This window comes from Eleginops maclovinus, chromosome 23 (assembly GCF_036324505.1).
Source record: "Eleginops maclovinus isolate JMC-PN-2008 ecotype Puerto Natales chromosome 23, JC_Emac_rtc_rv5, whole genome shotgun sequence".
Classification (NCBI taxonomy): Eukaryota; Metazoa; Chordata; class Actinopteri; order Perciformes; family Eleginopidae; genus Eleginops; species Eleginops maclovinus.
In genome coordinates, this window is record NC_086371.1 from 18,368,864 (window position 1) to 18,440,330 (window position 71,467).

Consider the following 71,467-nt stretch of genomic DNA (forward strand, 5'->3'; position numbering starts at 1 on the left):
TGGTTTACTACTCCCCACAGCAAGTGGACCTTCTAGTTGTGAGTCGCTCTCGTCCTTGCTCCTCCTACAACTACTCTCATCTAAAGCAACCAGTTGTTGACCTACTCTCCAATCAATCCGTTAATTCAATTTCTCCTAAGAAATCCAATGTGTTCAGCCAACAACGCATTATGCTGCACATTGGTTTCATTCCCATCAATCCGTGTTGCATAACCAACTTTCTCTAAATCTTTTTTCGTCTCTCTGCTTCAATCTGATTTCTATTTCCCTGTCTTAATCTTTCTCTGTCCCTCTCTCACAATGAATAACCATTTCTACGACACCGTGTTTCAAGTTAAGTTCAATTCCACAGTGGCACCAGAAAATGAAATTGTCACAATGGCCCAAGCATTGGCCCAGTGATTTGCTGTCATGTGACAAATGGAAATGTCAAGGGACTCCTCATTAGACAGACGGTGATACATCTCTCCAAAAACGACTGTGACGGCTGCCATGTCCAGGAGGAACATGTATGACTTATTATGACGTAGACCATTTGCCCATCGGCGAGGCTAGTCATTACTCTTAGGTGACTGCCAGGTCACCCCATCAATTTGTTTCCACTAGAAGTGGATATAGTGTTTTCAGTTGTTTCAGAAAAAAGTGGACATGAAATTTCAATTTAACATTGCTGTTTACTCCTAGTTTTCCCAAAGGGTCTACTCTCTCAGGCTCTGCTGGCCAGTGCCCTCTCTTAAGGCACTTTTATCTTTTCTCTGCATTTCTCCTGTCATACCACTTGTTGATCCCTGAGTATTAACTGGTTTCAATCCTTTCTTTCTTCCCCACTATAGAAATGTAGAGTTTAAAGTTTTTATTATAGTCCCCTATACTTCCACATCATTCCTCTTTTCATGTCTATGTAGTCAAAGTTTTACTGAATACTTTTTTCTCCCATCCCTGCAGATTATCAAATGTATGACATTAGTATCCCTGTCCCTCAAGAACAACATATTCACAACAGTATAATTAAAAAGCTTTGAAGACAATGTTCACAGAGCATGCCACAACATTCTGTTTGGGACTGGGAGCAGAAATCCACCTGCAGGTCTAATAAACACAACCGCACGTGGTGCTTCAGGGACATACCTTATTAAAAGTACAAACCCTAAGGGGATTAGGAACAACAAACAAATAGTCTGCTCCAGATGTTCCCTCGTGGTTTGAACTGATTAATCCACATTAATAGAGAAACACTAAAACTAGCATTGTCTGTAATTTATCACATTATTTAATCAATGAATCAATACAATACTTTTATTACCCTTATAACTGATTTCTGTTTGTGGACTGGTTTGTGATATAAGAAGTAGTTATGTGACATGTCCCGATTAAATAAGAGTTTGTCTAAAGGTATAATTTAAAGTATTTTAAAGGATTTCCTCTTACAAAACAACCTAGATGAACCTGCTACCAAAAGCAGAATGTAATGTAAACATATTCAGTTGATTATTTTTTCAAATCCAACATCATTAGTAATAATATAAGTAAGTTAAACTCTCATCACTTGACAAAGGATACAGGTTAAGGTGTCTGTTGCAAAAGTTAATCCTCTGATCCACAGAGAACAAATACCAGAGCCCAGTCTCTGAATTAATTATTGAAAGGTCACCTAATGTTTTCTCAGCTAATCGTGCACTGTTTAATTAATAGCATTGAAAATTCACTGAAGAGTTTGGTATTCACAGAGAGCCAAAGCTCCAAAGAGAATAAAATATCAAAATGTAAATATATTGGGACATCTGTTTTGGCAGAGAGAGCCACACTACTATCCATGTGGATTCCCTAAAAGAGCAGCTGCTTCTCAGTTTTCCCATGAGGACTTTGGGTGCTGTGCCCAAACCCAAAGGGGGTGAAAATAGAATAATCCTGCGAGAAATAAGCAGCTTACTCCCTCGATGTTAACATCTTGTTTTTCTGTCTAATGCCATCTGCAATTTCAAATGACCAGCAGGTTTATTCAAGTATTAAACCTTTGGGTCCTCCAAATATTACAAACCTCAAGGCTGAAGTACTGTCGAGAAACAAAAAAAACATGCTTTTGGTGGTATAGCGAATGATAATTATCTTCAAAAAAGGCAAACTGTGGAGTGCATTCATCTATCCAGAGTAAGTAAGTTATTCATTGACTCTTTGATCTAGATATAGCTGGTAGGGCTCAGAAAATTTGCATGATGTGAACAGACTGTTAATCTTAGTCTCAAAATAATAACACCCCATTACCCCATCTGCATCCAATCATGTCCTTTATCAAACTAGCACTGAACACTTTATCCTCAGGGACTAATTTACACATTGTGTAATAGGCCACTTTTGTGTTGATACTATAATATGGAGTTTACACTGCATTACAGTAATACAAACTGGACTTATTTAAGCCAAGTGCATGTTCAGGGTAAGTAAAAACATATGAGCCACATTCTCCTTGCTATGTTTCTCTTGCCTTGTCTGCCCTCAGGTCCTTTCAAGTTCCTATTAGAGCTTTCAGCTGCAGAGAAAACTGCAAGCTTCTCTCTCGGAACAGGATACATACATATCTAAGAAAAGGTTTCCTATCATATCAGAAATTCAATTTTTACCTTCCACTAGCTGGGGGATTAGATATTCCCCTCAGTTTTCAAACTAGCCAACAACTTGGGAATGCATTTCAGCACCAATTACAGTTTGCAAAAAGAAAACATTTCCGTTTTGTTTTGCCATGGGGTTTCATTCATGTACTGTATGTTCCACAGTCCTTATATATTTTGATATTACTAACATAGTGAGAGATTGGTAGGGGCTTTCTTTGTAGTTTAAATGCAAACAAATGAAAGGAGTTTGATGTTTCGAATGTGGTTTGAATGGTGAAAAAGGGTTCAGCTATTGGTAAGCTATCCATAAAGACAATATAAAACAGTTTTGACCACAACTTTGAGGATGTAAGTTTGGAGCAGTAAAACTATCGTAGGCTAAAGCTGTGGGTGGTTTCAACATAGGCTATTGACCAAGGGGAAAACATTGCTAAGGATCCTTTGAAAGTCTGGTAAGGAGGATATTAAACCAGGAAAACACAAGACGCTGATATCATAGATATACAGTCCCATGATGGGCATTCTTGGTCATTAACACCAATCGGTTTCCTATGACTGCCATGGTCAAACTTCTATTTTCTTTTCTTTTTTAATTTGTTCACATCATTGTGGTCCTCTAACTAGCTTTATTACCTGCATCTGTCCTTTTCCCCAACATTGCTATGCAATCCAATGAGACAACCCTCTCAAAAGGTCAATCAAATGTCCATACCTCCTCATTCAACAGTGTAAAGTATTTAAATACTTTCAATGTATTCCACATATGTATACATTTCACATCCTCAAATCTTTATTGTTGTTATTGTAAATATTCTTCTCTCTTTTTGCACAATTTTATTTATCTTATTTGCACCATGTATGTTGAGTTGTTGGAGGAGCATGGGACATAAGATGTTCATTGCCAACATATACGTTGTATATGCTGTGAATATGACCAATAAAACCTTGAAACCTTGAAACCTTGAAAATGGTTTTCGACTATTGGCTTATTTTCTTACTTTCTGGGGGTTAAATGAGAAGACTGAAGTTGTTAGGGTTAGGGTTAGGGTTACAACTGGTGTAATAATGGTGTTTATGTCTGCTTGTTATTATAATACCTGTTTGTTAATTATGTTATGACTGTCATCATTGATTCCCTTTTTTCTTCAGGGTTTTTTTTGTGGCTGTATCTAGTTTATAATGGCAATTGTTACCTTTTTATACATTCAGTCTACTGACCCATGGTGTCTCCGTCCAGAATAGTCCAGGTTTCCCCCGGAGCAAGACTTGTCCCTTTTGCCTTCAACTTGAGATTCAGATGAGTGCACTGTCAGTAGTAATTATCGTCTGGACCTAGGCTAGCATCTTATTGAATTCCACAGGAGGAAGGAGAGCTGGACAGGGAATTTGTTCCCTTGTCACCTTCATCCTTTCAGCTATGACAGGCCAAGAGTCTTGTGAAGAACAATCAGGTCCCTGTATTCTATCTGTGTGCGATTTCTTTTTTTTTTAAATACGTAGACTACCTAACTCAGATTTTTTTGCTGTTTGATTTTGTTTCAACCAAATGTTAAATACAGTGTAAACATTATTCTTAAGATTTTTAATAACTTACTTACAAGAGTTTTTTGTTGTTTTTGGGGAAAAAGATTGAAAAGATGAACTAGCAACAACAATGTTTCTGTTGTATCAGGGCATTCTCTTTTTATTTATTCACTCAAATCAATACTAATCAAAATTTCTCTCATATATGTCTATTAAAATGAAGGCTGCTGCCACTGGTTAGCCTGACATAGAGACTGATAACAGGGGCAAATTACAAGTTCATTTGCAAACATATCTGATGACGTCATTTGAGTTTCAATCTAGCCACTCACAACATACAGCTGTTGGAAAAGATAATAGCTTGATGTCATTTTATAAGTGGTACCTCCAACTGACAGTTAATGATCATTTCTGGGTTGTTGCATGTGGCGCCCAATGAAATCATTTTTTTTCTACAAAGGAGACAGAAAATGTTTTCTGCAACGGCTGCCTTTTGTTACTGGCTTTAAACACAATGCAAGCGTTGAAAGAGAGTTGGAAGACACTCAGTGTTGGTTTCTCTGGACTGCTGGCAAGCACAGGTTCAACAGTACATTTGGCAGATTGTCAGTTTAATTAAATACTTTGTCTTGTCTGAAGTGTGCAAACTGCTATTCAAACTGAAAGTAATTGTTTTTAATTGGAGGAATTGTGAATGATAGGCCAAGTTAAGTTTTCACTTTCTTTGAGTGAGACTGTGTGTTTGCATGAGAGGACTGTCAACAAAGGTTCGCTGTACTGATGTAAACTGTCAAACAAAGGATTTTTCCTGCAGCGATTGCAGGATCCAACTCATTTGCATCGTCTAGTAGAGTCCTATCCACACACACACACACACACACACACACACACACACACACTGGACACATTGCTTCAGATTTTGCCACAGGGATAAAGACACACCAATTAGTATGCAACAGTTGATTGAAGATGAAGGTTCATACTGTAAGTCTGAGGCTCTGCGCCTTGCCTGGGCAAACATTAAAGTTACATTGCAGTAAGAGTGATTAACCACACAGTTGTTTCCTTGATGTGTAATGACATTAGAGGGAATTCTAACCACATAACCAATTACTGGGTAATGAGCATTAAAACTCACACGGCCGCTGTTGTGGATCCTTCCTCCTTTTGGCCACAATCCCTTTTCATGAAAATCAATTGGTTCAGATGTACTGAGCAAATTCATTTTCCCTTGCTGCATCAATGTGCTGAATATGTAAATTCCATGTCACATGCTTGATGCATTATCCGATGTGGACAACGTGCTAGCTTTTCAGGGATTAACCTAGACAGTTTCATTTTCTCACTCTTTTTGTCAAGATTTTTCCATTGGGAAACTATATTTTCTCTTTCCTTTCACAAACTCTATTTCCTCTCTGCAAATGAAATATTTTGGTAGTTTCATTACATTTATAAGACTTGTGTCAAGATGTACAAGGTTTTGGGACAGTGTTTCAAAGTATTCTCTGAAGAATAATATATATGCAATTCTCTTTGTCCTTTTTTACGTCTTTTGAACTTCCAGTTCAATATGACAGAAGAAGGTTCTTACATCGGACCAAGCCCATATAAATAAGCAACATGTCAATACTGTACCCAGTGTTTTGGCTGCAAATAAAGAGGTTAGTGTTAGGCTTGGTAAATACCACTTTTGGGCGTCAGCGTGCTATTCAACCACGATATTGGCTTGCATTCTACTCAGGATTTGCGTCTTGTGAAAATTCGATTCTGTTTTAAAGATTTTTATGCGGAAAGTAGATTCATTTATTCCTGCTTTGGGATCTCCTCGTGCTCCCTGGGGTTTTCTGAGTGGTCACACTTCAATGGCTTTTTTTTTTCTTAATACAAATTCCCTTGGTTTCATGTTTGTCTTTCGTTTCTGTTGCCCCCTATATCCAGCATTGTATCAGACTTTTGTATATAATTCACTCTCCTCCACCAACTTGCTATTCCTCCAGCCTCCTCTTTCTGTTGCATTCTCATCCCTTCACCTCCACTCCAGTGTGTCTTATTTATATGGAAATTACTCAGTATGAAAGTGTGAGGATCTTAGTAGCAGGGTACCGTATGTACAATATGCAGCTCTATGTGATTCTTATTGAGGCTAACCATCCCGGATCAGTGAGTGGACCGAAAAAATACGATCTTACATCTCCAAAAGTTGCAGTTAATTATTCAATCCTGCAGTGAGGCACTGCACCAATACACAGAATAGAAGCACAAGAAAAGCAGAAATTATGCTGGATGGATCATATATATTCTTCATCATGCACAGTAAATCATGGATAAAATGAACCACCCTTGCATTTGTTCAGTGTTCTGCCTTTTGATGAATAGTCACCATAAAAGGGGTCCAGTCTTCCAGTGGATTGATTGTCTTCCTTGATACTCACAATTCTCAAAACAGGCAATTCCTTTGCCATCGATCCTCGCCCTAACCCCCAGAGATCTGCAAAGTATGATAAAAAGCAGCTGGGCTTGTAAAAAAGGTGTAAGGGCTTTTGTGTCTTCATTAAATGACCTATAGTATTAAAGCACACACCTGCATGCACTCCGTGTGTATACACCAATAAAAAAGACTCTTTGTATGTTTATTGGATTCCTGTTACTGCTTGTCACACTCTGTCAGGTTGCTCCACACACTTGGAAAGATAAGAAGTTTGGATGTGCTATATCCTCGCTGTCTGCTACTGTTTGGTAATGTCTACATCCTTAACTGAGCTAACACTATTACTGCAAGTGTTTAACATGTATCTACCAGTGCATTTAATAGTAAAACTATAAATCAATTCAAATCAAGTCTTATTTATATGGCACCTTTCCTACAAAGTGGTAACACAAAGTGCTTCACAAAAGACACATAGACAATCCACAAATAGAAAGAATACTATGCCCCCCTTCCTGGAATAATAATCAGTGTGACACATAGCTTTTGCGATAAAAAAATATATACATTTATATATATCTATGCATACATACTGTACATTCATACAATACAAATAAATAACAGAAGAGTAACAGAAGAGTAAAATACAGTTCAGTTGAAAGTGACATGAAAAGGGTGGGTCTTTTTAAGTTTGCTCTTAAAAATATGAACGCTCTCTGCTGCCCTTAGGTCTTCTGGGCGGCTGTTCCACAGTTGTGGGCCGTAATAATAAAAAGATGCCTCACCGTGGGTCTTTGTTTTCACTTTCGGTATGATTTAAAGGCCAGTAGAAGACCTGAGGGTTCTAGTAGGCTCATAGGATAAAAACAATTCCGATGAATGTTGCATGCTATATGACTTTGTTGTGTCAGTTGAGGTCAAATTCCAGTTCATTTGACATAACAACTCAAATACACATATAACATATGAAATATACAACAGTAATTAGTATTTGATGTTAAAAATAGTGACAAACCAAAGCATATATATACTGTATATACATATATATATATTCACACATTATTTGTAAAAATATCATTAAATTAATACACTAGTGACAAACAAAATCAAATATATGCATATCAAACATTTCCCAAAAGTCCTAATTTAAAATGAATTCACACACTATTGTTTATACTTCCGTTTTATATGTTTTTTAAATCATCTTATCATTCAAATATTGTTTAAAAAAGTAATACATGATCATTTCAAATTTTTTTTACTCTTTAAAAAAATTGAAAAAGGAATCTACGAGGAATGTTTATGTTATCATCCTCTTCCACATTTCAATAAATATTAGTTCACTTTCTTAAACTAACACATTTTTCGGAGAAATGAATAAATCATATTATGTTCACAATAACACGTTCGTATGAAACAATGTCCATCATCAGTGACAACATGAAATCTGGAGTTATATGGAAAACTACTCCTCATCTGACTCAAACAAGCTTTGCATCCGATTTATTCTCTTGTGACTGAGTTTTAAGCATCAAAGAAGAGCGTTGCTTTTCTTTTAAAGACACCAAATTATTCTGAGAATCCCCTATCAGTAGCGATCTAACCAGTGGAGTCAGGAACCTTGTTTTTGTCATCAGAGTCACAGCAGTGTGTCACAACACACAGCTTATGAGGGTTTGTTATGATGGAATGTTTTATCCGGACGTTTACTGTTACTCACACAGGAGGTGTTTCCTCTAATCCAGCTGAGGTGACCTCCAGGCTCCGATAATAATAGAACGTCCTCAGACTGAAAGCTATGATTGTTAGTGACGCCCTCTGTCCTGAGCTTTATTGTCTCCGACACATACTCCCTTATTTTGGCTTCTTAAATTTCAATACGTAAGACATGTTTTATGACGGCAATGCTGTCCTTTTTCACTTTACATTATAAATAAAAGTTTGGAACTTATAGGCTTATAGGTGGAAAGGAACAAAGTACATTTACTCAAGTATTTACTCATTTGTGGTACTTGGACTTTACCAGCATGTTTTTTTCTGTGCCACTTTATAATTATACTCCATTAAAACCCAAAGGGAATTGTTTAACATTTACTTTGCTACATTAACTTTGAAGCTTCACTTTTATTAGTTACATTATAGAGTCAGATTTTCATAAACACAACACACAACCACAATGAAGCACTTTTAAAATAGGATGTTTTGAGATAGATCAACATAAACTCACTCAAAAACAATGAGCGAAAGACAGGAAATTGGCAGCAATTTTGCAAATTGTAAGGATTCTTTTGCATCAAAACATTTCACAGTTCCAGCTCCTCACATGTGAAGATATGTTGCTTTTTCTCTCAAATATTTATATTTTAATGATGTATGTTTTTCTGTAATGACTACTTTTACTTGTAGTACATAGTATTTACATTTTCCCTATCACCTTTAGGTACCTGTTGTGAATTTATTTGTTAGGAAGAGAATTTATTTAGAACAGATGATTTAAAAGGAATAGTTAAAAGCAACATTTAATAAGTTAGTCAATTTATAAGTAAGTGTTAAGAATAACAGTTCATGTTTCAGATATGGGATTAGATTAAAAAGGGACTTTAGGTCATTTAAATTGGGATATACTTAGGAAATGGACTTGAAATGGACTTCATTACCCATGGGACATTGTGCGTGTTACGTCACATACGCAGTGTTGTAGGTCGTACAGCGGCCATTGTTTTATGTTGTTAAGGATGCTGACAATTCAAGCCAACCACTCGCTGTAAATATGTTAAGTTCTTTATTTTAGTAAACATCTGAAATGAACGGACGTCTCCCTTCGTTATTTTAGTAGCCATCAACATTAGTTCAGAACAGTACCATTGTCAATGCAGTACTACTACTATTGTAATTGAGTAGATTTTACAGTGTAGTATTTGTTATTTTACTTGAGTAAAGGGACTCAATACTTTTTCCACCCCTGCAAGTACTCCATGCACAAAATATAAAAGCTTCTAGGAGCTTAGGAAACAATATTCCCCAGAGCTTGTTTGGACATCTACATCAAGAGCTTCACCACGTGTTTACATCTTAATGGAGTGTCAATCGTTTCTTGAGCCGGCACACTTTAGTCAGTTCGATCTTTTGAGTAGCTGTCCCAGTGCTGCTTGCCCAGTCAATAATTATTCAGAATGCAGATATATACAACTGGAATAGTAAGCATCAGAGGTGGGAGAAGTACTCAGATCTTGTATTTGAAAGTAGAATTGTAGGAATCCTAGTTACAAGTGAAAGTCCTGCATTAAAAAAAGTACTCAAGTAAAAGTACAAAATAATTAGCATCAAAATATACCACCAAAAAGTACCACAAGTAAAATCATTATGCAGATTGGCCCATTTCAGAATCATAAATGTCTTGATTTTAATTATTGATGCATTAAATTGCTATCAAAGCTGGTAAAGGTGCAGCTAGTTTTATATTTACAGCAAGGTAGATGTTAATTTACTCCAGGTGTAACTTAAGTATTATTTAAGTGTTGAATGTCATTCAAATCATTAATCAAAATCTGTAAAGTAACTAAAGCTATTAAATAAATGCAAAGTAAATGTATACCATTTACCACTGAATTTTCTTGGAGTAGAAGTACAAAATAGCAGAAAATTGAAATACCCAAGTAAAGTACAAGCCTCTCAAAATTGCACTTCAGTACAGTACCTGATTAAATGTACTAAGTTACTTTCCACCACTGGTTACTATAGGCAAAATGTTTCAAATACAGCAATCCTGAAACATTCACTCTAAATGCTTGCAGGGGTAAAGGAGGAGGTTGAAAGAAGAGAGCTGTCACTCAGCAGTTTTTATGAGTGCCACAATAACCAAAAAATGTAAAAACACATATGAAAAACCTCAACCGTCAATACAAACATCAAAGAAATTGAGGTTACAATGCAAATATCACACCTGGGCATCAATATACAGTAGTTACATGTTGAAGAAATACAGCTTTAGTTCCCGTCTATATTCCCAATATAATACTTTTATAATAAGCATGGCCATTCTAATGCTGACATGTGCCTGAGGTAAGATTGCTGGTATTTAAAGGTTAATGACCACATTTGCAAACTGGAAACTGAGCCATTGCAGTTCATTTCCCTTCCTTTCTTTGGTTTGGTTTTCTGGTAAGCAATTTGTCTTCTGTTTGGATTGTATTCATGCTGTCTGGTCTGGTTTCAGAGGTGCCTAATGGAAATAAATGCCTACTGAACAGATGCAATCCCCACCTTGCATACTAAAACACAGCCTTGTAAAGTCTGAGGGATTCAGCTGTATGTGACCCAAATGCGCTCAGATGGACTTCATGTTCAGAAAGTGCTTTTATTCCTTGTTTCATCAAGAAGGAACATAAGATACATCAGCATTAATGATTACACATGTTATATTACATTTCCTCTCCGCCTTTATCAGCTTTGCCGTTTTTTTCCGGGGAACTCAGAGGCAGTAACTTAAAAATATAACCAGAAGGAAGACTTTCACTTATCATTTACAAGCATGTTCTTTCATGACTTGTGTTTTTAATACAAAGCATCCGTTGAATTATTTTAGTCTGGACTCAAGTGGTCGACCTACATCACTGGATTGTCCCGGGAAATAAACGAATGTATGGACTTTATCCTTAAATCTTCACCATGGCTGTCTGTTTCCAGGATTTTATCAACCCATTATATCAGGCTAAGTGTGATATGGTTTAATCTTAGTGTACTATTAATCCAGAAAGACAGAATAACATTACACAAAGCTTATAGTTTCTTAGATAACTTCAGTGGATAGAGGAAGACACTTTCTTCCCTTCTCCCTCCCTCACTGGCAAAGCCCTGTTCATATCGCCATGTTTACTGCATGTTGACATGAAAAATATTTTAGGGTGAAATAGCAATGATTCATATATACACACCGACTCACAGCGCTCTGTGTTTGTCTTTAAACTTCACTTTTCCCCAAATCGTGTATATAAGCCATGTTTAGGAACGGGTGATCACTCACTGCTCTATTCTCTGGAGTCTGGGACACCTGGAAGCACCTTAATTTTCAAAGAAGGAACCGCTGTATTTGCATGCTTTTTATTGGAGATTGTTAATCACACTTGGGCCAATTGGGACTTCTATTTTCCCTTAAGCGGGAGTGAGATTGCTGGACGTTGTTGATTGCACATATTAAGGCAATCATGTTAAGAGTTTTATTGTCAGGCAATGTTTTTCTGGAATCCAATATTGCAAAGAAAATTGAAGGACAAATTGAGAATTTTCAAAGTAAGAGCATTTTCTGCCATCAGCAGATGGATACAAGCGGTGGTGTTTGAAATTGTACGGATTCTTGGTTTTTCATTGACCTTTAACAGTCACAAAAAGCGAAAGGTTGTTCAATGACTTCGAGATAAAGGGCAATGTAGATAAAGGCTTCTTTCGTCACCTGTATGCGTGTGTCTGGAGTGTGTGGATGTTTATACTAAACACAAGCAGCAAATGCAGAGCTGAGGCACTGGGCATGACGACATGTCTCCAGGCTTGACGTTCTCCCTGCTACCGTTTACCAAACAGCCTCGATAGAACGAGACTGTTTTGGTAAATACAGAAGGTGCGTTTGTGTGTCCTTGTGTGTGTTTTGGGATGACTTGGTACCAGGACAGTTAGATTTCTGCAGGTAGCAGTTATCCAAAGTCAAGCATCGTGAAGAATGAAGTTGAGGAGATTTATGAGCTCTCAGACTTTAAACACTCTTTATCCACCATGCAGTGAGGTGTGGAATCTTTGTTTCGGCTCAATAATCAGGACAGTTCCTACACACACAAATCTCTCATCTCTCACAGCAGCTCAGTGTAATCATTCTTTGTCTTGAGTTTATATTATAAACATCACACACTCGCACGACAAGGACGTGTACATACACGCACACACACACACACGCACGCACACACACACACACACACACACACACACACACACACACACACACACACACACACACACACACACACACACACACACACACACACACACACACACACACACACACACACACACACACATAAACAGTAAGGGTGGGGGTGTGTGCATTCCGTTATTCGACAGGTGCGTGGAAGACATGAGCCAGGCAACAGGGCAGCAGGTGTAGATGAGGATTTATAGATTTTAATCGTATAACTCTGTTGAGCAATACTTCTACTGCCTGAGGCATGGAAGGTCCATAGCTACAGTAACATGTGATTGATGGATGCTGTGTTGGGAATCCCTGCACCATAGAGAAACTGGTGTACTCCAAATTACATTTATAGTGGCTTGTGAACCAATGCTTCATAGCTTTGGTTTTGATACTGGATGCACTACAATGCAATATTTATTTTTTAAGTCAAATACCTTATTATTTCATTAAAATCTTCCTTTTTTATAATTATTTGACTATTTTTTTTTTTTTTTTTTCACTTAAACATTTGATTTGTATAGTTCTGACTTCTCTGTTCAGCACATTTAATTATTATCTGTATAAAAGATGCTTATAAAATAAAACTCCCTTGCCTATTAGGAAATAAAGCAGAAAAATCAGCAGATTACAGGTTTTACGTGATTTTTTCTTTAACTAGAAAGGAAAAATACTGATGTGAAGAACTGCCAGGAGGAAAACAGTATAATAACTGAATGTTGTTCCAAGTTAGCACGTGTGTAATCTGAGTTTGAGGCTTACTGTCCAAAATGAAAAATACACTTGAAAAACACAAAGAACGTTCCAAAGTACCAACATTAGTATTGCGAGAATTGATAACAGCTAGTTGACTTTAGTTTCATTAAGTCAGTAAGGTAAATCCCTCAGGTTTTTCAGTTTCTTATCTGGGGAGCTTCATCTGGAACACTGCCATCTCCCTCTGACCCTGTCATCCCCACTCTTGGTGTGATTAACGGCTACAAATTTGCATCAGTGTGAAACTGTCTGAAAAAGACAGTAAAAGGTGATGTCAGTTGTAAATGAAGTCTCTGAAACAAAAGCCAGACATTTTGGCAAAAAAAAAGCTCATTCTGGATCAGGCAAAAGCCACCAAAGTTCTTGATGCCACATCCTTCAACTGCCAGGCCGAGGTCTGAACACGCTAAAATAATTGACTGCATCAGCTATCCAAAGTGCCCAGACATTTGGGATACAAGTGTGGCATGTTGGGACAGTGTTATACTAATATTTGCTGTACTTTTGTCTCCCCTGTTCTCTGGTTATCTCCCGCTTCTTTTTCTCTGTCTCTCTCTTAAAGCTCATGATCCCCTCTGTAAACTGTCTATCTGCAGGAAAAGATCATCTATTTGCATATGAATTTGGCACAGTGAGGTTCCTCCAAATGAGATCTACAGCTTAGTGTGGGGCAGGACATTTCACACGCTTAAATCAGATATGCTTTAAAGTCTGACGCAGCTAATAAACCAAACTTTATGAAACATCCAAATGGAACCTCATCCCTTGTTTTAAAATCAGTTATGCAAATGTTGACAGGTTGACCGTCTAACCTCCAACCACTTACACACTTTGCCAATTGCGCCAGGATGTGATATTCCACTTGTTCTGGGTTGGAAGTGTGTGTGTCTTTCTTTCTCTCTTTCTTCCTGTGTTTAGTGTAAATTACTGTCATGCTGCCTGTGTTTCGGGGTAAATAAAGGCCTAAGGCTGACACCGATCAAAGGTTTTATATTATTTTAATAACAAGGGTGCAGAACAACCAGAGAACAGGAATAAAACTGGTAATATGATTATTTTAGTCACAGTTTATCAATTTGTTTACAATTTATATTAGTTCTCAGTGAGTGTAGTCAATGATTATGTAAAGCCCAAATGAACATTTTGCAGAAACAACATACTTTATGTGCATAAAGTGTTTGAATAAAACATTTATACTTACCTAATATATTAGTGTGTGTATTACAATTTGTTGTATCAGACCTTTAACAGAGATTAATCTATCAGCAATTTGATGTTTCTTGTCAATTTAGTGCATCCGTATTAATGCCCACATTTATATTACTGTTCCATATAACCTGCCGTATAACCTGTGTAAGTATTCAACTAGACAGCACTAATAACATTTGATATTACTACTGTTTTGCACTCTACATTATGAGCATAATCATCATTAATACAAATATTAATACTTATACCCCACTGTATATGTTGTAATTTACACATTTGTACATATTAATTGTTGAATATTTAAGCACATTTGAACTGCTCTTCTTAACTTCTTATGTTAATATAAATATTTGTATTCTATTTTATTGTGTCTTTCATTGAACACTTTGACTTCTGTTTTTTATACAGTATAAATATTGTATTATACTTCATTTTCTCTTTGTATTCTTTCTAAACTGTCACACAACTCTTCCATGGTAAATACATTATTCTGATACCAAATTCATCTTTATATTACTGCATATTTTATTTATACCACAAATTGCTGTATGTATATTTTTCTTTTTAGTACCTTTCTATGAATATCACTCACAGGAGAAAGCAACCTGAATGTCTTTGTACAGCACTCACCTGTTTCTATGTGCTGAAATCTCCTAACTTTGACTTAATTCCCACAACACATTCTTGGTTTCCCTTCCTAAAAGCCCCAACTGTATGTGATGTTGAACCTTTCCAGTAAAGGGTTGAAACATCGTAGTTTTAATACACAGACCACAATTGTTTATGATGACAAACAGTGATTATTTAGCTGTTAATTCACACCTCAGCATCTTTACAGCTTTTAACAGTTGGTCCCTCTCCACAGATAAAGCTGCTTGCATACAGTCAGCAGTATCTGTGTATAGATGGTGTGACAGACTGGGAGTTCAGTGTTTAGTGTAGCAAAGAGGGACAGCATGGGAATGTGGATTTTCACCGTTTAGTAGAATCAGTTAACAATCCATCACACAGAGATCGGGTTTCACCGACATGCAGGTTCTACTCTACTGGTCATTGCTTTTCTGACAGTTTTCTGTCAGTGAGTGCTTATTTTCTTGCTTAATTCTTTTCTTTAAGAATGGTTTGGATGTTTGAGAGAAATCTTATGGCTTCTTAATATTAAATAAATATCATCCTTCATAAAAATAAAGTGAGAAATAAAGTATAGAATTCCTTTTATTCATATCAAAAACACAACATAGATAGCATACCATACATTAGGAACCTTTTTTTTTTTACAATAACCAACAAACCAACAATAAAAATGCATAACATTACATAACACATGAACATATTTACAAAATAAAATTAGATTTTCAGACTCCAGGACTCTAACTTTATCAGATGTTAGGCTTTAGTACTAGGCCTACAAAAAAAACATGAAAGAAATTCTAGCTTTAGTTAATTCCTTCACACACTTTGTAGACAATGGTGTAATTCAACTACTATTCTAAATGTGCTGCCTGTGATGGTATTGGTGATACCATCAAAAGAATCTCAGATAGCAGTGTGGAATGACCTGTTGTCAGCAGATAGGATCCAGGATCTGTTAGTAATGAGTCAGATCTGATAGAGACTTGCCTTACAACGAATAAAAGCTGACTGAGGATCTGATAGAGAGGCTGACTGCGGTTTTAAGGGAGGGACACTTGTAGTCCATTGATACTGACTCAGCTGTTTCTGTGGGAATCAGAGCTTTTTTACTCTGCGTGTCACACGGTATAGTGATCTTCAACTGCCTCAGTCAGCGCACTCTGTGTTTTTCACAACCGAACAAACTGAAGTGACCAGACAGGAAACATTTCCTCTTTACCAAAAACCAAACATCCCCCCCAACCCCCCATTCAATGTCTTATTAAACTTCTGTGCCCTCACGATGATAGATGATTCCTGTCGAGCCAAGTGTTGGGTAGAAATGCCCACTGGACCCATTGTACTGGTTGAGGATGGGGCTAGTGTAGCCTAGGGAGGAATGGGTGGGTGAAGAGGAGAGCACAGGGGGAGCTGGCACTTGTGGTCCCCACTCTGGGCCGCCTGGATTGGGAGAGTAGCTGCTAAAGGTTCCAGGTCTATGAGGCCCATCTAAAGGTAGGTTGATCTGCAGTGGCCTGTTTAACCCATCACCCCCCACCTCATTCGCTGCTGTCACTCCAGACATCTCGGATAAGAAGCTGCTGAGGCAAGGAGCAGGGCCCGCCGATGAAGGGGAGGGGATCCTGTCTGGCGTGGGAGACATGTTGAGGGCAGATGAGTGTTTGGGGCTTCCCCTCTCGCTGTCCCCTGACTCCGGAGCCCCTGAGCCATCTCCACCTGAGAGGGAATCAGACTTCCTCTTCCTTTTGCGGCGGAAGTTTCCATTGTCGAACATCTTCTCGCAGTTTGGGTCGAGTGTCCAGTAGTTTCCCTTGCCTGTGACGTAAGAATTCAGAGTTGGTTAGGTTCGATTTGAATTAAAAAAAATCTTTATACAACATACCAATAAAACATTATGATACATAAAACAAATGAGTCTGCCCTTGTTGGGGTGACATTTTCCAAATATCAAAAAGACAACATTACCTGGATCATCCTCATCTCTTGGTACTTTTTTGAAGCAGTCGTTGAGTGACAGGTTGTGTCGGATTGAATTCTGCCATCCAGCTTTACTTTTATTGTAGAAGGGGAAATTGTCAGCAACGTACTGATAAATCTGGCTCAATGTCAGTCTCCTGTCAGGTGCCCCGTGGATAGCCATGGCGATGAGAGCAGAGTACGAGTAGGGAGGTCTGACCAGCTTCATCAGGTCTTCTTGTGAGGGAAGAGAGAACCAGCTCAGCTCCCCTCCTGGGCCCCCAGCTCCAGCAGGACCCAGGTAAGGCCTCTGCATGCCGTAGTGCTGGGGGACAAAGGGGGGGCCTGGGTTACCAGGCGGGCCCGTTGTAGCCAAGTACGGCGGTGTGTTGATCCCGGTGCCGTTGAACCAGAGGTAAGGGTTTGGGGAGGAGGTGGTGTAGTCGCTCAGGTCGTAGGAAGTCGGAGTGGTACGCTGAGGACTCGGCAGTGAGGGAGGAGGGTAGTAACAGTCACTGTACATGCTGAGCTCAGGGGGCTCCTGACCCAGGCTGGGGAACTGCGGGCCACACCGAGGAGGAGACTGGCCCTGGGCCTCAAAAGAAGACATGGTGAAATGTATTCTCACCTCTTTAAATCTCCTTTTATCTTTTTCCTTTCTGTGCCAATTTTCTTTGTGGAGCGGTTTGCTCAGCTCTCGAATTCCTTTTCCCCTTTTGAAGTTGGCAGGTATTTGAATGTGAGTTGATCCAAATGATGGTGTCCACACTTCGAAGTCGTAGGCTCTTCCCCACTCTATTCTTGTCTGTGGGCCCTTCCCCACCTGCCAATCCTGCTTTATCTGCTTCGCTGGAACGCCCCCTTTCTCATGTGATTGGCTCTTTTCTCAGGTGAGATCTCTATCCTTCCTCCCAGTTTTTTTTCTTCATATTGTCAGCTTGTTCAGTCCCGCCAGGGTGTTTTCTTCACCCTCGATTAAATATTTTTCCACTCAAGCTGCTACTGCAACATTAATATCACGCCTCTGTAATTCTTTGATGATCATGATGAAAATGTAAATTGACTTCAAAGTTTGCCCTATTTATATTATACATTTGAATGAGTATTTCTTGAATAAACTGCTTTGTGACTATATTTTATATAAATGGTATTTAATGCTATATTATATTTATATTAACTTTAAAGATTGACGCACTCATAAAAAAAGAAAATTGTGATTGTGTGTGTGACAAAGCAAGATAACTATTATTGTAACAAAGCAATAGCCTCTTGCTCCAAGGCTAAGATGTGGAATTATATAATAATCATCAATGATAAAAAGTATAGATCATTAAAGCATTAGCATGTTATTGTTTATTAGCAATACACAATAACCTCAAAACGTGTACATAACTTACAAAGAGGATATGGTGTTACACCAGTGGTTCTCAACTTTTACAGTCAGGCCCCCCTTGGGTAATGGAAATATTTTCGAGCCCCAACACATTTTACATTTTCTCTGCTAATAATAACAACACACAAAGATCCAACTATAATTTTGTATGTTATTATGGATAGAACATAAACAACTGTGAAATTAATGGTATTTTTATTTGTTATTTTTGTTATTTGTTTATGGAAAAACTAAACTAATTGGAATAAAATGAATTAAAACATTTAATTAAAATTGCTTTATTTAATATATATCATGGATTCTGAGCTGCTAGCACACATATCATACATGCAGGAACTAAGGACATTTACTAAAGTATTGTAATTAAGTACAATTTTGAGATAATTGTACTCACTTGAGCATTTCAGGTTTTGCGACTTTTAACTTCTACTTCACTATAATTCGAGGTAAATGGTGTACTTTTACTCCACTACATTTATTTAATACATTTAGTTACTTTACAGATTTGGATTAATGATGTGAAATATAATCAACCCTTATATCAGACTTTAGTACTTCTCCCACATTACACGTAATTGGGGCAACAGAGCTTCGATTTATGGCAGAAAGCTGTGCATTTCTCCGTCTGAATTTGATTGGCCAGCAGTTTGGACGGATTTCTTCTGTTTACGCAACAAAACAAAACAAAAAAAACGTATGTCAAAGGAGCATTGTCCACATCGAGCCTTGTACAGTGTACGTTTTGAACACTCCGTGATCCCTGTCCCCGGCAGATCTGAATGCACCGGACTGCAGCTTGTCTGTGAGCGAGCAGCCGCGCACAGAAGAGAGCGGAGATAATGATATTGCAAGTTCCAAACATATTTGGTTCGATAAAATGTGCAAGAGAACTTTGATGTAGCAATTATAAACGAGAAATGTAATATTGATATTATTATATTTGTATTATAACAAAGCGCAACCAAGCTTTACGCGTCTCCCTTGCAGTACCTCCGCGCCCCAGTTTGAGAACCACTGTGTTACACAATTTCGAAAATCGTGGGAAGTTACGTCATCACGTTGTTCAAACGAGAAGGCGCATTGCGACGTTTTTTTTTGAGCTAGCGCGAGACCTTTTTAGTTCAAACTAACTTACCGAAGATCAGCACTCCATCGTAAGTTGTCAAATCTATTAACTAGTTACTACATCTTCAACCCTTACACTTCTCAATTAAACTCAAGCTAATGTTTGTCGTTGCCTTTGTTGCTCTTGACAGTTGGAAATATGTCAAACTTAACTTAACTATGCTAACTTGACCTTCCTAACTGTGGACGGCAGTAAGTTAGCTAGCTCTGAAAACATTAGCTACCATTAAATAACATTAGCCATTTTCAGCCATGACAAGCTAGCGTCAGCAACAGCTTGTGTGTGTTAGCTTAAATCAGCTTTATTTGCGGAGGGATTTTATTGTCACTGTTTGACAAACCAACCGCTAATACAGAACGTATGCCCGTTTATTGTGTAGATGGCCAATTCATCTGCGCTGCCCGAGCTTCCGCAAGAAAGCATCGACGAAGCTTTGCAGTTGAACAAAGATTTGGAGAAAGTTATAAAAGCCGTGGAAGATATCTCCTGTAAGTTACTTTGTCCGCTTACAGACACAGTAATTGATCGTTTGTTGTGGAGCTGTGGTAGCTAACATTCATGTACCTTTTCTGTGCACCTGCAGTGCAGTTGACCTGGATGGGTTATGACATGGTGGCACTGCGGACCAGTCCAGAGCTCGGGACTTCTATGCAGAAACTGGAAGCAGCATATTATGAATGCAGAGCTATTATCTGTGGAGACCGACGAGAGCCCAAGTCAGATAGTAGCATTTGACCTGAGCCCGCCACCATAGCACATACTCGGATGTTATATCAGAGTTTTTAGTTCACAAGATAACACTTTGCCTAAGTTTGAAGTAAGGTTTTATGTACGTTGCTATAGAGGAGCTGTATTTGGTTTGATAGTGCTGTCTTTTTGTCTCTAAAACAGGATGTTTTGTTCACTAATGCTTGTACTGAGCTCTTTGAGTGTGTTTTATTTTTGCATGGCCTGCACAATTTGCATGTTTTGGTGGTGATGGAGTGTTGTGTTCATCCTGTTAAATTGAACAATAAAAAAAGAAAAACATAAGCTCTGCTGTGTTTTTTCATAGACATAGACAAACATGCCTGGCACCTAAATTTGTATTCTATTGCTTTCGTTTTAGGTTACATTTTAGTTGGGATGTAACACCAGCATTAAGAATTACATTTCAAATATACATGTTGTGTATGGTTTATATTAAGAGCTCACACATCTGGTTTCGTTCTTACGCAATTGTCTTTCAGATGGATAACAAAAACACAGAGCAAGCTCCCTCAACTGCCTGCATTGATCTGGAATACATACTGAAAGGACTGGACTCCTTATCTACCTGCATGGATCAACTGGCATGTAAGTCTGACAGTTTTCCCCCAATGTGCTCCTTTTACACAAAATAACAATTGCTGACGGCAAGCCTCAATTATGCAAGTGCGAGTCCTTGTTGATCGATTTGCAAATATGCAAAGCGCTTGATGTAACTGTTATCCTAGATCTGAAATGTGATAGCAATAATTGGATTATTGTACTCCAACTGCTGCTCTAATTCACCTTGCTTTAAATGTCAGTTTTGCAAAGTTACACAATATTACATGATGTCTGTCAGATCGCAGATATGAGTAACTGATGCAATTCACTCACATGGTTGTCCGTTATGCGATTTGATGTGAGGCATGATGTTTGAATGTATCTTTTTTGCAAAGAGAAAAGCTGTGTGTGAAAATGCAGTCAAAGTTCTCTGCTTACTGTGTTGTTGTGGACATATATGCTTACTTTAATACCTTTAATGCCTGGAAACAAGCATCAGAGGTTGGGTCTCTTTAAGAAAAGCCTTGTTCTAGCTTTAATGCAAGAAATTTAAACACCAGTTTGTACTAATGAGAAGAAAGTATGAATGAAAACCTGTTACTTTAGAGGACTGGTGCCAGTTTGAAAATAGAAAAACCTACTTAACCTAAAAAACACAATTATTTTTTACCAGCGATTAAACACTCTTTTCGGTTGTCCGTGCTGTTTCACCCAGATATAGCTTTAATTGTTTCAGCTGTGAGTAGCTCCTCTGTTTTCATTGTGAACCGTACAATAATTCTGCTTATCAACACATCACTCAAAAATCAGCATTATTTAGTATGTGCACTCTGCATGAATTTTATTTAGTTTGTTTTTCCGTGAGAATACGGACCATAATCAATCTGCGTAGGAGTCACATGTTAATATGTCAAGGAATTTGATTGTAATTTAAAGTTAACAGCTAGTCACTCCTGTTCGAGTAATGTGTCTTTGTGTCAGTTCAGTGAATACCAGTACTGACTAATGATCACAGGTCAAAACAGAGAGGAATTAGACAGTTTAAGCTCTCAGGTATTTCACTTTTTAGTCCGTCCATCCTTGTTATAGAGACTTGTATATATTTTTAAACGTGAAAATGAGAGTATCTAAGAACTGTGTTGACCCGAGGCACTTCGTCTAAAACGAAATATTTGTTTTCTTCCTGCAGTGCAGACCCAGCTGAGGCAATGTGATCTGATCGTTTGTGTTGGCCACCCTGACAAGATGCCTCCTCTGAAAAGCCACGAGGCGCTGAAGCAGCAGCCCCCAGCATGACAACTTGAAACATGAAGAACCGAGGTAATGCTGTGTGTCTGGAAAAATGGTTTAATAAAATATACAAACCATCAGCCATGTTAAAATATTCTCTTTCTCCCCATATTGCTTATTAAAAATACTAAGAAGGTTAGAAAAAAAGGGGAATTGCATAATAATGATCTTGGTGATTGTTAAAATTGTGACAATCTTTTGTGGTTGTTGATTCGTGTACACACGTTAGCATACAGAAACGGAGGCAATCAGCCCCATTAGCTTGGTGGTGGTGCTGGTCAGAGTCCCGCAGGGTGCAGCAGACAGCACTGGTTCTCCGCTTCAGATTTCTGGTGTGTGGCATCAATGAGCAGTAGAGGGGTGTGTGTGTGATAGTTAATCATCTCCTTCACCCCGGGGAAACTCTACAGCACAGTGGCACACAAAAAAGATGACAGGGACCTAATGACGCAGCGCAAAACATGTCAGCATCAAACAAACCCTGAGGCGTGCCACAACATGGGGAAACTTTTCAGAATGGCTTTTTCCCTCTAATTCTAAAAACATCACTCTCAGTTTACCTTGGTGAGTCTGAGGCCAGTGCCCAGGGAGTAGGAGTTTCCTTTGTTACGGATCATAATGTTGTAAACCTTGTCTTGCTTCAGCAGCATCAGGGTGAAAGGATGCTCAATAGTGCCCTGTGAGCTGTCCCTCACCACAAACGCTCCGTCCTAATAACACAAATATGGACAAATCCAGTCTGATCTTGCAAATAACATTCTTTAAAAACTTAATTTGCATTGTTTATTTGTTTGTGTATGTGTGTGTGTGTGTGCGCTGCAGAAAGAGGTGGATGACATATGTGAGAGGCAGCACCTGACCTTGTTGATATCTCTGAGAGCAGCTTCAGCTTCATGTCTGGTCATCTTCCCTCCATACCAACTGGGATCCAAACCCTCAATGCAAAAGACAGTCATCGTAAGGGTTTTTATCAAATCTTTCCTCTTATTCCTCTTTTGTAGTTGCAAAAACATGTTAATCATTATTGTTGTTGAAGCACAAATGTAACAGGTATTTCCATATACCCAAGCTTTTGAATTAAATGCAGGTCTGTGGAGTTCAGAGCAGACATAACGGTTGCTCCGTTGTGTTCCTTTTTACAACAGTGCCATCCGCTGTTCGACTTCCCAAAGTACTGTCGTATTGTAATGCTGAGAAAGTACAATTAAATTCAGTTGTGATTCCACTTTGATTCTCACCTTTGTTGGTTCTGGTATTGACTTTATAGCCAAAGTAGGCTGTGTGGGCACTGGAGGAGCTCGAGAGCATTTACTTATCCTGGGAGGGGAGAGATTTAAGGGAACATCAATGAAACAACTAAAATAATAGCTCATTCCCCAGAGAATACATTTTTAGTTGTTTGGCTATGCAGACAATGACCTCTTACAAGATAGTGAATTTACAAGGGACCCCTCATGTATGCCCCCCCTGAATAATTTGATGTAGTTTTTTTTTTCCCCCACATGTATATAGTATCAGTTAAGTTTAACAACACATTCAATGTATTCAAAAGATTATTAATTTATAAATATATGTGCGCCATTAACACAGAATACCTATAAAACAAAGCAACTGACATCACATCAATCAGAATAAAGCACACATTCTGATTAGGATGTTTAAAGTCACTTACTTTGTGTGATAGTAATCGCAATGAATGAGTCTGAAAACTACCTGAACACATTTGTAGGTTTGGGGATTCTGGGTTTGGGGATCCTGGCTGTGGGTGGTTCGGGAGCCTTGACAGCACTGCCCTCTTGTGGACATGATTGGTAGTGCAAAACAGAAAAGTGTAGTATTGTCACATGAGGACAACATGTTGCTTTTTCACTTTTACAAACACTACACAGTAACCAGTACATACTTGATTTTGTAACTTCGGTCTGGGAGGGCTTGTTGCTCCTGTTCACATGTAGATTGGGTTGGGGGGCTGGTGTTCGGAACAGGGAAACACATTTTTACAGAATCAAAATCAAATGTCCAGTGATCGTGGAGTTTTTAAATGTACACTAACGTTGCGCATTGACAGGTCTTTGGGGAGTTGGGTTCATACTTGTGAGAGGAGGGTTTGGAGCCTTTGACTTCCTTTCAGCAGGGATCGGCTCTGGAACAGAATCTGCTCACATACAGTCATGGAAGAATTACTCTTTATTTTTTAGCAATAGTGTACAAAGTGCAAAATCATACTTGAGTAAAAAGTGTTCCTATATTAAGGTACCAGAACAAAAACATTTTTCCTTTCAAAATAACTTGTACTATTTTATTAAGTAAAACATTTGACTAAGATGTATATAGTATGTACAATATAATGGAAATACTCAACTAAAGAATACCTACCTAAAAGTTCTACCTACATTAAGAACAATACTTCAGAAAATGAACTTTATGACATTATTACAACATACACATTTGAACTTGAAATATGAAACCAATTTTACTTTAAAAGCATAAAATCTCAAAGTTAGCTGGATATGTTTTCACATCTGATTGCCTTTCTTTGTGTTCAGTGCTTGTGTGGTTGCTTTCTGTTACCTTTGTTTTGACAGTGCTGCAGTTTAGCCACTCTGGGATGTGGGGGTGGCTTCACCGTGTCTACAGAGGCCGCCGTCTCGTAGCTCTCTTCGTACGTGTCGTCTTCGTCTTGTGGCTCACTCAGAGCACATATGTAGCCGTCCTCCTCCATGACACCGCCTCCATGGTCAGGATCACTTTCACAGTCCTTACCAAGGCCCAGACAAGCAGTGAGCATCTGTGCACTTCAGATACATGCTACAGTAGCTGTTAATAAATGTATCACTTTTATGCAACCTATATGCTCGGGTTGGATGGTCTTCCCTGACCACGCGCATAAACAGATACACTGGCACATCCTTATATATAAAGCTATTCTTGATGCTCTTCCTCCTTGTCCATGAGCAGCAAATGCACAGGCTTCGCTCCAAGGACTTATTTCTTCTTACTGTCCAAAAAGTCTGTACTGAACTGGGGAAAAGGGCCTTTAGTAACGATGCTCCTGTGGTTCTGAAATGCGGGTAATATAATACCCGTTACAATTCTCAGTAACGCAGTTACAACACATTTTAACCCGAAATGGTGTGGTGTTTTGTTTCTAAGCATTCACAAACATTGCGTGACATTCCCACACCAGAGAAACAATTGTGCAGGTAGAATAGTAACTCAGTAAGCCTGTTTACTATCGGTTAAGAGGGCTGCAGAAACAGATTTGCGATTGAGAGCTGCTTGCTCGCAATGCAGAGCTGCAGGAGTGGAGAAAAAAAAAAAGACACGAGTGCGTGCAGGCCGAAGCAACAGAAGGTAACTTTCTCTCGGGCTGCATGCGTCTTGAACCCCGAGAAGTTAAGAGACTCGTGGCGGAGTGTTGAAGAAATGCAGCCTCTGTCCTCTGTGGAATCGCCGACTTTTAGAAATCTTGTCAGCAAATCCCCGTTAACACACCGTGGACAAGGTGAGCTAACGCTGCCATAGAGACTTGTTATATACAGCAGGTTACAGGGCCGTGCAGAGGCTCCACTAACATGTTATTAATAACAAACAGAGACGTAATGTTACCGGTATCACATATTATTCAGCCCACTTAAACGGAGCATGGGTTTAATTTCTAGCTCTTTCCTAATGTTCAGCATGTACTGCCAGATAGATAGATAGCTTTAATTAATGAGCTGCAATAAACTACATTTTAGCATTTAAAGCCCTACCTTTTGCGGTTATTTTGGTGAAAGTAACTCAAAGTAACGCAAAAGTAGTGTAACACATTACTGCTCAGAGACAGAAATAATGTAATGTAACTTATTACTTTAAAAAGACGTATGTACTGTATTACATTTTGGAAGTAACTTGCCCAACACTGTATATATATATATATATATATATATATATATGTGTGTGTGTGTTGTGTTGGACCCATTTTGAGTTATATATGTGTGTGTGTGTTGTGTTGGACCTATTTTGAGTGGGTCGCAGTTATGCAAGCGATATATATATATATACATATACACACACACACACACACACACACACACACACACACACACACACATATATATATATATATATATATATATATATGTGTGTGTGTGTGTATATGTATATATATATATCACTTGCTTAACTGCGACCCACTCAAAATGGGTCCAACCCACTTTTGGGTCAAGACCCACCATTTGAGAACCACTGCTCTAAACGACTGAAGCAGGCCGCTGTGTCTCTAAATGCTTTGGCTGATCTTGTTATGACTGTGTTTGGGTAATGATTGTTTTAAGTTGTCTGTCACTCTGCTGATGCCTATCTTTGGCCAAGACTCTTAGAAGAAAGATGTCAGGCAAATGTACACCCTGAAGTTTGTCTTTTTTGAAGTGGCTTAGCTTATAAAATAAATATCTCATAGCTTGTTACTCACAAACTCATCGGAGTCCCAATCTTCTTCCGGTGGTGCAGGTAAGACTGGAAAAATGGAAAAGGTACAGTATCAACCCTTATTGAAGTACTTTTATGATATCCATAGGTGAATCCAAATGTTATTTACCTGGCTTTGGTATTGCCTTTGGTCTGCACGGAAAATACATAAATATTAAAGTTATGCAATGTGTTTCAGTTTCACATTCAGTAAAAGCTATAAACTCAAGGCTGTTTTCTTACTTTTGACCGGAAGCCCTCCTCTGTTCCCCCTTGTTGATGTCACACTGGAGCTTAGTTATCAATCTATGAAGATACAAGACCGTTTTTAATTTGATGGAAAACTGCTTGGTGTACAGCAAATTATATTTTTAAGTCAGACTCACGAGACATAAAGACTGGGGAACATTTGAAGGTCACATGCTGTCATTTTCTGTTTGATATAGATTAGACATATAAAGAAAATTAGTATTTCAGAAAAGTAAAAAAAGAGTAAAGGCCTCCAGAGATACATACTTACCAGGAAGTGTGCTCCAGTTATGCTGCTCTTTATCACTAGTTTGTCACAGCCAGATAACTTGAGCTGATAAAAAAGTAACACATTTCAAATGTAAAGTTTAGTTTTATAGTATATAAAGTGATAACGCAACAAAATATATTTAAGCTGTTTAAATTTGTCTTGCATTACTCAAGCCACTTGCATTACGTTATATAGCGTTATGTTAACCTATCTTACATTTAGCTGATTCTTATCCAAAACGACCCCCAATGAGTGCAACCATCCATGAAAATATGATTATTTTTTGTTTTTAAGATCCATTCCTTCCCACAGGAAACTACACTTTTTACTGTTATAGGAAAACACTAAAAAACACTATTGCTGCTTCTTGATACTCACCTTCCTCAGGTAGGTAGCGAGACTTTGTTGGTTCCATCCCATCACGTCTGCTTTAGAGGGAACATTGTTTAAGCTCATGCTCGTAATTTGTAGGTATCACATCCACTTAAAAAATTAAAACTTGAATCAGAGCCAGAGCTTCTTGTTTTGCAGCGGCTTCACAAACTTGTTTCCTTTAAAGTCTTGAACAAACTCCACCTACCTCATAAAAGGAAATTCTAAAATGACCTCTGCAAATTCACTACTTTTGCTGTGTCGTCTTCTTTGTCTGTCGTTTAAAAGTAGCTCTCTGTGGTTTTATAGCACCCAAATGTAGCACTTTGCGCAAACTGCAGTGCGTCTCTAAATTTAGCCTGCTGGTTTCCTTTTACACACCTAAGTTTAATACGCTACCACAAGTTTGTAGCTTATCATTTTAGTTTCTGCTAACTAATGTCTGATTTTCTTTCACATGAACATCAATGTGAGATGCAGATTCTGTAAACATTTTGAAATACGGTAAGATCGAAACAGCCTCTGTTGTAGTTTCTGTTCACATGTTAATTTCATATCAAGGCATTGAATAAAGTTTCTGCTAAGAGATACTAGTTAAGTCCTGTTGTAGCACAGCCACAGGACTCATGCATCTCACACCCAGGTGAGAGAGGAGGGCAGCAGAGAGAGGGGATGATCAATCACGCTCAGACCCCCAGGCATGTCTGGGTGAATACATGAGTCCTCCTGGGGGGTCCTGGCGGGAGATCACCTCCTCCCTTGTTAGCCTCCTCTGTACTGATTGGGAAACATTCCCCCCCATGAAAAACACGATACTTCCACTGTAGAAGAGGCATGAAACATGGTATAACTATACAGCAAGAGGCTACACGTTCAAAGATGTGTCTTTTTGTCTTATGCACGATGGCGATTGGCAATGAAGACCTTAGATTTGAGACTCTTCCAAAAGTGCAACATACTCCACATAAACAGAAAAAGTGCAACGAAAACAGTACAGTAGACACAATAGTGCAAAGTAGGACAATATATATACATAACAAATAGAGTTAGATCAAACAGAATGTAAAACTGCACAATACAATGCTGTAATATATATGTTGAAATGTGAAATAACACATGTACAAATGTGCATTTTAAACATACAGTATTTGAGTGGTGACACTTAACAGAAGTCAGGAGTACAACATTCTTATAGCCTGTGGGATAAATCTGTCGTATTAAGGGGTCGTATTGTAGGATGAATTACTGACCCTATAAATTACATTTTTAAGGGAGATGACCAGTGAATTACAATCAGACAACAGCAATCATACGGGAACAAGATGGAAGCAATGATGTCCTCAGTGGAGAGCAAAGATGAGAGGCGGGTTAGTGAGGGCCTCCAGTGGGGTGAAACCTTCATTAACGCACAGCAGGGCATCATGGGAAATACAGGACATCCCCAGAAGCAAACAGACAAATGGGAAGGATGGGAGGGACTGTTTTGGTCTGGGAGGGTGTTGTTCTTTCTACAGGCAGGTTTTTTTCTCCCTAGTCGTTTCACAGCTCTTCGGTCCTTAAATGCTTGAATAACATTTTGCTCTGAAAGTATATTTGCATATATGCTATGTGCCGTTAAGTTTCTCTAACACAGTTTGTGGGTTGTGTTTTAACAGTGCCTGCGAGCCGATTCGTCTCATTTCCGCATGGACTTTTTTGAATATAATGTCGGGGATCAAAATCAGGGATGGGGCAACCCTTGTTGATCATGGTGAATTTCAAAAATCAGGATGATGGTGAATAACCTTACTTTAGTGAGTTAGTTTCATTTTTGAGGAGTGAAAAATGTAACCTTAGATAAACACATAAATACTGGAGAGAAATAACAGTCTTGCATAATGTTGCTGTTTTTTATCTATTTATCCTGTCCTATCCGCACAACATGTAAGATAGTGTTTGCAGTATATTTTACTGACATTTTAATTATTTTAAACATATATTGTGGTTTACAGGACTAGTTTTTTCTGGATAATCTTGACAGGATCTGTTGATATCGTCTCGAATATATCTCTAACTGACACCAGTTGATCAAATAATGTAAAGATGATACATGCTGTAACTTCTCACTTATCTCCTCACTTACTGCTTGAAACAGCCTCATCCCCCAGGCATGGACCCCCTCATGCAGGTAATATCCATGCCATCACTCACTGAGCTGACACAGTGGCAGATTTATGACATGTCAAGCTGGGAGGAAGATTTTTGGAGATGCAGGGGGTAGAGGAAAGGAGGGGGTGAATGAATGGCTCTTCAGACACAGATAGGCCAGGGGGAGGAGACCAGGCTTCTCTTAGAACTAATTACTTGCAAATTATAAGATTGGAAATTAACTTGCTTTCAATGTGGGATTGAGTCACTGGATTCACAGAGCAATATCTGGAACCCAATTTGCTTAAACAGTAAAGTTGGGTCAACATTTCAGTTACACTTTTCCTCTTTGATGTAATACATTTGCATTGCCTGTGGGGTGTTACAAACACTATTACAGACAGTGGTGTCCCGGATTATAAACCCTAAAAATTAAATTCTAGCAGTGGAAATGCTTCCTCTAATTTTTCTTTCAAAGCCTCGCAGCTCTTTGAGTGAAATCAATACACGCTGACTTCAAAGTAGCAATGGATCAACGCTGGATCAACACCTTGGCTATAGGTGCGAACTGCACCATGTTATCCATGTAATCCTCAGCTAAGTGTATTCGCCCCATTCTTATTCTAATAAGCACTTTTGTGCCCTCACTTAAAATCCAATGACCCTGGGATTTATTAGGTGAAATAGTCAAATGTTTATTGACTGAAATGAAACCACATTCAGAAGTATTTATTTTTAACTTTTGTATTTATTTTAAAGAAAATATATATAAATAAAGACGTAAGTATTTATGCAAGGATACAGAAAAAGTGCAAAGAGACATTTAAAATCCTCATGGGCTATTTTTTTTTTTTTACTGATTTTACTGCGATTCAGACCATTCTCTTCATTTGGGTCCACGGTACCTCCGTCTAAAGCCTTGTCCATCAGCTGCTTCCCTCCTGGCGCACACATGTTTGACGATCACCTGAGAGCAGTCCTCGCAGTTCACCGTGCAGCACCAGTGGAATTTACATTTGCAGCTTCTCACTACCTCCGTGCGCCTCTCCTCCACCTTCAGGCCGCATTCATGACACAACCTGCGGCAGCTGCGCCTCTCCCACTGGGTAAGCCCCTCTCCGTTCTGCAGGCACTCCCGGCCCTCGGTGCCGTACAGCCCCACGCTGGTGTTCCTCCTGCAGTAGTCCGGGGAGTCCTCCAGGTAGATGAGCTCCGTCTGGGCCACGCTGCCGAACGTGTCCACGATGGCTCCTCGGTTATCCGCGCTGTTGCCAGCACGCATGCGCTTCTTGTTGATGTCAAGTTTCTGCGCTTGGCTGTGTTTCATCTTCAAGTAGTTGCCGATTTCTCTGAAATCTGGCAGCTGAGTCCAGCAGGTTTGGACGCTGCAGCTCTCAGACATGCCGTGACATCTACAGATGCGCCTCATCGTTGCCTTTACTGCCTGTTGAAAACATGGCAAAGTTACAAACAATTCATAATGATTTAATGTCAGACACATGCTTGTGGTGGGAGAAGCACTCACCAGGCGCCCGGCGGCGTTGTTGTGTAGGTTGACTGCAGCCCGGGAGTCCTGACCTGTCTCCTGCGCGTCTACGTATTGTTTGGAAATCCTCTCTCCGAAATCCACGTTATCACTACAGCCACCCCACAGCCAGCCACTACCACCTGCACACAACATATCAATTAAATATAATTCGTTTTCTGTGCTTGTCATAAGATAATTACATTTGGGTGCAAAACTTACCAATTTTACCGTTCTTGGAGACATCACAGCCGCAGTTTTCGAGGTCTCCCAGACTACAGTTCCTGGTCAGAGTGTACATGACCCCCGCTGCACTTATGGCGTGGACGAATGAAGTCTCTCTAGTGGCTGTAAATAGGATAAGGTGTGATCAAAAAACAAAAATTTGCCACCATAACTTTTCACAATAAAAAAATCGATTAGGTTTGCACTTGATCAAGCATAATTAGAAGCAATGCAACTTGTGTAACTATTTGGCCCACATTCGTTTTTATTTATGGACCGCAATACAGCACACGTCTTCAGTTATTATGTAAGTCTTTCCACGTACGCTTGTACGTTTTTCTTCTATAGAATACACAACGTGTATTTTACAGGAATTACATTTACAATCTCAACCTACCGCGTCTCAGTCCTCTAAACTGAGTTGCGCTGTCGGGGCAGTTCCATCTGTCCCACGCAAACTGGTGTCTGCACTCCTCAATCCCAGTCATTGCGCCCTCCTGCACGCTTCTTGCATAGGTGAGATATGCCTGCAGAAGAGGCAATATCCATTAATTTAAACCTGATTCAGATTTTGGAAATGTTATTATAAATTTAGTGTAATCTTTTCTATTTACCTTCGGTCCCGTCATCAGAAAGTTACTCGCCACCCTGAGAACAAGATAGATGATAAACAATTAGATCAAAAAAGCCTATCTTAGGTCTTCACAAATTGAAACGATGCAGGCAAAGTAGAACAAGTGTATTACCAAGCATGTCCAGGACACATGTTGTATAAAAGAGTCAGGAGCCAAAATAATAAATGCACCATTTTCCCCTGAATCCTTCAGCCTTGAAAGTAGAAACCTCGTTATTTTGGCCCTGTGTGCTGACACTTTCTCTCTTAAATGAATGAAGAACAAATGGGACTCTTGTTCTTTGTCCCCGAGGTCCGAGGATGCTGATTGGATGAAGAGTTAAGGAAACGCCTATATGCGCACTTCAAAGGAAGGCATTAGGAGACAGTTTATTTTCTTGCCCAAGGCTGTTTAACATCAGGGCACCAATATACAAAATACTGCCAGTGACAAATCAGATTGAGACATGTGTATTGTAGAAAAATATTTATTATAATTTCAATTAAGATGCATTTAAATATTACAATTTACAGAAACACCAAACCAGTTATCCCGAAGCCCAACCCAAACGAGTAAGCATTCATGGAGAGTTTGGTCAAAAATATAGTGAGATTTATGTACAGAACCCAATCAATAAGAACAAGTGCATTAAAAAGGCCTCAGTTGCTATGTCAAGTTGAAAATTAAAGTTACATTATTGTAATACTGAATAATGTGTGTCAATGTCCATAATAAAAATAGAGATTAAATGCAAACCATAGCAATCAGTGGCGTTGCGCACGGTGCCTGCGCTTTGTTTTATTATGTGGCTTCCTCCCTCCTTGTTTACGCGCACAGTAATATTTGGTAACAACTTGTGTACATTTGTCACACTTGACCGTGCAGCACCAGTGGAATTTGCAGTTGCAGCTGCTGACTACCTCGATGCGCTTCTCCACCACTCTGAGGCCGCATTCATAGCACAGCCTGCGGCAGCTCTTTCTCTCCCACAGGGACATGTTCTTGTTTCCCTTCAGACACTCCCGTCCCTCGGTGCCCTGGAATCCCAAACTCCGGTTCTTTAGGCAGTAATCCGGGGAATCCTCCAGGTACACGAGCTCAGTGCGAGCGATGCTCCTAAAAGCTAGCGCAATGGCTCCTCGGTTGTCCGCGCTGTTACCAGACCTTGCCGGTTTCTTGTCCATGTCCAGCTTCTTTGCGTGTTCGTACTTCATCTTCAGGTAGTTGCCCACCTCTCTGAAGTCGGCCAGCTGCATCCAGCAGGTTTGGATGCTGCAGCTCCCAGAGACCCCGTGGCACTTACAGGCTCTCCTCATGGTAGCTTTGATTGCCTACACAAAGAGGGAACATGTTAATTGGTTGTTTATTCACAAAACACTCACTACTTTCTCCTCCGATTTGATCCCATGCGTAAAAATCCCCTAAAAACTTCCCCTTTCCTCCCCTGGCTTCAGTTGTGGCCAATACTTGCCTACTTTTACTTATAAATATTTGATGTACGACATTTCCTTGTGCCGGAGGACTTTCTCAATTTAGAATCAGGTAGCCTACTTCTTCAACAAGTGTCCATAACAAGTGATAATAAGAACTAGCGTATGAAGAAAAATCATATTTTACCAGTCTGCCTGCCTCGTTGTTATGCAGGTTGACTGCTGCACGTGAGTCCTGCCCACCTTCCAGTGCGTCTACGAACTGCTTTGAGATCTCCTCTCCAAACGCCACGTTATCACTGCAGCCTCCCCAAATCCATCCTCTACCACCTGGTGATTCAAATACAAACGTTGTTATTAATTTATCATGTTAAAACAATATTACATAAGGAATCTAATGGTAAATAGATTATGCATTAAATAAATATGTACCTGTTTGTCCAATTCTGGAGTCATCACAGCCGCAGTTGTCAAAGTCTCCCATACTGCAGTTCTTAGTGAGCGTATACATCACTCCGGCAGCGCTGATGCCATGGACGAAAGACGTCTGCCTTGTTGCTATAACAAGTGAAATAGAGAGTGGATTAATTTTTAATCCAATTTGGAACGATAAATATCAATGGCTGTGCTTTATTACTGTGCGTAAAATGTGTGTAAACTGCGCGTAAAGGTATATTTTGTGCATAATATTGTTGTGCGTAATGGGGGCAATACTGTTGTGCGTGTATGGTGTTTCATAGCTGTGGTCCCAGTTATTAATTTATGCTTGGGTTCTTGTCGCTTCTGCAATTGAAGAATTCACTTTGTGCAAAATAACTTCAGCAAAGTGGACAATTGTTGGAGTTGAGCTCCCCACAATTCCACCACTCCCCTTATGCAAGTCGTGCAATGATACATATATGGATCCACATGTCTTACCACTTCGGAGGCCATTGTGTGTGGATAATTGGAGCGTGTTTTCTGGGCAGTTCCACCGCTCCCACGCGAACTGGTGTTTACACTCGTGTATTCCACTCTGTGCGCCCACTTGCACACTACCGGCATATGTCAGAAAAGCCTTGGGAGAGAGAAAGAACATTTAAAGTTAGTTATTGTTGAATTTAATCATTCAGAATATGTTTTTAATAAAATAAGTAATCAGCTAACATATTTTCATTTGCAGCAGTGTTTTTTTACGCACGTGCCCAGAAAAGTTGCATCAATTTACCTTTGGTCCAGTCATGAGGAAATTATTCACCGTCCTATAGAAAGAAGACAAAAACAAGGACGTGTTAATCCCTTGCCACTGTACCACCAGTAAACAAATATTACACTGCAATATGTTATAAACCGAACCCAAAAGTAGGTCACATACCAAGCTAATGCAAGATGAGCATGGCAGCACATGGTTAGAACCATGGCTAGAAGGAAATAAAAAGGTCCCATAACAGCTGTATTCCAAACGGATAACTTTTTAGTTATTATCCCAGATGTTATTGCCAAGAGAGAGAAGAGGCAACTGATGATTTAGCTCATCCATGCTGATGATATTTATATAGTCCTGCCCCTGACAGATTGTTCCTGCAGGTAACAGTCGACTGTGAAAATGCGTCCACGACGACATTGATTGCCCATTCCTTTTGACAAATAGGAGCCCTCGTGCATAAATGCACTTCAAAGAAGGGACGCAGACGGATAACAGCCCCCCCTCTCCTTCCCTATTCATTCACCTGTCGTTCCCAGGCACTAATCCTTAAACACTTTTCTTGACGAATTGACACATATCCAGTATGATTGGACCAATTATTAATAATATAGTACATTGATTACATGTTTACAATAATATAAATCCAGTTGAGGATATTAAAATGATGCACAAAAAAAAAAGTATGCATAGTTAGTTCACTGTAAAGCTGACTAGACAAATAAGACATTACTTTAGGATTTATTGTTGTTGTTTTTTTAATAGAGGAAACTGAGGTTCCCGATATTTAATAATCAACTTTGTTAGACGTTAAATATGTTTCCAGTTATACCTCGAAGAAAAACAGGAATAAATGCAGTCCTGAGGCTTTAATGTGTAGCTATTTGGAAACGTTTGGGAAGTGGCACCAGTTCCCCAGGGAGAAAGACTGCGACAACAAAGTCATAAAGTCTTTCAGGAGCTGATCGTATATAGTCATGTAAATACTCCCTCACACATTGGCGACATTGGCATCGTCCTGATAATAGGATAATAGATGTTTTCCTGGAAAACAACTCGGTGTGAAAACAGTCTGGAATTTACAGGAGTATAAACAAATAACAGCCTTAATGTCCTAACCATAAAGTTGTAAATTATTGCTTGGCAAAACTTTTTTTATTTCCCCTGATTTGTAGATTTGAAATTCAAATTGATCATTCATTATTTAAATCTGGGATTATCCAGGGCCATCTCATTTAATTTAGCTGATTATCCTTGATTTAGTCAAACATCATACCAGTTTCTGTCATTTCATACTCATAGGCTACCGTGATTTATTGCGAGATAAGTCCCTGATTAACATTACAGTTTTCTTCATTTAATTGCTATTACTTGTCAAATCCCCTCTAAACCACTCAAAATCCCCTAAACCAACAATGCACTCTGCGCATCGGACAATGGGCGAAGGGCTGGGCGAGGTCCTCCGCACAATAGCGAGGAGGTGTAGGTGAGGATAATCCCTAATAATTAGATATGGCCCACATTCATACTGCAATAAGACTGAAACCTCGAGCCCCTCATCACCTGGTTGGGAAATAATACAGAGCGATTCAAAATTAAACTGTGGTGCTTCATAATTTGTCCCTAACCGAAGGCTCATTTCGGAATTTTAATGGGTTAATAACCTGCTAACAATAGTAATGTATCTAGATGGGCGTGTTGCAGCGCGGGTGCGAGATGTCTCTTAAACACCGAAACTTTCAAGGACAAATTGCGCGGATTAAGTGTCATTAAAATACATGTAATTGATTAATGTGATAGGCCTATTAATAAATGACAAATCAGATATTTTTGTCAGCTGTCAGCTATATATATATATATATATATATATATATATATATATATATATAAACAATTATACTGTAATAATAGCACCTTAAGACCTCCCTACTTCACTTCAGAATTTATCTCAATGCAAGTTTGTGTATTCAGGCTTAAGAAGGAGACGGCAGGGACAGGACCTTTTTAAATTACGCCATGCTTAGAGTAACATCAAGTAAAAATGCGCACTAATTAAATTGTTCTAACAGACATTTCGGACACATTAGGTCTTGACGGGAGATTTACGGCAGTGCAAGGTGAGAGAAATCGAGCAATAAAGGCTCAGGAGGTGACGGCCTTCACAGGCTGAGAGAGGGTGGCAGGACTGCTGACGCCAGCCAGAGACATCAGTCAGAGCACAGATTGGGCTGTAGATTAACATTGTAGTAGGAGGTGTTATGGTATAAAACAAAAACACTATAATAAATATAAACTAGGCAGCATTATAAGTATAACTGCTCAAGGGTTCGGTGAAAATCCCGTGAAAAAGATGATTTGTTTTTAAAATAAATCAGAATACTTTATCACAGGGAAATTAGATATGTGTCGGTAAAATAAAAAGATAAAAAAAGTACAGAAACATTTATATGAACATAAATTGAAGGTAAAATGTGCAAAAAGAAGATAATATCAAATGAAATACAAATATTTATACTAACATAATAAGTTAAGTAACGTTGTTCTACAATACATACCTAACATATTTTGCATAACACGCTTGAAATACCTGTCATATTGTTTCAAGGGATGAGCTGCCAACACTTTTTGTAACAAAATTAATGAAACCCTATGGAGAGCTGTGATAGAGCATATCCAAGTATCAAGCATAATTTATCTACATTTGATTAATTCTGCAAACTTATAACCTAATTTAACATACGTCTGAGGAAATATACCTAACCTCTAGGGAGTGGCCCATCCCTTCCTTTATTTTCTTTATGTGGCCCTCAGTGGAAAATGTTTGTACACTCCTGGTTTAAGCTGTTGATTGGTGAAGTAAGTCAAATAGACTTTTGACTGAATGAAATATAATTTGTTCTGCAGTGTAATTCCTATTTGGGTTTAATGATTGATATATTATCTTAAATGGCCTTTTTCAAGCGTCCATGCAGACTGGTATTTTTATAATGCTGCTTTTGTTTACAATGGTGTCCGTCTCCATGACAGTATTGTTGTCACCAATCCACTCCTTCCTCCTCTTTTGATCAACCATATTCCTCTGGCCTCTCGGAGGAATGCAGCTACTGCTGGCTAGCAAGCTAGCCTCTGCTTCTCCATCCAGCAGCACTGTTTTTTTTCTGGACAACCATGATCTTGCTGTTAAACACTGAATGATGACAAGTATACTGGAACACATATTATCTTTCATATGCATTTAATCTACATTTATGTTGATGAATTAATCATTTGGTCGATACCTTGTCAGAAAATAGTGAAACATACCACAGAGTCTAGGGTGAGGTCCTCAAATTGTTTTCTTGGTCCAGTCAAAAGTCACATTTGAAATGTCTTGTAATAAAAGAGTAAGGCAACTAAAAAACACACACATTTGAGAAGGCAGAATCATAGGACTTTTAGTTAGCAGATTATGAGGATGTTGGAGTTCATTTTATGTCCATTCATCAACTTGTAGTGCTTAGATCGCTTGACATGTCCCCAGGCTGGCTGCCTTATAGTTGCCAGTTAAAAAGAGAGCAAATAAGGAGTTCAGTTCAAATCAACGGTGCCCAAACTACTGCCCAGAGGCCCAATGCGGCCTGTGGTCCATTTTGAATCCGCTCTGAGCAGATTCTAAAAGTATAATGCAATATGGCCCACACATGAAACATGTACTTCTCTTATGTTGTACTTCTTAAATGTATTTGTAAACAGATATCACACTGTGATATTTATGTGTTAATAAGCCCACTTTAAAATAAATTCTGTCAACTAAAGTTAAAAACATTTTCTAACAAATGTTAGTTGAGAAAAAAAAAGCCCAATTGCTGATTTGCATAACAAGCTTGAAATATACCTTTCATATTTGCCCTTATTATAAGCAATTTGAGGCTTCTGTTTTAAGGAATGAGCTGCCAACACTTTTTGAAATAAAATATATTAAAACGTATATGGAGCCGTTGTGTATAGTTAGGCTGTTTGTTTTCTAAAAGCATATCCAAGTGTCAAGTATAATTTACCTACATTTGATTTATTTTGCTAATTTATAAATTAACTTATGGGGCAATATATCTCACCTCTAGTGAGGGGCCGAGGCCTTCGTACTGTCTGTTTTTCTGTATGCGACCCTATTTGAAAACACTTTGTACACCCCTGGTTTAAATAATGTATTCATTCATATTAGAATGTTGCAGTTGATTATTGTTTATTTAATGTTTTGTACAAATGCATATGAGTATGGGTTTAGCCTAGAAGGCTTATTACCATTATTAATAGTCTCAAGTGTGAAATTGTGATTAGCCAACACTTATTCTTAAATTACTCTTACAGTACAATATGTTTTGCCCCTGTTTAAACAACAAACTCAACAAAGTAATGGAGTTTTCAAATGTCATTACTTTAATATGGCTCTGTATATACTCACTTAGGAGGTGTGAATTACATAATTGTATACTTACATACTTTTTATACAGTACTGACCAATCTGCAATCTAGATAACTCATTTTTATTTGTGTATTTATACCATGTCTCAGCACGATCACTCATAGGTGTGGGTATTACACAGACATAAAGGAGACAGCAATAGGCACAGGACTGACTGGTTTCACGTCTTCATATTTATTTCATAAATAAAAGTAAAAAGTTTAATAAGAAAACATCCCACATGATTAGACTCCGATTGCTCTCATCTGATACCCCCCTCTCCCCCCCCCACCCTCCCACTAGCCTGGATGCCTGCCTCTCTCTCTGTGCTACATCACTACACAACTACACCACTCCCCAGTTTGGCAATATTGGACATGTTAGCTATATTCTAACTGTGCAAGACAGGCACCCAGGCTAACATTTTTCCACCCATGTGGTAAGAGAGCCCCCAATGAGGGGATGCCATAAACCCTTAGGCACCCCGCGATGCTCAAGAGCACCCTTTTCTGAAGACAAAGCAAGCGATTGAAATACTGTGATGATAAAAAAAAAGTGCTTTTTGCTGTGGCATCTCAGCGTCTTTTCTTCATGTGCTCGAAGTCAAGGTGTGGCATCGCCTTTCCTCTCTTGCTCGATGGCTGGAGGAGGAAAAAATAAGATAGTTTAGTCAGCAGGCTTGTGTTTAGTGAATATGTAACAGGGAGAATGCTGCCTTTTGATTTGCTGTCTATGAATGATGTGCTGATGTTGCAGCAAATTATTTTTTTTCCGCTCTGCTTGCTAAGCGTGTAGTCCTCTGACAGCAGGGAAAGTGATGAGTAGCTACTGACAGGAAAATTGTTGCAGGGTGAACAAGGCTTCTGCCCAGGAACCCACACAGCCACACACACAGCCACACACACAGCCACACAAGGGGCACTCACTCTCTTTGGTGGGCAGAGGGTTTTTCTCTTTTGTCTCCGTCTTCTTCAGCTTTGCCTTGTCGAAACGGGCAATCTCAGTCATATCAGGCTTGTCAGACATGTTGGCTGTGAAAGAGGAGATAAAAAAACACCTGAGCACACAGATTTCACCGTTTACTGTCAGTCATCATACTGACAATGCAGCACCACATTGTATTAGATATATTCTGTAGTGTAAGGGTAATGAGAAGTCATCACAAGAGCTGTCACAAATTGAAATGCCTTTGTCTGATATTGAAGATAATGTTCTGTAGCAGACTGAGCAGCACGTGTCATAGCCACTCCCTTTATGTGCAGACATGGCTGCCTGTGAGTGGGAGCAGCCTAGCACATGCTCTCACTTGATATTCCACAATACCTATTTGGTGAACATGGGCCCTTTTTTGTTTTACCTAGCTCTCTATTCATTCCTTTGTCTTTGTTTTCCTCCTCTCCGAGCTAGATGTCTTTGTTCTCTTTCCTCCGCATCCTCTCTTTCTTTCTTCCTCTCTCACTCTGCCTCTGCATCCACCCCTGCAGCCTTGTGGATTCAGGCAATCCTCCACTGCAGTCATATTCCTGACCTAGCCGCAGGTCTGACTAATCTATTTTGCACAGTCTGCTCATAAACTGCAGTGGAGATGTGACACATTAGCCTGCAGCCATTTGCAAACCTAGCTACTGTAAAATCTCTAGTCTGAATTCAGAATGGGAGGCCTAATACAATCCCTTTGACATAGAAAAATACATACTTGAAACAAGGCCACAATTTGAAATATTTCTTGATACAATCTTTCCTGGATTACCCTCTAGCAACACATTGATTCTAAATTTTACCAACAGCCGCAGTCCTAATCCCACATTTTTTCAATTCATCAGTAAACCTAATGATTCAAACATTATCTCTATTGTTCCCTCATCATCCTCCAACATCCCTGTTTCCATTCAATTTTCACAGCTGCCATCAGCCACACCCCAGTCCTTTGTTTGTCTCTAAAACAGAAGCAGAAATAGACACACCGACACAGAAACCTTGAGAAACACACTGAAGCAGGGATGATTCGTACTTACCGACAGAAGTGGGCTAAAAATCCACCAGTGGAGGGATAGAGGCAGCAGAGATGGAGAGAAGGGAGAGCGATGCGGAAGCTGAGTCAATCTGCCGGTGTGTGCACGCCTGCCTGCATCCAGGGTGTGGGTTTAAGAGGGAGGCAGGGAGGGAGGGGGAGAGGGAGAGATGGTGGAGAGAGAGTGACTTAGAGCTTGGTCAGCCTTCCTCCTCGTCATCATGTCCTCGAGGGAAAAGACAAGAGGAGACCAACAACTGATAGGGAACAGCTGTGAATGCTTATCTGGAATAGATTGTGATACATTATTTATGTATTACATAGTGTGTATTCTGGATTTTATTATACAGTTCGCTGAGTAGGTCAGGGACACACTGGGATGGTGGAACAAGGATTTTCTGCTACCAGTGTGTATGAATACTTCTATACTATTCATGTCATGCTGAGCGTTATGACTGAGTATTTATAAGATTGCAAGTCATGTAATAAAACGATCTAATGCCGCATACCACAGTATTTATAGATGATGCTAGTTCGCAAGGCCTGTCCATAGATAGACCTTGTTTAAATACACAAAGGTCCACACCAAACAACATACAAAAAGACACACAGCATTTATAGACCAACCTAATTTAAAATAACCACCTGTAGAAGGACCTTTCATACAAAAACAGAAACTCAACATAAACATATACAGAGAAGCGTGAAATACTACACAATAACGCAATAACATGACTATGAAAGGTAATGACAAACAGCAGATCATTCATGACTACATCACCAACAAAATGAATCAGTAACCATTTAGATAATCAATATAAGTCACATTAAAGTAACATTTCAAATGTAAATACTTGCTGGTTTTCTTAATGCCCTTTAAAGTTAACTATATCTTTACATTTTGTAATATTGGTCAAAAAACTAAGAATTGTAAGTTATCATGTAAGCCTTAAAGGGGAACAAAAAATGATCTTATTTTTGTGTTTACCACATTTAGCTTAGGGTTTCAGTTCAGAAATAACCCATATAATCACAAAAATACCTCCTGGTGCTCTCACATCTTTATAAATTCATCGTCTTCAGATACTTTATACATGATGGCATCACATATTTGAGGTTAAGCACTCTAGTTTTGGATTTGGGAGAGAAAGCTTAGTAGTCTAAGAACATTTGAATAATGTGAATTTTGAAATGTCCCCTTTATGGAAATTAATGTGGATATTTTCAGTTTTTTTTCACTATTCGATGACATTTAAAAGACAAATCCATTAATTCATAAACAAATGGCAAACATTAACAAAAGTAATCCCTAATTGTATCCCATGCATAATCAGAAATGATATTTCTTAAATACACTACCAAATTAGATTTTATGAAACAAACAACTTGAATCAGTTGATGTCCTACAGCAGCTCTTATTATCATATCTGCACACATGATTTGAGCATCTCTTGTCACTTGCTTTATTTTGCGACTGATCAAACAGCTCATGATTACATTAGGCTCTAATAAGGCCATGATGTTCAGAGCTCATGGGCCATTGCTGACATCATGAAAGCTGCCAGAGCTACAGTTACAGAGAGGGCAACTCTCTCTGAGCAGACGTCTCATCTCAGAATAGCATGGCCATGATGAGTCAACATGACCTCAACCATATGAAATGATACGAAGAGCCAGGCCTTGAGATCTGGGGAGCACCGTTAATGTGTGACATCATGTTACTGGATGACTGTGGGCTTTACTGGATCACAATGAGGTCATACATACAGTACATACCTAAGGGGGCTTTGTTAGGAGGCTGTGACACCATCTGCTGGCTGATGTTTGGAACTGCTTCATTTAACAAGAGCCGTTCAATCACAATTCATGGAAGGAGGAGGAGGTTGTTAAAGTACAGCGCCCTCAATTGCTGGAAAAAAAAACCTGGCATGAATGTCAAAATGGCCGACTTCCTGTTGGGTTTATGGTGTTCCCCCAAAGCCTTTTCTGTACGTCTCAGCATGTTGCATATACCTACCAAATGTCCATACAAGTAGGGGAAATACATGTCAGGGGCTGCTCTCTTGGTGGAGCTGTTGGTCCTTTTTGCCCCACCCAGGCACAAGACCCATATTTTGCATATATATTCAACATGACTGAAGTTTTGGGATTTTTGAATCTTATTTTAAAGCAAATTTAAGCCCTAAAAAATACAATTTGTTGGAAGAAATACTAATTATATTACAATAGGCTCTTTCAACCTTGATGTTGTCAGCATTCAGACCCCTAACAGTAACATGGTTGTTACACTTTGCTTCTCTATTACTCACTGAATACAACAAACAATGCCTAATAATCCAGTCTAACCTATGTGATTGCCCTGTGGAGCTAATTATACGTCACTGCTCTTCAAATCGCGTGCTGATTTAGCCTTTCAGATGTTTGTTCATAATGAGTTGTTTGCTCTTATGTACACTGTGGGACAGTGTGGGAGGGGAAGATCTTTGACCTTCTCTAAATTTGCCAGCCTTCCTATTAACCTTCTGTTTGAAATGTTATCATATTTGAAGCTTGGAGACAAGATGCACGCTGACAAAGGTCAGACTTAGCAGCCAAATGCCCTGTCAGAACAGTAAGGGCGTCTCTGCTTGTTGTCTGGCTGACTTACAGGGTAATAGACCAGCAAACCTTTCTTGGGATCAAGTCTGTCTCTGCCCTGTTTGTCAAATATCAGATATCAGAGTGGAACTCATAGAAAGAACCAGAAGGAAAGCAGCCACAGGCAATATAAGATGGTTCAGTATATGGATAACTGTAATGAATGGAATATCTATCTATCTATTTAGCAATATTTAAAAAAATATACAATGATTTGCTTATGCACGTTAAACAATGATGTCATATATGGTGTGAACACAGGATGGCAGCACAGGACAATAACATATTTTAGACCCACTGAGATGAAGAGTCTATGATGGCCCACCAGGGTGCACTTATCCCTCAGCTCTGAGCAGCATAACAGCTTGTAGCAGCTTGAATCCTAATGACACTGATGTGATAAATTTTTTTTAAAACAACTCTTTACGCTTTTCCAAACAGTTTCTTCCACACTCGCTCATAGAGCTTTAAACCAGATAGCTCAGTGGTTTTACATCACACTCAGAGAGAACAGGAGATGATATCACTTCAGCAGTCGAGCATTTACTAAAATTAATATTGCAAACAAGCAAACTAGGCATAATCCAAGGCAGTTCGATGATTGATAGGTTGGAAGGCTATTGTACAGACTAGGCATTTTTAGTTTGTGTGGATTTGTTGTGTTGGTTTTTTGTGACTTTCGGGTAATGGGTCAGTTGAGATGGAATGCATTCCCCAATGTAGCAAACTGAGTTAATAGGTTTACTTCAGGGCTGTGCAATAAGCAGTCTATGATCTGTGTTTACTGAACAGTTTGGCAAAGCGACTGGGCAGAACAGTGCTTTTGTTTAGTTAAGAAATGCTAGCAACAACTGGACAGAGTGCCATACATTTAGAACCAATATTTATCGGGCCTGGAGAATAAGACCAATTGACTTTGGTGACCCCCTGAATTTTCCTCCTGTCCCACAATTTGGAGATAATCATGCCCCTGTGTCATTCACATTAGCCTCAGCTTAAGGCAAATGTTAGCATGCTAACAAACAAAGGCAGTGTAACAAATATAGGATTTAGTTGCTGTTTTTAATGTTAATGAGCACAGATTAAAATGCATACAGTTATCAAAACTGTGCCCCAACTTGAACAAATAAAAACATACTCCTAAGAGAATTATGCAAAAGCTTATAGTGCACTGCTATGGCTTGACTTCCGGGCTGCTGTCAGGTATTGTAACAGCATTGAACTAAATGATAAAATATTTATACAATACCATACCCAAATTTGAGCAAGTTAGCATTGTTGTTGTGAGCTTACAAAGTGCTGCAGGCATGATGTATTTTAGTAGATTGATCATAAAGTTAGCATTACAAGGACTATCCTGAAAAGATGCTAATCATAATTTCCCACTTAGATTTTAGCAGACAATAAGTTTTGTGGTTAACAAACAATCTTGATTCTTACATATTTTGTTCAGCAGGATAATCTCTATATATTCACAACAGTTTTCTAAAAGCCGAAGCGTAAAAGCAATCACACTATGAAAGTAGCTAGCATTGAGCTATTAAAACAGCACTGAATCATGACTTCACCATCGCTAAGCTAAATCCAGCTAATGTTTGGCAGTCCCAATTAGACATTTGTTAGCCACCATTTTTAATGATACATAGAAGCTTCAGACATTTACCAGTGAGGCGAACTGATGTATTTTATGTTGTAAAAAAAAGAGTGTGAAAATCTCTGTTCTCTAATCTCTAAACATTATTAAGAAACTATTGACTCTCAGAAGAGCCAAAATGCTAACTCATCTTCAGGTTTAAGGATGGTATGCTGACATTAGCATTTAGCTAAAGCACCACAGAGCTGTTAGCATGTCTGTAGACTTGTCTGGTTTTGTTACAGTTACCATGTCACTCTCATCCTTCTACCATCACACTCCTGATCCTTCTAACACCACGCTCCTCATCCTTCTTTACTCCTGGTTGCTGTACTTGTGGTCTTGATCATATATTAGCCTGCTACATTTGTGCTCTCTAAAGCTTAGGTAAAGTATTGGCTTGCGGTTTCTCAGCATGTAATATTAACAGGAACAGAAAAGACACCTGAAAAGATACATTCCTGTACTCACAGGTCAAGTTATTATTCATCACCCCAGTTAGATGAAAGATGAGATTAAGCAATGGAGTTAGCAATGATTAAAATGTAATTATCAACCACATTCACAGAAATGTAATGCTGCCAGGCGTTTCTTTCATCAGCTTTATTGAACCAACGGAATGAATCTCACTTAGATATGCATAAATCCTCTTATTACTTTGTCAGTCCTTGTAAGAGTTATCTCTGAAACAGATCTGATTACTCCACGCTTAAACAGGAATTAACTAAATAGAGCAGTAGACACACCAGGCTATGGTGTGTTTCAGCAGAGTTGTGGGATGTTTGGGGATACATTAAGATTAGTAATGACAGATAAGCACACTGCCTCAATTCATGATCTCCACGACTAATGATGCAGCGTCTGATTGGTGCCTTGTGTTCCATCACCGGGCCAATGAGCTGAGACTATCTCTGTGTGGAGGAGTTATCTCACCTACCCAGCTGGAGGACAGTGACAGAGATGAAAAGAGGAGAAGGAACACAGCAGAGAGAGGAGAGGAGATGGAAATAGGAATGAGAGATGAGGAACCAAGAGGGAAGAAGAGATAGATGGATGATAAGGGGCCTGCTATAAAAACAAAACCCGTTGGTAATGTATCAGGTACCAAGAAGTAATGGCTGTAAATATGATGCCCATTATAGTCAGCATGTGTTCACGGTGTTGTTAGTGTTGTTTGTGTAACATCACTCTTCATGAAATATCTACACGCTTAGGGTGAGCTTGCGCTTTGTTTGTGAAGCTTAACACATCAGAGTAAATATCCTCTGTGCATCCTTCAACATTCCTCTCTCATCTCCTTTTTCGCAGGGATACATGCATTACATTAAAGCATGCACACAACTCAAGGCTTGAATGGATTAAAGCAAATGATCAATCCTTTAAATCCACGGGTCAGTAAATTAAATGAACAAATGAAGTGACAACGCAATATACTCATTTATTAAAAGTAAAAGCAGGACAGAATGATCTCTTGCCTTGAGGAGAAATGCATTGAGTGTTTTGGAAAGTTGTTCCTCATTGGAAATTAAAATGACAATTAGTGACTAAATGTTGCAGAAACTCAGCTTCATAAACCGTGAATAATAAGGGTTTCTTAAATGTATAACAAGGCATCAATGTCTTTAAAATAGATAAAACAAAATAACATTTATCAGCTGAAAATAATAGATTTTACTTAGCTCCTGAATTTACGTGAACACTGTTGTATTTTACATATGCTCGTAGTAATTGTTTACAGTCTATCTATCTAGTAATGGTTGTGTCTAGTATTTCGGATAAGCAGGATTTTAAAGGGATTATGTCTTAGAATGTTTCTTTATCAGTATGGTGGCTTGATAAATGTTTAATATTTTGGGATGTTTATCCCATTTGTTTGTGTTAGAAGAAGTGTATATCCAGTTCTCTGGCATCTTTGCATGATGAATACACAATCACAAGGACATGTAAATGAACAGAAGAGGGAGCTGAAATTACAGTGTTTCAACACCAGCTAATAGAAAAAAGACATCTGACATGTATACATGTAAGCAGAGACATCTGGATTCTAGAATAACAAGTTAACGTAAAAGAGAAAAGGAAAGTCCCCCAGTTCCTAGCCATACTGTGACAGCCGCCGCTTCTACTGTAAGCCAATTTGTCCACTTAAACTCCCTTTATAAAAATCCCTTATTGGTACCCTTCTTCACCTCTTTAGTAGAGATTAAGTGGTATGTTTGCAAGTAGCCATTGTTGTTTCAGAATTCTAAATAAATAATGTATGAAATGTTAATGCATAGTAAATGTTTTCTCTGATTCTAGTTTGAGGCAACATAAACGTGAATCTGGGGGTCCCGGAATCATAATTCCTTTTATTTGCATCTTATAAACCTGTCATCACATTCATGCATGTTTAGTGACATGTCTCTTTAGTCTCATAATTGCAAAAAGTTTTTGTTGTGGTTCCGGCCAAAAGCAAGGTTGAACATCTTTAATAAGCTGCCTACATTTTTGGTGAATTTCAAAAGAAAATAAATGTTGTTATAAAGTTACCTTCTCTCTTCATTATAACATCTTTTTCACTTTTTCACTCTCTGTGAATAGAGAATCATGATGTTGTCCCTTGTGATCCTTTACAGTAAGAGGGCTATTAGTGCTTACTGCAACGCTGATAGGAAAGCTGTGTGGGCTGAGTGAGTCATAGCTGCTTTCAAAGCAAGGATGAATTGTTAAAGGAGCATTTTGTTATTTATAACTTAAATACAAACGTCCAACAGTTACTGTTGTGCCCATTTGTATGTTTATGTTGTTGTTTGTGAGCACTGGATGGCGCAATGGGGCACAGTGTATTAAGGTGACCTCACCAGCACAGGTGCGGGTGATTGGGACTGGGAAGAAAAACAGTTTTTTTGACCTTGTAGCCGTGTACCCGCTGTTTTTCCGTTGGAAAATAAATGGTATTGAAAGTAAAAACGTTGTGATGAATGGAGATTGCACACGTCCATTTAGTTTGCCCAGTTAGTCCAATCCCTCTGTGATATTGAGTGGCAATTGTCACCACAGTGACCAATAAACTGTAACATTTCATCCTCTCAGCCTTTGGCACAGCCTAAGGTGGTCTGTAGTGGACATAATTAAGGTTGCAGAATAATCTGACACCCAGGAGTAACATTTACTGCAGAGTAAATATATCAGGGTTCAACCGCTTTAAAATGGACTAGATTTGTAACGCTATACCATTGTCATGGTAGTATCAAGTATTAAAGGTGAACAAAAGTGTCCATTTGCTACGGTATTTAAAGGTCACCTATTATACTCTTTTTCAACAATATATTATAGGTCTCAGATATATTACTACATGTCTCTGAAGTTTTTAACTTGAAAAAACAAACATATCATGGATTGTAGCACGCCATAAACCCCTCTGTTTCAGCCCTGGTTCAACAGTGATGATTCTGTGTCTGTAGCTTTAAATGAAAATGAGCTGCTGATGGCTACACCCCTTTGTGATGTTTTTGATTTAAAAAATCACAATGCTGTTCTAAGAGGAGATTCAGGTGATAAGGTGGGCTTGTGTTACCTTGGTTGGTTATTGGCTAATGGTTTCACTGGCTAATCACAAAGTGGCCAAAATCTGGTCAGCTCATTTGTATATGGATGGATCAGAACAGAGAGAGAATCTTTTTTCCTGAAACTTATCAGATCTTTTCACACAGAGGGAGATTTTTTTACAGGACATTGTTTAAAAAATCGTTTTTTTTTCATTAATTTCACATGTAATAGTTCTGCTAACATGCTTTAGTCGTATCACTTACAGTATCATTCTATTTTCATCAGGTTTATGGTTATTTTGCTTCTTATAATTGAATTCCTTTTCCTTTAGGGACCATTGAAACTGAAAATAATATTAATATTGATTATAATAATAGTATAATAAAGTGAAACTGACATATTTTCTGAGATGGTTATCGTACTGTGAACATCTCTTAGCGTTAGTACCCTATCTTTGATGATTTGAAAATGCAAGTAAAGTATTAAACATCAACAATCTGATTTATGGAAAATTTTTATTAAAAGCACCTTTTTAAAAAGCACCCTAAGTCATTCCAGCACAGTCTGAAGGCTATTTGATTCAGCCGTGATGAATTGTAATGGCTTTGTCAGCGCTGTCAGCCGGTGTTACTGAGCCTTTGCATTGAGAAATCAATACAGAGGTTGTCTTGTCTCCGCATGGGAAGTGGCAACGTCAGCATTCAGACGTAGTGTTAAGCTAAGACAACGGCAGAAGAGGCCTCATCTTTTATTTGGATCAAAGAAAAAGGAAACTTTGCACAGTAAGAGATGGTGCTACACACACTCTCTCTCACACACACACACACACACACACACACACACACACACACACACACACACACACACACACACACACCACACACACACACCACACACACACACACACACACACACACACACACACACACACACACACACACACACACACACACACACACACACACACACACACACACACACGCACACTCTCTCTTAGGAAAAGCACAAACACTTTGTGCTGTTTTTTGTTCTGATCCTCATTTTGAGATGAGAGGAACTGCGGATCACTGAGATGACAGCCGGTTACTTGTTGCCTTGACAATGAGGAGTTGAATAAATATGTATGGCTCTGCAGGTATGTTTTTCAGTTTAAAAATACTTGCCTCATACACAGAGCTGGGAAATGTCTTGTTATATAAGACTACAAATCATCTTACATGTTGGATATTATTTTGTGGCATATATGTTTTTTTCAGGAAAAAAACAAAACATTTATGCCATATTATAATATTGGGGTTTTCCATTTCCTGTAGTGTGTTATATAAGTGTTTGTGCATGTAAGTAGTCTGCAAAGGCTAAAATCCCAAAGTTCCTTCCGCAGGGAGTTTCTCTCCCACACACTCCCCATCTGCCTGAAACGCCTCGATTAGACTGCTTTGTTTACTTCTATAGCACAGTGACATCTCTACCCCACACTCGCGCCTCTTGGCTAGCTCTCCAACACATTGTACATGATAAACTCAGGGAGAGCCGACCAGCTGACCAATCAGAGAGTCAAAAGAGGTGCTGCATCACAGACAGTATGAGAAAAATAAAGCAATTTTAATTTAGTTGAAAATTAAAGCATGTAAACATGTCACAGTAGAGGCACACAATTCAATAATAAAACTTAAAACATACCATAATAAGGCTCCTTTCAAGGCTGCAATTTAATTCTGATGTCATTTTCTGAACGCACCAGACGTTAGGTGTTTAGTTATTTGCTTTTACCCACTTATATTATTTCAACACTACTGCTGAAGAAAAAAAAAATCTCACTTGTAAATATTTTCTGAAAGCATCAATAATCAACCCGACATATTGTTGCAATATCGATATCGAGGTATTTGATCAGAATTGTTGTGATATATTACTTCCTTCATATCACCCGTCATACACAGTTCCACATGAAGTATTTATCTTTTCTGTCGGAAACATCAAAACTACTTATGTGACTTTCTGAGTCATCTAAATCGGTGCAATTGAGCAATGAAAATAAACAGGAAGTATATCTAGCAGAGCAGAGGATGGGATTTATTCACCCTCCAGTAGTGATGACAAAACAAAACTGGTTTTGTTTTGTTGTTGCAGCTTCACACTGGGTGGATACGAGGTGACATCTGTTCAGGAATCCCTGCTCATACACCTGAAAGGCTTTGCCGCTCTTCTTCTGAAATAGAAAGATTAATGAATGTCCCTGTGACTGCTTCAGCATTTCGGGGAAAAAAACAACCAGATGTGTGTGTGCGGGTGCATCATCATCGGCACAATATGCTGAACGTTATCTCCGCACAGCCACCTGTTTATATGAGGGGAGTCAACAAACGTCATATGAATTCCAATAAGGCTCACCCTCAGAGTACACACCCTTCATCATCATGAAGCTAGCACTGTTCACTGTAATCTAAATCCCTTATTTGAAAGCTGTGTGTGTGAAAGAGAGACGGGAGGATGGCGGCGGCAGACAGCAAGGGAGATTATAGCTGACAGTTTTCAGTGGTCTGAGGGGAAATGTGCAGAGTGGGGTTAAGATAAAGGGACGTTGGTGCCGGCAAGGGATTGATCACAGGGTTAATTAGCAAGAACTGCACCCATCATGTCACTGACAGGTAAACCAGAAATGTAAAAGGTAGACATGGAAAACACGCTAAAATAGACTCTGATCTGACTTGTGGTCATCTCCAGCTGTCCCTTTTTATATTCAACATTTCAACCAACCTTTTACCAAGTAAAACAAGAGGTTGAAATTTTGTGTTAGGCTTGTTAAAATATTCACTTCACGTGCTGCTCCCATTTTCAGTAAGGAAATAGGACTTTTTAAAATGTGCTGAGAATTTAAGCTGCTAATCCCGAGGATTAATACAATTGAGTTTGCTGGATTTTGGTAATGCCCTGTTTCCTAAACTTTGCCCATTAGGCACCTGCTGCTGTCACAGTCCAATGGCCTCGCAGGAAATTGCCAGATTTTTGGAGGGAGAGCGAGAGTGTGCTAGGCATTTGAACCGCAACACAGAAAAAAGAGACACTCACACTCTACACACAGACAGGAAGTGAGATTTTGCGTTTCTCGTCCTTTGGCTTTGTTAGCCCAATTACCAGCTTCAGTGTCTGTGTTTGTGTGGGAATGCATCAGTGCGTTGCTGCGGGCAGGTGCGTCAGCAGACCCTGACAGTCAGATTTCACGCACCACGGGCTGCGCCACAAACACACATGCTCTGTCTTGGAGTAGAAGAAACTATTCGCCCGACGGGCTATCACAAGCTTGGCGATTTTGAAGAGCCAATTGTGAGCGAGCCACTGGCCACAGATTACCATACCACCTCACCTCACCTCATTTTAGCAGCTTGAAGCAAAGATTGCACTGCAAAATTGCTCCCTGTTTGAGTATAAATAGCAGACTTTTTTTTTTCTCTTTCAATTTTTTTTTGATATTTAGAGTTTTTTTTTTAACAGCACTGCTTTACTTTCTTATGGCTGCAGACGAGTGCTTGTATGGTCTTTTATGGTTATAAATGCACTTGCTTGAGTGTCTATGCTGCCTGAGTTGTAGGAACACAACAGCCAATAGCTGTCACTGAGTCAGCTGAGAAAATGAGTGTTTTAGTGACAAGGACACTGTTTTACGATGCAGAGCAAAAGGTCCATCCATTATCATTCATCCTCCAAGCTGAAATATCTGTGTGTTCAGATACAGAAAGATGGGGCTCATAATGGGCCAATTTGAGGTTTGGTGGTTCGATCCCCAGCTCCCACAGTCAACATGTCGAAGGGTCTTTGGGCAAAATACTCAACCCCAAATTGCTCCCATAGCTATCACAATATTTGTTGTATGTAAGTCCAATTTGATAAAAGTGTTAGCTAAATGACATGTAAGGAATTGTAATGTGTAGTTCTTCGCCATGTAGTGATAGTAGCAGTTTTGAACTTTAAATATATAATCAAATACATAACAAATGTGTATTTGATTATATGCACAGTTGACATGTGTTGTCATTTATATACAAGTTTAGAAGTGGCATCAAGAATAATTTCTTACACCTTCTTCACAACCTTATATTTAGTGTTTCCCAGCCGGCCACAACTTAACCCTCTCTGATGGGTTCCTGTTTTAAAAGCCAGTTCATTGAGGTGCAAATAAACTTGTTAACCTCTACAGTAAGTAAAAGTTTTGTCTGTTGGCCCCAAATGTGCTGAGTAAAAACCACTGACCTTGGCCCTTTAAAAAAAATCTTTGTGGGAGCTCGCCCACTATATTAACATGATCCTTGAATCAAAACCTTTCTAGACCTATTCATCCTTCTTTGATCCATCTATAAATCATACACCAGGCATCTGATATATTAAGCACCAGCGAGGGCGATGCATCACCCAACCACATTTACAAATGTTGCATTGCAGCACCAAGGCCGAAGAACAACAGCCTACGAAACACTCTATCCATAACGTAAACAAGCAGCCGAGGATGTGGAGCACAGCGTCCTGCAACACTCCACCAGCCTTCCCTTTTACCAAACAGTCTGATGCACTCATGCGCTTTCACACTTGCTCATTCCTTCTCTCTTTAACCCGTACACTGCGATGAATAGGCTGGCATATGTCATTATCTCTTGTATCGTTTCCTTCATGATTCCCTCCCGAGTTGCTCCACACAATCACAAGTCACTTCGTTACATCTAGAGCGATGCCTCTACTGACCCCATTCTCATTTCTCTAGCCCTCCTCTCCCCACCTACCCAGCACCATCTCCGTGTACAACGCCCTCAGGGAAGAAAACTAGTAATTAGTATGCTGATACATGAGCCAGTGGTGGTGCCATAACTAGTTAAACAGATATTTCCACCGAAGCACGAGAGAAGCCTCTGATGTGCGCGTGTGTGGGGGTGTGCATGTCTTATAATGAGGCTGAAGTAACACGGGGGTACATACTGTTCCTGTCACAGTGAAAGGTATAACGTCGATGACAGATGCTCTCACTACGTGGTCTAGCACTGACTCACCCCCATCCCTCTATCTGTCTTACTCTCTGTCTGTCTCTTTGTAATGTGCGTAGGGGTTGTGCAGTTACATAACAATCCACACAGATTCCTAGGAACGGTTCTGTTGTGTGAGCAAAAGCAGTGAGGGAGCGTTACCATGACGATGGCATTAAAACCAACCTTGCATCAAACCATGCGTGTGTATATTTGTGTCTTCCTGTTGGGTTTTTCCATGTCTTTGCGTTTCTGCATTTGAAACGGTTCCATTAGAGGGGGTTTGGAGAAGTATGGGCCCCTTGGTGCATTGAAAGAGAAGAAGATGGGAGGAGGGGGGAGAAATCTGTTGGCGGAAACGTGCAAAATGGAGAAGTAGAATAAGGGTGCAGGGGAATTAATTAGAGGGAGGGAGATACTGATTGTAGACCCAGATGTTTCCAAATGATTCGTTGATACCCTCCCCAACTCCCCCTGTCTTTCACGCCTTTGAGTACGTAATTTTGCCCATGCTGTAAGCAGCCTGTGCACCAAAGCTATGAGTAAGCTGTGTGTGGGTTTGTGTTTGTGTGCTGTGTATGCGACTGTTGGAGTGTACCTGCCTGTGACTGCGCCTAAAAGCTTGCACTTCTACTGTATTCGACCTGAACTACTCCGATCAGATTAGCGGTGTTTTCTCTAGCCAATGCTACGGGGTGTGAGTCCATACTTGACCCACAACACGGGTCACTTCCCATTCCTCTCAGGTTCCTACATCCCCCTCTCTCCTCTGCCATTCTCTCTGACTCACAACAGGTCTCACGATTGAGTTTTAAAGGTATTTCTGTCTATTATTATTATAATGCTGAAATGTTGTGAATAGATTTGCTTGGCATTGACAGGATAATCATGAGCCAAGGGAAATTCATATACAGTAAATATTTTTTTGTTCAGACCCTATATATAAAGTCTATGGTTCTGACCAACAATAGCAATATGGTAAAAATGCAGCCTCCTCATTTCTTTCAAGGCAACAAGAAGAGTCCTTGAGATTATTTAGATGCTGTTGATGCTTTTACTGGCCCCATCGGCAGTCCAGATCAGCCATAAGGAAAAGGAACAATGTCAATGTCATTATAAAATTAAATTAATTCAGTCCAATGCCACGGTGCATCACCATAAGATCCACGGTTTTATCTAAACTGGGTAACAGGGGCGCCTCTCCCTCTTACTTTCAGCGTGCTCCCTCATACCAAAATGTCATTTTCCCCTTAAAATGTTAAATTGACGCCAGAAAACATTATACATGTTCGTCAAAAACTGTATAATAACTCAAAAAATATGAAATTTGTGTCAAATACACGTCAGACAGCAGAGACAGCTTTGTTTTTACGGAACTCCAATGTTGCGTTGTTGTTTACATGCCCTTGTACTACATTTTTCAAAACAATAACCCCTGAGACCCATACAATAAAGAATTTACGTTTGGGTCAAAGCTTGTTTTGGAACTTGTGTCCTTAATTGAGGTATCTGGATATTGGATCAATATATATTCCTGAAAATGATTGTCATATTTCTTTAGATGTAAAATAAAATGGCATGGTGCTGTGGTATTAACTGATCTGCAGAGTTTTGGTCGCACAGTCTTTAAAGTCATTGATGTGTTGCTAGAACTGGACATCCTGGATCACCATCTTCTTACCATGTTCTTTGGCAACACACCAACCCCATTGCAGCCCACTGTTTATTTTTAATACATTTTCTCAGTCAGAATTTTTCTCTAACTGGGCCAAAGTGATGAATGTGGCTTTTGAGTAAAAGTTATATAACTTGGATACATAATTTTGGCATTAGGGCGTAAAATCATGAAGTTGACTGTAATTCCTCAGGATACTTGGCTGAACATGTTGTGTCAATCAAGAAGCAACGTCAGTTCTGTTGACTGTTGGACGATCATTTCATCTTTGTGGGTGATTGGCTCCTTGATAGTCATGAGAATCATTGTGGTCACATGGGACTGATGTGAAAGAGTCATCAAATTCACATGAATGGATGTGCGAATGGTGTGAAACCACTAGGGTAAAGATGTCAGAAGAGCATCGTCGTGCATTTCCCAGTACTTGGATACCGTCAGCATTTGCAACATGCAGTTTTTGGTTAACGTGATTTTCAATGCAGATCACGTGAGGCTGCAAAGTGCTGATTTGTTTGGTAGGTAGCATAAATTGTTTTTATTTAGCTCCCTTTTGAGACTTTCTAAAGGGTTCTGGCCTGATCTCATCAACCGACTGCTGTTTGCTTTAGTTTTCTTCATTTTGGAGCCAAATGTTTATTTTGTAACTGGGTCTACTATTGGTGGTAAAACAAATATTTGCTTTTGACCGCACTGTGCATTCTGAGGATATCTATTTTTTATGTCCATAGCCTTGCCGTTGTATGCACTGTCATGCCTTCTTTTATTTCTCATACAAACACATTTCTTTCCCTACAGAACATAATGGATTTGATTCAAAGCTATGAAATATTCCATAAAGGGATCACATTACTTTGTACATCCCATCTATGTAATTAACCAAAGTCTAACCTGTGCAACAATCAATACTATCAACCTGCTACGCACGACAGCATGATTTAAAATTCATCCAGAGGCTCACGTCCCTTTAACCCAATTTAAACTCTACCCTGATAACGCATACAAGACCTGGCTATCTCGTCTTTGCTATTACTCAGCTAGAAGTCTATCAGCTGGTTTCTTAGCACTTCCTCCTATTCCACTGCCCCCCTTAGACACCATGGGCCAATCTCACAACCTTGTTGCACTGAATTAAAAAAAAAAAAAGCTTTAAGAAAACTTTGTTGCTCCCTCTGGCATTCAGGTTTTTTGTATAATGTTTCGGAACTTCAAATGATTTACATGTGAGGAGAAAATACCAGCTGTTGGTCATGAATATGGCAAACACCCGCAGACAAATGTTGTGACAGGACGACATCTGTGCTTCTGCTGCATTTAAAGAGTCAAAAGTGACCCAGCTGAGCCCAGAATGGAGGGGAAGAGTCATATATAGATAAATAGATAGAGAGAAAATATGTGTTTGTGAGTTTGCATGTGCATGTGTGTGGATAAAAGTGCTGCCATTCAAGCTCCGGGGGTTTATCTTTTTAGAGCAAAGGCACATGGCTTAGCTGGTTTTGCAGTGGGAACAGCAGTGTGTTCACTCCAAAGATGCAACAGCAGGTATCCACTAGGGGGTGGAGGAGATATGGCACCGTGTCATTATGTGTAATGCATAAAACATTTGCAGCAATAAGCTCCTTTTTTATGCATTAACCTCGGTTTTGTTGTCTTCAAACATACAATCACAACTCACACACGCAGAGAGCAGCAGTGGGCTGGAAGCATAGATAGAATAGAGTGAGGATACGTATGTTTGCCTTGGCCAGTTATCTCCTCCCAGTCAATGCGCCACACGATGATTCCCTGAGAGGCTTGAAATTACAACCATGCTCTTGGGAAGTGAAATTATTTTGGATGAGCGCATTCACAAGCTCCAGCCCTTTTTTTTTTTAACCCCCCCTGCTGCGCTTTTGTGCTGACATACTTTTACAGGCACACTACCTCGCATACACATACAAGGAAAAAAAACATGACATACTCACACTTAAGAGTCCAGATGTTTACAGATGGCTGGATTCATCATTTAGACAGCTGAACACAGATGAGTTCCCTGAGCTGTCTCCACAAACAGAAACATGGGGGGTAAAATAAGGAGGTGACAGCTAAAGAGTAAACACACACACTTATTCCAACCAGAACATGTCAAAATATGATGAGTCGAATTGCATTGAGGGAAAGCACTTAAGGAATTATAAAGCACTTCCTTATCAACCGACCGAGTCATACTGCTCATCATTGACCAGTCCTCTATTGACAGCTGGTGTTTAAAAATGCTCTTAGTGAATGCATTTTAGATACGAGGTGAAAGGAATTGCTCTGTGATGTGAGCGTGCAGCCCCACTTATGACTCCACGCGCCTCTTCCAAACTCCTCGTATAAACTGACGTCACTGAACGACTTTTTACCCACGGTACTTAAACGGTCCTCTAGAGGATGTCACGTCAGATTCCAAACATTATTGAATGGACAACTAAAATAACAATACCTCTCTGATATAATAGCCCAGACAATCCCCTGAAAAAACTGCAATGTTGACTTTAATTAAAAGTATGATGTCAACATATTTCATATAACTGTATCAGGTTAGTTGAAAGCAATAATATAAAGTTTAAATATATATTAGATATTAGGTTCAACTTAATATTATGCTTTCAACTAACCTGATACAGTTATTTGAAATTTGTTGACATAATACATTCAGTTTAGGTCTAATTGTCATGTGCCGGACACAACTAACAAAACACTGAGTTGGGTTTATTGGCACGATAATGAAGATACATCATACATGCAATAGGTTGAATACGGTAACTGCAGTGTTCACAGATACAACAACAAATATGTACATACAGTTAACGTTCAAGCTAGCACAATTATTTTTATGATTTGATGTAAGTCACTTCGGTACTGGATAAACACAGCTCTGACACAGCAAGCTGTAAGAGTTTTTCTTCACTATTTACTGTAGATGCCAATACTATATTGCAATAGTAGCTACTCTTCCCGAGATCCCCATTTGTAATACTTACCAAAACTACGATGACAGAAAATACATCAATAAACCGATGTCCATAGATTTAATTGACACCCTCCTCTGCTGGACTATTGCAATAATGAACATCTCAAAAGAAAAAGTTGGCCCCGGCCGTGGCGCAACTGGCTGGGGCACCTGCACCGTACGCTGGCGACCTGGGTTCGATTCCCGACCCGTGGTCCTTTCCGGATCCCAGCCCGACTCTCTCTCCCACTTTCCTGTCACTCTCCACTGTCCTATCCGATTAAAGGCAAAAAGCCCCCCCCCAAAAAAAAATATATCTAAAAAAAGAAAAAGCTGACTTAACTTGGGTAGATACGTAAAATGTTTGTCACAGAAATCGGTCAATGAAATAAGTCCCAGGGGTAAATGGTTGCACTTTTTTATCATCATAATCCTGAATATATCCTGCAAGCACTACATTGATGAAATGCAGCATCTGGCTGTCTCATATCTTTTTTTGAGGTAACAAAGTTAAGGTCAAAGGCTAGCTGGAAGATTTATTCGATGGAAGACTTGAATTCCATTTCACAAATGTAATTTTCCTTTTGATGCTGGAGTAGTGGAGGAGAGCGAGAACTAGTGAGGACATGGGGTAGCATATAACACAAAGATGTGCGTTTGTAGGAACACATACTACACATATCAAATTGGTATTTGCCAATTTCACACCTGGTTGAAACTAGAGGGGATTTGCATTTTTTTCCCAACAGAACAAATAAGCAGCAAATAAACTTCTCATCAACTTTCAGTTAGAGGGCACTCTATACCAGAAATCTCATCGGCCAGCAGGATACATCTGTCAAATCCTTGTGTCACAAATGGTAGCTATTAAGCAGGTTGATAAGGACAGGACAGCGTCCAGAGTGGGTTGCACAGCGCTCTGAAACAGCAGGATGCTGACCTTCTCACAGGAAGGCGACGACCAACAATGCCCCGCCAACATGTGTACTCTGACAGTCTGACTGCATGAAACCTATGTGGAACTCGATGGGAACCAGCTATGTCCACAGTGAGCACAATAACGTGATACATAACATAGCCCCCAATGTTTCCCCAAAGAAAGCAGGGGTGGAAGAAGTATGAAGATATTTTAGTTAAGTTAAAGTAGCACTACAGCAATGTAAAAGTACTCCACTGCAAGTAAAACTGTACAGTAGTGTTATGAATGGGGATGAATCTGAAGATTTCTTTTATGTGGTAGAGAAGAATAAAAAGAGACACATTCTGTTCTCAGGCTGTGGCACAGTAGGACAGTGCGCCGATCTTTAGATTGGGGGAGAGCTGGTGCCAGTCCCACTGCAGTCAGCACGTCGTTGTGTCCCTGGGCAAAACACTTCACCCCAATGTCTCCTGTGGGGATTGCCCACAGTATTCAGTGTATGAAAGTCGATTTGGATAAACGCGTCTAAGAAGTGACATGTAATGTTATGTTAAATGCCTTTTAGTGTGACATAAATACTGACACAAAACAAATGGGATGCTCAGAGGAGAAGTGTTAACTTGGCAAACTACTCAAATCTCATGGTTACTAAACAAACACATTGGAAATCACAGTTTTATCTTTTTCAAACAACCTGCTGATTTCATAGGCTGAAAATATTATAAAAAAGGTAAAATCACAATTCAAAATTGTACAACTGGAAATGTATGCATTTTGATTGGAACAAGCAGAACATCTACTGTTTCTAATTCTTACAACAAATCCTTTTAGAAAGCACTTATTACACACACTTAAATACATAAGCGCTACATGCGGGCGCAACATACCGTTCCCTGTCTTTCTATTAAAACCATTCAAATCTGCCATCTGCTATCATATCTTCTTCCCTTTCACTTACCAAACCTCTTGAGCCAAGCCCCGTTCCTCTTGGCACATTACATTTCATCATCTCCGCTATCCCTCCTGTCATAAGTGGCCATCGGCTTTTAACAAGACGCGGGAGGCCAGTGAAGCAAGCATGGTTAAACGCTCTCTGCCCCTCGATTTCCCTCACTTGAGCACAGTGGTGATGGACTCTCATGTCTGGAAGCTTTATTTCCCCTGCGGGCACTCCAGCATATTGTGGGTCATTTGTAGTGCTTAGATGGCTGAGCTAGCGAGCAGATCTCAGTCTAAGCTTGTCCACAGAGTGCCCCAGTCTCTGCCTCAGTCTGTAAGCCTATAGCCAACAAAGAGAAGGGATCGCATTGCATGATCAGTTTTTCTGCCACAGTGAAGGAGTGCAGGGCAATGGACAGTGGCGGCGGCAGTTGTTTGGAGGATATAGTGTCCATCGTCATGAAATATTCTGTGTACCATGTGAACCATACATATCTGCCCTATAGCAGATGCTTTCCTTCAGTAAAGCACTCAGTCCTAAAACCTTAACGTTAAAGGTTATACAATTAATCGACCCAATTTTCCCTTATGACAAAAAAGATATTCAATGTTTTCTTGCCACTGCTTCTCTTTTACTGTTTTCCACCCTTTTGCAACAGTGGGCTTTTTGTTTCAGACACAGTAGAAAGCTACTTATTTCTGGCCAGCAACCGTCTCCAATAGCTAGCTAGCTAATTAAATTCATGTTAGCTTTTTGAGTTGGTAAAAAAAAAGGGTCTAATTGCTCTCGTAATACTGTGAAAAGGCACTTGCTCATCAATCCATGAGAAAAGCACCCAGACCAAATTCCGAAAATGTGACTTTAAAACAAGCCTGTCTGAACTTCCATACGTTCTTGATAGTAGATGGAAGACGCATTTCTACAGTGCCCTAAAAGCTATTCCCCAGTCAAAGAAGACCAAGCATTTTTAGAAGGTTGGCTTCGAAAGACGTCCCCAAAGCCAACTTCTGTCGCCTGAGTCTGGTCCGTCGAGACCCTCTGCTTTCACTGCCACCCTTCTGGCAGCGCACCCGACCCCATCGTTGTTTCCCGTAGGTGGTGGGCCCGCGGGACGGAGAAGCGGAGGTGTTGCCCACGTTGCTTTTTCGGGCTGTGCCCAGCCGGGCTCCGTGGCAAGCCCGGCCACCAGACGCTCGCTGACGAGTCCTCCTTCTGGGCCTGGCTCCAGAAGGGGACCCCGGGCTTCTCCGGCGGTCCTCGCTTCCAATTGTGTTATTCATGGATTCTTTTTGAACCAATCTTAGTCTGGCCCCTTACCTGAGACCAATTTGCCATGGGAGACCCTACCAGGAACACAAGGTTCCAGACAAAACAGCCCCCAGGTTCATCGGAGCACACAAACCTCTCCACCACGATAAGGTGGTTGGAGTTTACCCCAGTGGACGAGAGGGTCGCCTCCCTACGCCTGCGGGTCATGGGGGGGAAACTCTGACTGTTGTGTGTGCTTATGCACCAAACAGCAGTTCAGAGTATTCGGCCTTCTTGGAGACCCTGAAAGAAGTCCTGTATGGGGCTCCTGAAAGGGACTCCTTAGTCTTGCTGGGAGACTTCAACGCACACGTGGGCAATGATGGAGACACTTGGAGGGGCGTGATTGGGAGGAACGGCCCCCCTGATCTGAACCGGAGTGGTGGTTTGCTACTGGACTTCTGTGCTAGTCATGGATTGGCCATAACAAACACCATGTTCGAACATAAGGCTGTTCATAAGTGTACGTGGTACCAGAGCACCCTAGGCAGAAGGTCCATGATCGATTTTGTTATCGTATCATCGGACCTGAGGCCGCATGTTTTGGACACTCGGGTGAAGAGAGGGGCGGAGTTGTCAACTGATAACCATCTGGTGGTGAGTTGGGTCGAGTGGCGGGGGAAGCCTCTGGACAGACCTGGTAAGCCCAAACGTGTAGTGTGGGTGAACTGGGAACGTCTGGAGGAATCCCATGTCCAGGAGGCCTTCAACGCACACCTCCGGCGGAGCTTTACAGGCATCCCTGTGGAGGCTGGGGACATTGAACCAGAGTGGGCGGTGTTCAAAGCCTCTATTGCCAAAGCTGCGGCAGGGAGCTGTGGTCTCAAGGTCTTAGGTGCCTCAAGGGGCGGTAACCCTCGAACCTCATGGTGGACACCGGTGGTCAGGGAAGCCGTCCGACTGAAGAAGGAGGCCTTTCGGGATATGTTATCCCTGGGTACTCCTGACGCAATTGCAAGGTATCGACAGGCCCAAAGGGCAGCAGCCTCAGCCGTGGCCGAGGCAAAGCAGCGGGTGTGGGAGAAGTTTGGAGAAGCCATGGAGAAGGACTTTCGGTCGGCACCAAAGTTCTTCTGGAAAACCGTCCGACACCTCAGGAGGGGGAAGCAGGGTACCATCCAAGCTGTGTACACTAAGGATGGGGCGCTGTTGACCTCAACTGATAGTGTGTTAGGGCGGTGGAAGGAACACTTTGAGGAACTCCTGAATCCGACAACTCCGCACTCTATGTTAGAGGCGGAGCTGGAGTATGAAGGGGGATCAATTCCAGTCTCACGGGGGGAAGTCACTGAGGTAGTTAAACAGCTCCACAGTGGCAAAGCCCCGGGGGTGGATGAGATCCGCCCAGAAATGCTGAAGGCTCTGGGTGTTGAGGGACTGTCATGGTTGACACGTCTCATCAACATTGCGTGGAAGTCGGAAACAGTACCGAAGGAGTGGCAGACCGGGGTGGTGGTTCCTCTCTTTAAAAAGGGGATCAGAGGGTGTGTGCCAATTACAGAGGCATCACATTATTCAGCCTCCCCGGGAAAGTTTACTCTAAGGTGCTGGAAAGGAGGGTCCGGCCGATTGTCGAACCTCAGATTGAAGAGGAACAATGCGGTTTTCGTCCTGGTTGTGGAACGACGGACCAGCTTTTCACTCTTGCAAGGATCCTGGAGGGGGCCTGGGAGTACGCTCATCCGGTCTACATGTGCTTTGTGGATTTAGAGAAGGCGTATGACCGGGTTCTCAGGGAGATACTGTTGGAGGTGCTGCGGGAGTATGAGGGGAGGGGGTCTCTGCTCAGGGCCATCCAATCTCTGTACTCTCAAAGCGAGAGCTGTGTCCGGGTTCTCGGCAGCACGTCGGACCGATTTCCGGTGAGGGTTGGCCTCCGCCAGGGCTGCGCTTTGTCACCAATCCTGTTTGTGATATTCATGGACAGGATTTCGAGGCGTAGTCGTGGGGGAGGGGGTTTGCAGTTTGGTGGGCTAAGGATTGCACCACTGCTTTTTGCAGATGATGTGGTCCTACTGGCTTCATCGGTCTGTGACCTTCAGCACTCACTGGATCGGTTCGCGGCCGAGTGTGAAGCGGCTGGGATGAGGATCAGCACCTCCAAATCTGAGGCCATGGTTCTCAGCAGGAAACCGATGGATTGTCCACTCCAGGTAGGGAATGAAGCCTTACCCCAAGTGAAGGAGTTCAAGTATCTCGGGGTCTTGTTCTCGAGTGAGGGAACAATGGAGCGTGAGATGGGCCGGAGAATCGGAGCAGCGGGAGCAGTACTGCAGTCGCTTTACCGTACCGTTGTGACGAAAAGAGAGCTGAGCCAGAAGGCAAAGCTTTCTGTCTACCGGGCCATCTTCGTTCCTACCCTCACCTATGGTCATGAAGGATGGGTCATGACCGAAAGAACGAGATCGCGGATACAAGCGGCCGAAATGGGATTTCTCCGCAGGGTGGCTGGCATCTCTCTTAGGGATAAGGTGAGAAGTTCAGTCATCCGGGAGGGACTCGGAGTAGAACCGCTGCTCCTTCGCGTTGAAAGGAGCCAGTTGAGGTGGTTCGGGCACCTAGTGAGGATGCCACCTGGGCGCCTCCCTAGGGAGGTGTTCCAGGCACGTCCAGCTGGGAAGAGACCGAGGGGTAGACCTAGGACCAGGTGGAGGGATTATATCTCTTTGCTGGCCTGGGAGCGCCTTGGAATCCCCCAGTCAGAGCTGGTTGATGTGGCCAAGGAAAGGAAAGTTTGGGGCTCTCTGCTGGAGCTGTTACATCCGCGACCCTGACGGAAAAGCGGGAGAAGATGGATGGATGGATGGATGGATGGCTTCGAAAGACATGCTTAAATGTATCATTTCAGACAGGTTTATTCAAAAAGCCAGTATGAGAAAAATAACATGTTTTTTATTTACATTTAGGCATATCCAAAATTACAAGTATGAACCCTGAACATTATGATTACATGTCTCCTTTAGTGAGTGTGAAGCCAGCTAGTCCTTGCGTTCCAAAAATAAAAAGTTGTTCTCATTTTCAGGTTCATAATTGTAATTTGTGTCTTTACTGTGACCCCACGCTTTAATGCTTAAAAGGGTCTTTATTTTTTCATACTACCTGTGCTGCAGCACCTCTTTTCACCCTCTGTCTGAAACCAAAGCCCACTCTTTTTTGATTGGTCAACTGCTTAGAGATATCCTGTTTCTGATCACTTACAATTTGTTGTAGCCCTAGCCAACAGAAGTGTGAATGTTATGTCACTGTTTCAAAAGTAAACAAAGGTTTCCAATCGGGCATTTCCGGCAGGGAGAAATGTACTTTTGGAATTTCGCCTTTGCAGACCATTTACATGCACAAAAACATGTATTACACGCTGCATGGAAAGGGAAACCCCCTGAAAACATAATAGGGCAGCTTTAACATACATATTTGTTTACATTTTATTGCTGTATGTTTTAAATATAAACATATGTTTTTTTGGTGAACACATTCTGTTGCTTAACAAGTTCTGCTTGTTTTAAATAATTATGTCTCTCAGAATGGAATGACAGAAAAAATATCCAAACACTTTATTTATATAATAAGATGTTGATTGAGAAACAAAAAGCTTGACAGACCAGCCCTGCCTGGTTTCTTTTGCTAAACTGTGATTTGAAAATCAATAGGGAAGTTTAGTGAACTACTAATTTTGTGTCCGACAGTCAATTATGTGCAGCTCAAACACTGCAACTGCACTCATCACTCAAATAAACACTCACTGTTCAAACCATATCCGTAGATGCTTCCAAGTAGCAGTTCAAACAGACATGGAACAAATTAAAACAATTATGAACCAAACGGGAGATTAATCCACAGCATGAAAACTATTTACTGATAACGTTTTAAAATCCAAGAAGGTTAATGGAGCTAAATCTTCGCTGTCGAAGGTGTGATATTGTGCGATAGAAGTCCTAGTTGCTGACAATCTGGCAAAATGTGTATTTGGAGCCGAGACACAAGCCCATTTGTTGGTGTGAGTGGAGAGATAAACTGAACGAGCGGGACTGCGAGAAAACTGCTTTTACATTCATTTCTGAGCCACACAAAAATAAACTGGATGCATGAAATTCGCATCAATATCACTTAATTGGCATGGACGAACCGGTGTACCCATGAAGAACAAGCTCAGTGCAACCTCTGCCTGAATAGCAGAAAGACGGAAATCAAGACGGATGAATTGGTGTCTTCTGTATAGGCGAGAAAGCTTTGTGATACGTTTACTATGTGACACAAGTGTTTACTGCAGACATGTGGACTCGAGTCACATGACTTGGACTCGAGTCAGACTCGAGTCATGATTTTAATGACTTCAGACTTGACTTGATCAAATTCGGCATGACTTACGACTCGACTTGGACTTGAATACTATTAACTCGAGACTTGACTCGGACTTTGCCTCTTTTACTTGTAATGACTTGACATGCCTCGAGTCAAAAGCTAAATTTCCTGATCATGGACATCCTTCCCTGCAATGCGAACCTGCGAAGCCCCAAAGACCGCAAAGTGAGAGAGCCGGCAGGCAAGTGCGAGCAATGCAATCATGTGGTGGATTTTGGCCTTTTTGGATTGGATCAGGGACCTAACCAGCGTGATTGGATAATTCCCGGGTTTCCCCTCATTAATATTCACGATTTCCCCGGATTTCATCTACGGAAAAGATGTAATTGTGCCACGGAAGGGAAGCCTAGTCGAGAGCTGTCCGTCTGGTCTGCGTCTCTCTCAGTTGCAATTGGCAGGTTTAAGATCCAGATTAGGTTCATGGTTGTGAATTATCTATGTAAATCGACTCTATAGATAACACGTTCATTCTACATGTTGAATGATGATAGCGTAATACAAATATAGGCTATACATACAATGACAAAACTGCCGTGGGCGATATGTTATCCATATCCTTTGTCAAAATTAATGTTCAATAGCTCTATTCCAATGGGAACAACAGAACGTGCGCATTACATATGGACCAATGCGACACGTTCATTACGGCCGTGGACCGATAAACACTCAGTACCGTACGCACACCAACCGGCATTTGCGTGTTTAACACCTTGTTTAACACTGGCGTTACCGCCGCTTAACCTAAATAATGAAGAACTGCTTTTAATGACGACTTGGCCGAGATCTTAACGTGCTGTTCATGCGTTTCCCATGAATAGCCTACTACTATAACTCGGAGCGGAGCAGGATATAATGCGCATGTGCGGCGTTGCTAGGCAACGTGTACAAAGGCTGGGGGGGTGGGGGGGATGCCCCCAGACCCCCCAGACCCCCCAGACCCCCCTACAACGGTTTAGTTTGTCACCTTTTTCAGCCCTTCTGAGTTTGCAGGTATGTACACAAATAACTAAGATTAGGGAGGTGTACTCTGTCTCTCTCTCTGTCTGTCTGTCTCTCAAGCGCCTACCCCCAGCACCTTTCATTGTGTGTAGTCATGCTGCTTAATTGTTATGCAGATTAAACATTGTTTTATTGAAATATTAGGTTTCTTTGTGATTTAAGCAAAATGTTGACCTACTGTAACTGGCATCCACTGAAGCATCAATGCCAGTTACATGCATCCACACAGTCCATGCCTCACTAGTCAAGGCGCTTTACCAACTTTAGGATGACAGTGGTGACTTCCTTGCTCATACATTTCTAACCCACCATTCACACACAATACTTTGAAGGTCTTTGGGCGCATGCGTATATACAGATATATAAAATATATGCATAGTTTAATCTGTATGTATAAAAAAATACTGAAGATTAGGTTGATATGTTGAAATTGTGTGATCGTTAGTCTGATAATGGCATTATTAAGTGAAGAGCACATGATGACTTGTTCAGGACTCGAAGAAGCTTGGGACTTGGACTTGGACTCGACTTGGCTTTGGTGTTACTTGGACTTGGACTCGACTTGCCCTTCTCTGTCTTTACTTGGGACTTGACTTGGACTTGACTGCTGAGACTTGGGACTTACTTGGGACTTGCCAAACAGTGACTTGGTCCCACCTCTGGTTTACTGTGCGAAAGAAAGATCTCTGTGGCGCCAGTGTTTTTCTAAAAGTAAAGATAAATAGCAAAAGAAGACAGTCCTGCCTGGATTTGTCAGGTAGCATGAGCCTCATGTTAACATTAAACCCGGCTCTGTTTATTACAGTCAGACGGATATCGTTTTGCCTCATCAAATGACTAAAGCTTTTTAAATGCAGGCATAAAACGCTACATTTTGTGTCTGTTCACAGCGATACATAATATGAGATGGCAACTTACAGTAACGTGTTTAGATGCAGCATAATCAGAGATGCAGGGAACAGTGTGCGTTGTGTTGGTGCAGCACCTGCTCAGCGAGGCTGTTAGCTCTGTCCTCTGTGATTTCATACTTGCTCATTATATGGCCCTGAGCTGCCTCCACACTGATTCAGCCAAAAACCCTAATGGGGGATAATGAGCCACACAGTTTCCCCTCGCTGCCTACCAGACATCGAGCAGGGACTCGGTAACCACAGAGTCACAGTACCACAATCTTTGACTATCGCCGTTATATGGAAGAAAAAGCAGAAAAGAAACAAGTTTAAATTGCTAGTTCATGTTTCTGGTTCCTGCTGTTCACCTGAAACACACCACTTTGAAGGGATTTTTTAAACCCATAGCTACACACTGCAGTTAAGGGCCCGCATCACCCTCCCAGGAACTGCAGCAGTAATAAACAAACCCCTCATTATTGGCTGTAACATCTAGGAAACATCCACACAGAAAAACAGACAGGTCTCATCCAGCTCCAAATTGGAACAAGTAATACCAAAGTGAGGCCCATTGCCCCCTGTTCCGTATTCAGATCTAACATCAGTCAGGAGATTTTGGACCTTACAGGGTTTTTTTGGAGTGATGCTACTGATCTGAAAGACAAAAATATTTCATAATGTAGAATTCGGCCACTGGCAGCTTGCAGTGTGAAGGGGAGTTTGGAGGGTTTCAGCTTGAGTGCTAATGGAGGCGAGTGCAGAGGGAGATAGATAAAAGAAATAAGTTCAGAACAAAAAATGTCAAAAACAATTGTATTTACTCTACAGCACTGTTGCTGCTTCAAAGGACTCATCCTAAATGGAGCCTATCTCCAGTGGAAATTGGAATCTAACCCACACTTTCCCTCAATGGTCTTTTTAAAGAAATGCACAATACAGAAAAGATGGTCAATGACAGTAACCCTTGTGAAAAAACCAAGGACAATGGAAATAGTTTTCTCTGCTCTGACTTTATACTTCACTGTCTAGTACAATTGCATATCCCTGCATTCTGCTCGTGATATTATTTAGACTGCGACACATTTTAAATTCCCGTTCTGCACCTCAAAGCCAGCAGCAGACTCCCCTATCAGTCAAGTCTTTCTCTGTGTCGTGTCGGGTTGGTGTGAATAGGAGATAATTAGAAGCTGCATCCTTTTATGCTGTGGATCACTACAGAGACCCAACAAGTGCCAGCATACACCCGCCGCTCTCAGATGGATCTGCCTTACTCACTTTTGGTACCACTGCCATTGGCTGAGTCGGTATGTACGTGTTTTTGCGTGTTGTGCTGTGAAGAGGTTATTTGTGGCAGACTACTGTGGGGCCTTTGTTTCCCTCGTCTCTTTGCTTCTGACAGAGGGAGGAAAGAACTCTGGCGCACTGAGCTTTGATCAAACTCTGGAACAGCTTCATACAGATTGAGGGAGGAGAAGAGGGGAATATATGGAGTGATGGGAAAGTGAAAGAGAGCTAGAGAGCAGAGGTTGAACAGACAGAGTCATTGGTGATGGAGCGGAGAGTGTGAGCAAGTTTTTATACATTCTAAAAGTGAATGGGGAGTACAATTTATGAAACTCAATCTGCTCTATTTTTGACTACTATACTCTTCCTGTATGTGGTGGACTAGGTTGTCATTTGGGCATACGTGCATTAATTCTGTCCCAGCATGCTTGGCACTACAGTAATATTGACATGGCGGCATGTCCAATTGGAGTGTCATATCCATTGGAGTTTCTGAGTGGCATGTGAATTTGGAAGTAATGTGATGTGATTGGCTGTATGCAGGTTGATAGCAGGTCTCTTTCTGACATAGGAAGCATCAAAAAGTTAGAAGCCAACCAAGTGGCGGCAGGTTTGACATTACAGCTAAATAGTTTATTACATTACAAGTTTTTGTGTCAAGGTTGCTGACATTTAAATGGTTCCATATACACTGCCCGGCCCAAAAAAGGGTCACACCCTCTAATATACGTACGTTGGACCGCCTTTAGCTTTGATTACAGCACACATTCGCTGTGGCATTGTTTCCACAAGCTTCTGCAATTTCACAAAATGTATTTGTCTTGCATTATTTTTTTTCTTTTCCTTTATTGATGACGGGAGATTCGGACCAGTGTGCAAAGTATTCTCCAGCACATCCCAAAGATTCTCAATCGGGTTCAGGTCCTGACTCTGTGGTGGCCAATCCGTGTGTGAAAATGATGTCTCATGCTCCCTGAACTACTCTTTCACAATTTGAGCCCGATGGATCCTGGCATTGTCATCTTGGAACATGCCCGTGCCATCAGGGAAGAAAAACTCCATTGATGGAATAACCTGGTCATTCAGTATATTCAGGTAGTCAGCTGACCTCATTCTTTGGGCACATAACGTTGCTGAACCTAGAGCAGACCAACTGCAGCAACCCCAGATCATAGCACTGCCCCCACAGGCTTGTGACCTTTTTTTTTTGTCCGGGCAGTGTATAACAAAGTTTCCAAACCATATATTGTATGATGTGCCCAAACTACCCTGCACTGTCAGAGGAGCTCAAGTACCCCTTTATCGACACCATCCGTCAAGTTCAAAATGTATCAATTTCAGGTGAATATCATTATAACCATACATTATATATATGTTGGTAGCATGTTCATTTTTAGGTCATTTTGGTTAAATATTCTGCCTACTACAGCAACCTGCAGTGACACAATCTGTATGTTTGAACCATTAAGCCCTCCCACAGAGGGTAAATGTATATTGTTACAGCAAAAATGAAGATAGATACAATAAAATTAAACACTATTAGAAAGGGCATGCACATAACATTTCAAATCAAAAAGATTTAAAAAAGTGATTCCAATTTAAGTAACATTCGTAATACATTTCCAATTATATATTGCACACAAGTGTTATTGCACAACAGTGGTGTAATAGTCTGTGTTTGTTTTCAACTAGTTATTCAGTCTATTACTGAAACATTTATCACCTTTATTTCATTACTTTAAAACTAACTCTCTCAACTATTTAGCCAATACATTACTGTTAAGACTTCTCTACTCGCTTGCTAAATAGTTTTTTAAAGCATGGCCATCGGCAACATGTTGTGTTCTAATTATAAATAAATATTCCTTCTCTTCTCTTTTACCATATGTGGTTAACCAAAGAAGAACCCCTGGAGTTAATCGGAGGTTTTAACATAAATATGTTTTATTCATCCATTATCAGCTTTCTGTGGTGCTTTATGGGCAGCAAGTAATGACCACTTTGTATTGCATGGCTGTTTCAAAAGAAGATATTAACTCTGACTGCACCAAATTTCACCCATGCATTGGCTTTAATCACAAAACAGAGCTGTTCAAAGAGCTCTAGGAACTTTCTTTTCCCATCAAGCAACCAACACACCAATCCGAAGAGTATTTTTAGCTATTAGGCAGAAACCCAATTTAAGCAGACAGGATTATTTATTTTTTCCAGTGCTAGCTACATTGTTTGAATTAATTGACCAATG

The 71,467-nt window shown here is 40.2% G+C and overlaps 5 protein-coding genes and 1 long non-coding RNA gene across 13 annotated transcripts; 1 reads left to right on the forward strand and 5 right to left on the reverse strand.

Annotated features, from left to right (window-relative positions):
• Positions 1–15,676: 15,676 nt before the first annotated feature.
• Positions 15,677–17,866, reverse strand: foxi3b (forkhead box I3b). Its single transcript, XM_063875837.1, has 2 exons — positions 17,078–17,866; positions 15,677–16,927 (listed from the first exon to the last, which is right to left on the reverse strand). Exons 1-2 carry the CDS (start codon positions 17,676–17,678, stop codon positions 16,374–16,376), a joined length of 1,155 nt encoding a protein of 384 aa, XP_063731907.1. The 5' UTR covers positions 17,679–17,866; the 3' UTR covers positions 15,677–16,373.
• A 1,661-nt stretch (positions 17,867–19,527) lies between these two features.
• syce3 (synaptonemal complex central element protein 3) lies at positions 19,528–20,589 on the forward strand. Its single transcript, XM_063875996.1, has 3 exons — positions 19,528–19,615; positions 19,967–20,075; positions 20,171–20,589. Exons 2-3 carry the CDS (start codon positions 19,967–19,969, stop codon positions 20,320–20,322), a joined length of 261 nt encoding a protein of 86 aa, XP_063732066.1. The 5' UTR covers positions 19,528–19,615; the 3' UTR covers positions 20,323–20,589.
• A 1,190-nt stretch (positions 20,590–21,779) lies between these two features.
• Positions 21,780–27,686, reverse strand: lcp2b (lymphocyte cytosolic protein 2b). 6 transcript variants are annotated; one of them, XM_063876597.1, is made up of 14 exons: positions 27,518–27,686; positions 27,140–27,202; positions 27,006–27,052; positions 26,863–26,925; positions 26,750–26,772; positions 26,624–26,667; positions 24,739–24,925; positions 24,260–24,322; positions 24,071–24,136; positions 23,881–23,962; positions 23,406–23,484; positions 23,028–23,102; positions 22,728–22,877; positions 21,780–22,571 (listed from the first exon to the last, which is right to left on the reverse strand). In XM_063876597.1, the coding sequence occupies exons 1-14, from the start codon at positions 27,593–27,595 to the stop codon at positions 22,446–22,448; spliced, it is 1,146 nt and encodes a 381-aa protein (XP_063732667.1). In that variant the 5' UTR covers positions 27,596–27,686; the 3' UTR covers positions 21,780–22,445. The 6 variants fall into 6 exon arrangements, with proteins under 6 accessions (XP_063732667.1, XP_063732665.1, XP_063732663.1 ...); XM_063876595.1 differs by having other exon boundaries at positions 24,221–24,322; XM_063876593.1 differs by having other exon boundaries at positions 23,881–24,136.
• Positions 27,687–30,524: 2,838 nt separating this feature from the next.
• Positions 30,525–32,196, reverse strand: LOC134859945 (protein Wnt-8a-like). Its single transcript, XM_063876746.1, has 6 exons — positions 32,135–32,196; positions 32,003–32,036; positions 31,786–31,915; positions 31,386–31,511; positions 31,164–31,306; positions 30,525–31,082 (listed from the first exon to the last, which is right to left on the reverse strand). Exons 1-6 carry the CDS (start codon positions 32,194–32,196, stop codon positions 30,525–30,527), a joined length of 1,053 nt encoding a protein of 350 aa, XP_063732816.1.
• A 570-nt stretch (positions 32,197–32,766) lies between these two features.
• On the reverse strand, positions 32,767–38,301 carry LOC134859936 (protein Wnt-8a-like). 3 transcript variants are annotated; one of them, XM_063876733.1, is made up of 7 exons: positions 37,017–37,058; positions 36,026–36,045; positions 34,640–34,673; positions 34,351–34,489; positions 33,865–33,990; positions 33,620–33,762; positions 32,767–33,333 (listed from the first exon to the last, which is right to left on the reverse strand). In XM_063876733.1, exons 1-7 carry the CDS (start codon positions 37,056–37,058, stop codon positions 32,767–32,769), a joined length of 1,071 nt encoding a protein of 356 aa, XP_063732803.1. The 3 variants fall into 3 exon arrangements, with proteins under 3 accessions (XP_063732803.1, XP_063732804.1, XP_063732802.1); XM_063876734.1 differs by lacking the exons at positions 36,026–36,045; positions 37,017–37,058 and adding an exon at positions 38,271–38,301 and having other exon boundaries at positions 34,640–34,674; XM_063876732.1 differs by lacking the exons at positions 36,026–36,045; positions 37,017–37,058 and adding an exon at positions 34,787–34,857.
• Positions 38,302–39,003: 702 nt separating this feature from the next.
• LOC134859844 (uncharacterized) lies at positions 39,004–41,212 on the reverse strand. Its single transcript, XR_010165165.1, has 3 exons — positions 41,072–41,212; positions 39,983–40,087; positions 39,004–39,697 (listed from the first exon to the last, which is right to left on the reverse strand). It is a non-coding gene; the product is annotated as an uncharacterized LOC134859844 (long non-coding RNA).
• Positions 41,213–71,467: the final 30,255 nt, after the last annotated feature.

Coding starts and splice junctions, on each gene's coding strand:
- foxi3b (XM_063875837.1), bottom strand. CDS start 17,678: ATGTCTTCTTTTGAGGCCCAGGGCCAGTCTCCTCCTCGGTGTGGCCCG. Junction 16,928..17,077: donor AAGAGATGAGGATGATCCAG/GTAATGTTGTCT, acceptor CTTACGTCACAG/GCAAGGGAAACTACTGGACA.
- LOC134859936 (XM_063876732.1), bottom strand. CDS start 34,857: ATGGGACCTTTTTATTTCCTTCTAGCCATGGTTCTAACCATGTGCTGC. Junction 34,490..34,639: donor TCCTCATGACTGGACCAAAG/GTAAATTGATGC, acceptor CTCTCTCCCAAG/GCTTTTCTGACATATGCCGG. Junction 33,991..34,350: donor ACACAATGGCCTCCGAAGTG/GTAAGACATGTG, acceptor CACTTGTTATAG/CAACAAGGCAGACGTCTTTC.
- lcp2b (XM_063876598.1), bottom strand. CDS start 27,595: ATGAGCTTAAACAATGTTCCCTCTAAAGCAGACGTGATGGGATGGAAC. Junction 27,203..27,517: donor TCGCTACCTACCTGAGGAAG/GTGAGTATCAAG, acceptor CTTTTTTATCAG/CTCAAGTTATCTGGCTGTGA. Junction 23,103..23,405: donor CAATACCAGAACCAACAAAG/GTGAGAATCAAA, acceptor TTTTGCATTGAG/GGTTTGGATCCCAGTTGGTA.
- LOC134859945 (XM_063876746.1), bottom strand. CDS start 32,196: ATGGTGCATTTATTATTTTGGCTCCTGACTCTTTTATACAACATGTGT. Junction 32,037..32,134: donor ATGTGTCCTGGACATGCTTG/GTAATACACTTG, acceptor TCTTGTTCTCAG/GGTGGCGAGTAACTTTCTGA. Junction 31,916..32,002: donor TTCTGATGACGGGACCGAAG/GTAAATAGAAAA, acceptor CCTCTTCTGCAG/GCATATCTCACCTATGCAAG.
- syce3 (XM_063875996.1), top strand. CDS start 19,967: ATGGCCAATTCATCTGCGCTGCCCGAGCTTCCGCAAGAAAGCATCGAC. Junction 20,076..20,170: donor AGCCGTGGAAGATATCTCCT/GTAAGTTACTTT, acceptor GTGCACCTGCAG/TGCAGTTGACCTGGATGGGT.